General features: G+C 39.7%; 2 protein-coding genes across 2 annotated transcripts; both read right to left on the bottom strand.

The window, feature by feature from the left end:
- Nucleotides 1-46,082: 46,082 nt before the first annotated feature.
- Nucleotides 46,083-54,109, bottom strand: LOC104212827 (uncharacterized). The gene is made up of 11 exons (XM_009762184.2): nt 53,988-54,109; nt 51,137-51,299; nt 50,782-50,963; nt 50,096-50,680; nt 49,938-50,015; nt 48,259-48,577; nt 47,971-48,170; nt 47,320-47,396; nt 46,932-47,033; nt 46,541-46,727; nt 46,083-46,438 (listed from the first exon to the last, which is right to left on the bottom strand). Exons 2-11 carry the CDS (start codon nt 51,276-51,278, stop codon nt 46,340-46,342), a joined length of 1,971 nt encoding a protein of 656 aa, XP_009760486.1. The 5' UTR covers nt 51,279-51,299; nt 53,988-54,109; the 3' UTR covers nt 46,083-46,339.
- Nucleotides 54,110-56,080: 1,971 nt separating this feature from the next.
- Nucleotides 56,081-56,395, bottom strand: LOC138873789 (uncharacterized mitochondrial protein AtMg00820-like). The gene has a single exon (XM_070152267.1). The coding sequence runs from the start codon at nt 56,393-56,395 to the stop codon at nt 56,081-56,083; it is 315 nt and encodes a 104-aa protein (XP_070008368.1).
- Nucleotides 56,396-72,089: the final 15,694 nt, after the last annotated feature.

The following is a 72,089-nucleotide window of genomic DNA, read 5'->3' as shown; positions in this document are numbered from 1 at the left end:
TTGGGTCGTTGTTACACCCCAAGTTTTCATTCGTGAGAGTACGTCGTAAGTCATTGATGTAAGCTCAGAAATGAGATTATATTTGGAAGCAAATAAAGTAAGTTAATCATGTTACCTTGGAGGTTACAAATATTTAAGATCATGAATAACGAGTACCAAGAGGGTTGGAAATCTTAGAAGCTAAACCAATTGAAGAAAATAAGTTTCGTCAAAAGTCGACAAGTTTGGAATGTTATAACATGTACTTTGGGGTGAGACTAGGGTTCTTAACATGATAAGGAGGTTATTCTATGAGTTATTTTAGTCGTATGATATTCATTTTCTACATTTTGAAGGCAAGCAAGTTGTGGAACAAGAGTTGGCAAAGGTCATCACAAGTTACATTCATAAATTTGTTGAAATTTAGGTCAAATGTATCTGAGAATTTCTCCAAATATACTTGGAATCATGGTGTTTTCTACCTACCAAATTGAAGATCTACGAGTCTAGTTTCTAACGCATTAAACCATTTGTCAATACGACATCGGAGTAGAGAGATATTCGTGTTTTTGCGAGACCGCGCAAGCAGCTCCCAATGGGACCCACTTAGGCGGTGGTTGACCTACTTCAATTTATAAACGATTTGGACGCCTATTTTTGCTCATTTTTCAACTAATATTCGTCTCCAAACTTCTCCTAACCCTCCTAAACATATACCACAAGGGTTTGAAGTGATTCCAAAGTGATTACACCATATTTCAACATCAAAACTTAGTTCTAGTGAAGAACAACACCTCTTTGAGGTTGTGTTGTCATTGAGGATTGTTGTGGGCTGTATTTGGATGAAATTCCAAGTTGTTGATGTTGTCTAAGGTGAGTATAACAGTCTACTAATGGTGCTTAATCTTTCTTGTATGTTGGTTAAGTTGTTAGGATGATAAACTACAAGATAATACTTGGATTAGCTTAAGTCACTTCTATGGTATTGTATTGCTATTAAGGGTTGTTGTAAAATGAATATAACTTGGATTTTGGCTTGAAGTTACTGTAGGAGGTATGTATATTATGTTCTTGCTTGTGCCTAAGGTTATCTTGATATTGATTAAGTTAAATGGATGGGCTAGACATGAACTAGTGAATAAAGTTGCTAGTTGGGGATAGTTGAAGTTGTGGATTATTTTCGTTGTTATAAATATATGGTATAAGGCTGGAATCATTGATTAATGACTTCATTATCAAGTTAATGATACTTTTATGTTGAAGTAAGAAGTCTATAAGGATTGATAAGGGGTATACGGATTCCAATCGGAGCTTGCCGCTCGTCGTAATGTAGTTGTGACTTGTTGTTGTTATATGGTGTCTTGATATTGATAATTATGTATTGATGGATTGCTCTGGTCATTGTTGTTTGTATATGGTATTGGAGGAGGCCCTTGTTACAAGGGAGATGCTGCCAAAATTTACGTAAACGAGCTACTAGCTTAAGTTATAGACTTAGCCTTTGCTCAGCACTGATTTTGAATCTCCTTATACTATGATAGATTGAGTTGACTTGTTTGAAGAGTTGCTTGGAAGTGATTAAGGACTCAACGGGTTTAAGGTATGTTAAGGCACTTTCTTCTTTCTTTTGGCATGATCTAAAGTGAAATGAATACGCTACTTCATAACGGATCTACTCCTAGCAACTAAGGTTGTCCATGTTGTTCTTTCCTTATAAAATTATTCTAAGCAAGTGTGTATGATCCTTGAATCCTACTAAGGTTCATATTGAGGGTATGGATGTCCATAGTGTTCTTAAGTCACTCCAAAAGGTTTAGAAGGTGATTCCATGAGTCTAGCATGCATTATATATAGTATCTATTTTACTCTACCGAGCCGCTCTATAGTCGGCCGGGTACGACACCTATTGTGCAACCACTGATCAGTTGGGTTTACCGAGCTCCACGTGGTCGGGTACAATTCTATCGAACCTTATGATGGTCGGGTACGCTTTTACCAAGTCCTCTTTGAGGCCGGGTACGATATGATGATGATGATGCCCACAAAGGCGAATGTTTTAAAAAGTTTATGTATATATATGTATTATGCATTTCATATCAGTAACCCCCAGAGGCACTCAGATGTTACAGGTTGTATCTCCTCTATCTCTCTCTTTACATTACTGTTCTTGTTTAAGCTTTCCTGCCTAACATACTCGGTACTTTATTCGTACTGACGTCCCTTTTGCCTGGGGACGCTGCATTTCATGCCCGCAGGTCTCGATTGATAGGTTGACAGTCCTCCTAGTAGGCTATCAGCTCAGTGAAGGTGTTGGTGCACTCCACTTTCTCCGGAGTTGCCTATTTGGTCAGTATGCTTTGGATATGTATTTATTGGTATGGCGGGGCCCTGTCCCGACCTTTATGATTTTATGTACTCTTAGAGGCTTGTAGACAAATGTCAGGTGTATGGATAATCGTATGGACTTGTCGGCCTATGTTTCGAGTTTACTAATGGTCATGTCGGACTTATAGGGCTGTATGTCACATATATTAGTTTGTATATCATGTTGGGTCTTCATATGTTGAGTATTCCCTTATGTTTTATTCATGCTATCTCATGACGGGTTTTCTGGCTCATTTACTCATGATAACATGTTAAGAAAGATATGTTACGTTGGTACTCGGTTGAGTAAGGCACCGGGTGCCCGTCGCGGCACCTTCGGTTTGGGTCGTGACAGAAGTGGTATCAAAGCAGTTCTATCCTAGGGAGTCTACAAGCCGTGTCTAGTAGAGTCTTGTTTATGGGTGTGTTGTGCACCACACTTATAAGCAGGAGGCTACAGGGCATTTAGGTCTGTCACTCTTTCTTCTTACTCTAGATCGTGCAGTAGAGCTCAGTTGTAAGAATTCAAACTCCTAAATTCGACTTTAGTCGTAATACAACGATACCTACATCCACAAAGACAGTTGGTAAGAGATTGCATGTGGATGTGGAAGAGTTGAGTCAGAGGAACTCGATTTCACATCATGCTTATGATGAGTAAATATGAGGTCTTCAACAGATCATGTGTGTACTAAGATGTGTATGCTTCTTAATAAGGAGCCTTAAGGCACGGATATCTATTCACGAATATGGTGAAAATCTATGAGGAATTCAGAAGCTAGATACAAGTTTTAACAAGTAAAAGAAGTAAAGTGAAGGGGTACGAGGCACCCAGATAATGAAGATTATCAATATTTTCAAATCAGGCAGAGAAATATAAGCATTTTGGTACCTTCATCAATGACAGAGGTAAGTACAATTGGCCACACCCATCTCAGTTATGTTCTATGGGAGCTAACAGATATTATTTAAGAGAAAGATGGGATATCAGGATCCAGTTGGAGTTAGAGTAACCCAAAAATTGTGGATAGGTTGTTATCATTAACTAACGTTTCCGAAAGATGGTGCAAATGTGGTAATAGATCTCCTTCTAAGACACCCAGATGGTGAACTCTAGAGTAGTACAATCAGATACGAATACTGGAATATTCAGAAATTTCAGAAGATAGGCAGTGGGATCCTAGAAGGGACAAATATTTACCTTAGTATGACTCTAGCCCCGAGTAAAAAAAAAAGAATTTTAGGCATTCCCAAGAGCCAGTGAGATGAAGCTAGGGGAGCTTATAGGGAAAGAACTTTTTGTTGAAATTTTCAGAATAAAGTGATAGACAAAAAGAATATTATCCGGAGAATAAGAAGAAAATAAATGAAGCATCATGAGTAAGATGTGATATATGGGTGATAACAGTAAATCAAAATATGACACGATGACAGAGTCTATAGTCAAGTGAAGGAAAATACAAGAGGTGACAAGCCTTAAGGCAATAAAAGAGTATAAGCCATAAAGTCATATTCTTATTTCGAGAAATGAGATGGTGACTTCAACGTGATTACCAGGAGGAAAGGTTAGACCCCAGAGTAATAAAAATTAGTATGGGCTGCTGAACAAGATAAAACCGAACATGAATTAGGGACCGGGGGATTTGATAATGGTCGACATCGTGAGAATTTCAAAGATCGTGCTCCAACAATAATAGAATAGACAATAGACGAATAACCTTTAAAGGTTATTTAGGAAGTCGCTTACCTAAAGCAAGCACTCTGAGCAAAGTTAATCTTAAGGGACTAAGTGTGCCAGTTACCGTAGGTGTCACCTTCGTGCGTAAGAAATTTAGTTATCCCTGGTACAGAAGGTTACCATAAGGTGATTAAGGTTCATTGATAATGTGAAAAGACGCCAAATATGAAAAGGTAAAACAACTATAGGTAGATCATCGTAGTACTATATCTTAGTACTCCCCTAAAGGGGGGAATATGGTGTGATATAATATTAAGTCAGAGTTAAGCGGTTCAGTTAACTATGGAATGGTAAAAAAAGAATGTGGTAAAAAGGAGAAAGGGATGATGTTGCATTTATTCAGTTCATGTAGATATGTTGCGACTCCAGAACATTATACAAGCACGACACCGGAGAGAGGCAGTAAAAGTTTTCGGCCAGGATGTTATTGATAAATAAGTGTGAATGGACACTTGATACATTAGGAGCTAGTGGCGAGAGATAAGTTAAGACAAAGGATATATCCCAAGAGGGATTATGCAGAATATATATATGAGAATGGACCAACGAGTAATTATTAGTTGATTCAGGAAGAGCCCAATTATGGATAGACAAGAGGTCACAGATAAATCAATAGATCATGCAAGATAAATGTAGTGAATCGCAGCATAGTGAATTCAGTCTCGCAGATACGAGATCATAATCATTTGAAAAAAAAATCAGATAGGAGTTGAGGCAGTTAAATGTACCATTTTTAAGGTTTATGAAAATAAGAGAGAGTGCCACTAAGGAGACAATAAAAATTTGAGCTTAGAAGTAACCCTACAAGCACAAAGGCATAAATTTATGTAATTAAGGATTATTATAGGCGAGTAAGAATAACGAAAATTACCTTCGGGTGTACGATATATCAAGCTCGCAACTTTACAAGAGCCAGAAGGTCTCCCTAAGTACTATAATGAAAGACTAGCTGAGGAAATAAGAAAGAAGGTTTCCACCTAAGCATAGTGAGCTAAAGAGTAAATGATCATGTAACAACAGTCTCACTACAATATTGTATACACTCCATAAGAAAGTGGCACCTATCGTGGCTAATGAATGGTAAAAAAAAGGCATCAAAGGTGATGTTTGAGATCATATGAGGTACATGAAATTATAGTATTCGTGGGCAAAATGACAAGCCAAGTATTCATGCAACAAGTGATAGAACGACCAGCAAAAGTAATTGCTTACATTTAAGGACAACTGAGAAGGCACGAAAGGAAATTTATGGTGCTAGCAAGTTAAAGGAAGGTTGCGAGTAGTATAAATAGATCGGTGTAGGTCCTAAGGTAAAGTATTGTAGAGCAACAAGGTTTTAGGTAGATAGGAGTAAGGATATGAAAAGGTGAGTGAGAAGGTGACGAGAATATGTATGTCCTCGGGATTAAACCCATCAAAACAAGGGAGCTGATGATTTCCATATGTAATAAAAAGCTCGGTACAGCCTGAATGAACACAGAGGAGTCTGAGACTAGGTGCATTTAGAAGAGATGGAATGCTGCCCTGGCAGTAGAATAAGGGTGTAATTGTGATACATAAGAGGATGATGCTTAGGCCTTTGATTGAGTAATGATTTAACGAGAAAGGGATTTCATTAATTGCACGGGATTAGAATACCCCCATAAGATGAATCGCGTTGGGATGCAATGAAATACGGTTATTGGAGTATAGTATTATCCCTAGGTGGATCAGGAAAATCACTTCATATGTTCCCCGATAAGATGTGAGCCCTAGTGACAGTGTATTACGTAAGAGGTTGCAAGTTATCAGTGATAGATTATAGATCAACATTAAGGTGAATAAACAATAGATGGGTACAAGTTCCAAAGTTCGAGATGAGATTTGTTTGTTATTCTTAGATGAATAATAATGAGGAAGCACTAAAGGACTTAGATTTATACATATAGGATAAGCAGCGAGAGAGTAACCTGGAGTTGGGTAGCAAACCTCGGTAATAATAAACCGAAGTAAGTTTTATGGTATAGTATAACCTACCTAGATGTAGTAAATCCATAAGGATAGATATACAAGGCTATGAAACAAGAGATAGAAATAGTCTTAAGTTCGATAAAGTACCAAGCGAAAGACATCAGTACACCTATAGATGCCTAGAGGGACAGCTTGTCATAATTCTATATATGTTCATAAAGTGAGGCTTAGAGATTGGCTAAAAGATGGAGGAAAAAGAGAAGACGAGTCGCTAGGCGCTCATACAAGGACACAGTCGTACATACTGCATGACATAAGGTAGTAAATGTTGTCACACCTCCTTTTTTCGCGCCCGAGGGGCGCAGAGGAGTTTTTTCCAATTAAAGGACAACTGAAACGGGATTGGTTTATTTATTTCAGAGTCGCCACTTGGGAGATTTAGGGTGTCCCAAGTCACCAATTTTAATCCCGAATCGAGGAAAATAATGACTCTATATTACAGTCTGCATACCAGAAATCCGGATAAGGAATTCTGTTAACCCGGGAGAAGGTGTTAGGCATTCCCGAGTTCCGTGGTTCTAGCACGGTCGCTCAACTGTTATATTCGGCTTGATTATCTGATTTTATACAAGTGAACTTATGTGCAAAATTTAACTTTTAACCGCTTTTATCATTTACTGTTATTTTATAAGACTTGCAACGTCGTGAAAACATATTTCGAACCACGCTACATCAATGCACCCGTGGTTGTTGACATATTTCGACTCGGTTGAGATTTGGATTTGGGTCACATAAATGTGCACCCGAATTAAGGAGAATAAATTATTAAGACGTGCCTAAAGCAACTAGCGTATTGTTGTTTTGGGGAAGGCCGAAAAATTCGCTAAACGGCCTGTCCCGAATTCTAAGTGTTTTAATATATATACAGTCAGAGGGCCCCGCAGCTGTGTACATTTTTGTTTGACGAGGCTCGTCTCGTTCTACTTTTAAAAGGAATTTGCGACGTCATGGATATGCCTCTCGAACCACGTCACAATCAATGTACCCGCGATTAGGAATACATTTCGAATCCGTCGAGATTTGGATTTGGGTCACATAAATGTGCACCCGAGTTTAAGAAGGTAAGATTTATTAAGGCGCGTCCTAAAGAGTCTAACGTGTGGTTATTTTAGGAGGGTTGTGAGATTTGCTAAACAACCCGTCCTGGAAACTAAATGCTTCAATAATATACATTTAACAAGGGCCCCGCATCTGCGCGTTTTGTTTATTTTCATCGAGGCTCATCTCGTTCTTATTTTTAAAAGGATATCCTATAGCAACTACGTTTCTTGTCGTGTTTGTCTTTATCAATTGAAAACAGTAGATAGTCCTAATTAATTACATGCTTGCAAGTTGTTTGTAACAACATTCAGAAAAGCTTGAAAATCAGAAATGAGGCTGCATGTACAGTCAGCCGAACAAATAATCCCGGGCCCAAATCCAGCCCATGCGTAATAGGCCAGACCTGGGCCACTGTTCGTTCGATGCGGGCCCGCCTGGTCTGTTTTTGACCTGGGCTCGACCTTCATGAGGTTGAGGCCCTGAATTTGTGTTCTTTATCTTAAAACATGGTTTTAAGAGTTATATATGACAATTTATTGGAAAGGAAAGAACTTATTTACAGTGTACAAATTTCATGCTTGGCATACATTACGGGCTTATACTACACCATTAAACTAAATATGAGATACAACCTACTGCCTTGGGCATACTCTCATCACCAACCTATATACACAATCTAACATTCAACTACCATTCGTTGACAGTGGTTAGGCTTGAAGGCTATTTCCAGTATCCCAAACAAGAATAAAATTTTTCTACATTACATGGTATTTAAAGTAACAAACTATGTATATAAAAAAACATTCTTCAGGTCTTTTCATTTACATTCATGCTCAAGTTTCCCAATTACATTGGACAGTGCATTGGTTGTGTACCTGGAATAGAAGGCAAAGAAGAAAGGGATGATCAGCTATGCAGTATGCAGTCAACACAGCAACATCAGACACACAGCAACAACACAGCAGCAAATTAAGCAAACCAAGTGTTTTCCACAGCCACAGACGACCAACATTATCTCCCAGAACAAAAGAACTAGCAGATAGTCGAGTACCAAAACAGCAATCCCAGGAAAGAGTAAGGAAATAGCAGCAATAACTGAGGGTTCAATGCAGTAAAACCACCAGTTCAACCACCACAAACAACTCGGTCAATGCAAGCAACAGAACTTGGCCAAGACAGCTTGACCAATATGCACTCTTATACAACTTTCAAGCAGTGTTTGGTTACAATGTTTATTGGAAACTGCCTTATGTTTTTCAGTTTTCTTTGAACTCACTAGACCTCTCTTCAGACTAAAAGTTTTCCAGCCTTTCTTCTTTTCTCAAGACTAAAAGTCCAGCCTTTCTTAGGTTCTCAAAGGACCTATTTATAGGCCAAATGACCCAGTGCAGCTGAGCTGCCCTCATGCTGCAACTTGCAGTCTGCCCATACTCTGTTAAACCCATGCTTGAGCATCTCTTGATGCCAGCCATTGGTTCCCCACGCCTGGTTTTGTTTAATCAAGAGTTATGGGCTCATTTTATTATTCATTTTAAGCCCCATACCCTTGTGTCTTGTTCCCCATTGGTATTAGTTTAATCTTAATTAGTACCCTACTTGTCCAGCTTCATTTAAACTAACCTTTTCTGCCCTTTTCAAACCCCAGATTACCCCTGTTTAACCTTGATTATTACTGCCCTGCCTATTGCAGCATCAGGGCACTTTGGGCTTTGATCATTCGATTTCAGAACTGCCCCAGCCTGGCTTTTTAATTGTTTACAATGTAGTTACAAACTAACATTCATAGGTAATGCCCAACATTCAAATCACAATACAGGCCCATTCAGAATATTTGAACATTCAGTCGTAGGAAACTAATCGACGACATTTATCAGGTCGACTACACTAATTATAACAGGTAATAATCAGTCGCTCATATAAACAATACGTTCAGGGACCTAAAGGGCATCAAACAACTTTTGTTCAATTACTGGGGGGCCTATATGAATTAACTCATTTGACGACTAATCTAATTGACGCACATGTATGTCACAGAGTACATTTAGAACACAAACAGAAAACCAACTGACCAAATAAGAGGCCTTTGACAGAGATGGAAGAAATCCGAATGAAAATAACAAAATAACAAACAAACACAACGAAGCATGCTGACAACTTAATTAGAACCAAACAAAGAGAAAAGGAAACTTACCGAAAAAGTTTGAAATCAAAACGGACCCAAATCTGACTCAACTTCGAACTCTTGAGGCCGAACAAACTTTAATCAGGGTGTTCTCACATGAGAACACCTTGATTAAGGTCTATTAGACCTCAAACCCTTGTCAAGACCGGCCGGATTCCCCAGGTGCATGTGTTTCAAGTTCTGGATTTTCAGATCTGGATTTTTAGGAGTTGTGGGTAGATTCGGACCAAACCAAGCTTGGTTTGGTCACGAGGAAGGTCAGGGGAGTGTCTGGTATGAAGATGGGGTGGTTTGGCATAGATCGAGTTTTGTCTCGAATCTTCAAATCCAGATTCGAGACGATAGGAGGTGATTCGAGGTTCGTGGTTAGTGGATTCGTGTTCAGGGTGGGGGGTCCTAGGGTGTTCAGGAGGTGGCCACCGGCGTTCGTGCCGCCGGCTTTAATGGCGAGGGGGACTAGGGCGGCTTGCTAGGGTTTGGGGTTTCAGGTTTGATCTTGGGGACGAAGGGATGGGGTGCTGGTATAGGGGGCGTGGGGTGTAAGGGAAGGTTTATATATGGTCTATGGGATTGGATCTGAGCCGTTAGATCAGATGATCTCAACGGCTTGGATCTGAGGGTGAGAAATGAGACGGGGTCGTTTGGTAGTTAAACGGGGTCGTTTGGTTTAAGTGAGGGGTTGGGTCGGATTGGTTCCTGGGTCGGGTTTGAAAATGGGTTGCTGAAAGAGATCCTGAGCCATTGGATTGGCCTGGACAGACGGCTCAGATTGATTTGCCTGAAACGGCGTCGTTTCAGGAGGTGCCTGGGCAGGCCTAGACTTGGACTGGGTCTGAGTGCTGGTTTGGGCCTGTTTTTGCTTCATTTCTTTTGGGCCCAAACCGATTTTCCTTCACTCTTTTGCTTTTTTTTTCTTTTAAACAAAAAATGAGATAATAGTAAAATAGTGAAATTAAAATCAACAACACTGTAACACTTCCACATAATTATCACAAAAAATATTTAAGTAAGTTAAATCACAACCTAGAACGAACGACGCACATATATTTATATTTTTTGAATTTTCTTTTAACGACACATATTTTTTGTATTTTTGTTTGATAATGACTAGATGCAAAATGGACAGACCCACAAACGACTAACAACACATGTCACGGAAAAAATCGAAAAATTGTACAGCGAAATCATTTGTCACTATTTTTATTTTTTCGTTTTCCTTTTTGGAGTGATTGCTCGTGAAGCAAAAATCACGTGCTTACAGCTGCCCCTCTTTGCACGAAGACACGAAGGGTTTTCGCGCAAAGATAAAGCGAGCGATTTTTGCCCGTCCGAATACTCCGTGTGAAGCATTTTTTGAAAAAGATTTGACCGAACCTTTGCTTCAGAGGTTTCCTACATATCCTGGGCTGAACAGGAATCAGGTCAATGTAGTTCGGGAAATTTTGGTAGCTGGGACTACCGTGCGACCGTAGTGCTTGTTGTTGTTGTGCGCTGTCGTATGTTGCTGTAGGATGCTACTGCTCAACCGATCTCCCTGTTACATTGCTCTAAAACGAAAAACAAGATGCTAAGCTAGACTGAGGATCATGAAATCTTGTCCATCTTCAACTTGTTCATGTATTCCCGCATTATACTGGTGGGCGACCTAGAACTTAAATGTATTCCCGCATTATACTGGTGGGCGACCTAGAACTTAAAAGTATTCCCGCATTATACTGGTGGGCGACCTAGAACTTAAAGTATTCCCGCATTATACTGGTGGGCGACCTAGAACTTAAATGTATTCCCGCATTATACTGGTGGGCGACCTAGAACTTAAATGTATTCCCGCATTATACTGGTGGGCGACCTAGAACTTAAATGTATTCCCACATTATACTGGTGGGCGACCTAGAACTTAAATGTATTCCCGCATTATACTGGTGGGCGACCTAGAACTTAAAAGTATTCCCGCATTATACTGGTGGGCGACCTAGAACTTAAATGTATTCCCGCATTATACTGGTGGGCGACCTAGAACTTAAATGTATTCCCGCATTATACTGGTGGGCGACCTAGAACTTAAATATATTCCCGCATTATACTGGTGGGCGACCTAGAACTTAAATGTATTCCCGCATTATACTGGTGGGCGACCTAGAACTTAAAAGTATTCCTGCATTATACTGGTGGGCGACCTAGAACTTAAATGTATTCCCGCATTATACTGGTGGGCGACCTAGAACTTAAATGTATTCCCGCATTATACTGGTGGGCGACCTAGAACTTAAATGTATTCCCGCATTATACTGGTGGGCGACCTAGAACTTAAATGTATTCCCGCATTATACTGGTGGGCGACCTAGAACTTAAATGTATTCCCGCATTATACTGGTGGGCGACCTAGAACTTAAATGTATTCCCGCATTATACTGGTGGGCGACCTAGAACTTAAATGTATTCCCGCATTATACTGGTGGGCGACCTAGAACTTAAAAGTATTCCCGCATTATACTGGTGGGCGACCTAGAACTTAAATGTATTGAAATTGCTTCCCCGTTCTTTCGAGAAAATTTTCGACAATCGGCAGAAAATTTTCTGCCCCGGTTTTGGTGATTTCCCTGACGTTGCATCTTGCTGCCATCATCAGTCCTTTGTTTTCCTGCAGCAGACAAAAGGATTTAATTAGTTTTCATTGTGGCGGTAGAGGGTGCCTTTTTGGCGGATGATTTTTCCTTTCTTCTCTTTTCTTGCTCTATGTCCCATAATTGATTAGTGGGCAGGGCTGCCTGCTGGGGGTCTCTAGCCTGCTGGGGATTGGCTTTCAATTAATCCCCTTTTCTGCTTTATCTTTAAGCACGTGCTGTGGGAGTCTGCTTTTAACTCCCGACACCACTCCCTTTAGGAATTTACTTCCTCCAAAATTGTCGGGCACGATCACTGCACTGCCTGGGACCGGCTTTTAAGACTGTTTGTATTATCCTGCACTGGATGAATTCCCCTTCGATCTCTGGTAGTAAGCTTTGAAATATCCTTTTCAAGACAAGTTTTTAGGAAGAGAAATAAAAGCTAGAAGGAGAAAATCTTTCTGAACCAATATTTTGTGGGAGGAGCTAATCAAAAGAACTTATCTGGAGGACATGACTGGTCCCCGTGATCATGGCGTGCACCATAGATTCCCGACCCAGTCTATTTGTATCAATCGATTTGTCCGATGGTCTGACTTGCTGGGGATGATAAATGGATGTTCATCTTGTTGCGAATGTGGTAGCTTTTGCTGCTCTATCTTGTCGCCTCATAGTGCCCTTCGAGGGGTTTTCACTAATGAGACTCTCTCTTTTCTCTCATCTCCCGGCGCCTTATGGTGCCTGTGAAGGTTTTCACCAATAAGACTCTCTCATTTCATATCCCTCATCTTACATCGCCTCTCGGTGCCTGTGAAGGTTTTCACCGATAAGACTCTCTCATTTTATTTCTTTCGAGGAATCGGGGCGTTGTAGATACGACCCTCTCTTCTGGAGATTCCTTTGACCATCAATTCATTCCCAGTCTTACGATCCTCTTCTTTGCTGGGGATCGGTGTATTATTCTCGGCCTCATTTGCCTGACTCGACATCTCTTGAACATTGATCGGGAGGTCTTTTGGACGTTGATGTTGGTTTTGGTGTGGAGTTAAAGAAAGGCTATGAAAAATGAAAATAATTTGATGGGTGGTGTGCTACGACTTTTGGAATCAAATCTTTGTTGGAGCTTAAAACATAACCTCTGCCCCAGTTTTATTGCTTGGGGAATTTATTTTTTACACTTATGTTGCGCTATGTGCGTTACGCACAATGTGCCTATTATGCACACTATGTACCTTATGCATCCTATATTCACTATGATGCATACTATGACCGAGCCGTGTGGCGCCTACGTATCCTCTTTGAGGAATCAGGTCAAACGTAGTTCCCACGGGTTTTGTATTTTTTATGATTTTATCTTCTTCTTCTTTTTTCTTTTTCCTTCTTTCCATTTTCTTTTCTCTTTTTTTTTCATTTTCTTTTCTTTTCTTTTTCTCTCTTTTTTTTCCTATCTTTTCCATTAGTGATTCCAAAAGAGGGATATGAAAGAATAACTTTAAGCTCAAAGGGGGAAACAAGGGTTAAAAAGTGTTTGGATAGAAGAAAGAATTGCCCCCGTCATCTCATTATCCAATAAATGCCAAATACAAACAAGTAAACCAAAAATTGCCATAATTAAATAAATTACGCATAATATCTCTTGACCGCATCTGAATTGATAGCCATGTCGACACATCTACCTTCGACATCTGTCAAACACAAAGCACCGTTGGACAATACTCTGGTCACGATATAAGGCCCTTGCCAATTTGGGGCGAATTTGCCTTTTGCCTCGACCTGATGTGGGAGGATCTTCTTTAATACCTGCTGCCCTACTTCAAATTTCCTGGGGCGCACCTTCTTATTATACGCTTTTGCCATTCTTTTCTGGTATAGCTGACCATGGCACACCGCTGCCAATCTTTTCTCATCTATCAGGTTCAACTGTTCCAATCGAGCTTTGACCTATTCATCGTCATCAATCCCGGCTTCAGCGACAATTCGGAGGGACGGAATTTCGACCTCCGCTGGTATTACGGCCTCAGTTCCGTACACCAACAAATAAGGAGTTGTGCCTACGAAAGTTCGGACGGTGGTGCGGTAACCCAACAAAGCAAAGGGTAATCTCTCGTGCCATTGTCTGGACCCTTCCACCATTTTTCGCAGTATCTTCTTGATATTCTTATTGGCTGCTTCGACTGCTCCATTTGCCTTAGGACGATATGGGGTGGAATTGCGGTGTGTAATCTTGAATTGTTGGCATACCTCTCTCATCAAGCTGCTATTAAGATTCGCACCGTTATCCGTGATGATCACTTTTGGGATCCCAAATCTGCAGATGATATGGGAGTGAACAAAGTCCACCACTGCCTTCTTGGTTACTGATTTGAAGGTTTTAGCCTCAACCCATTTGGTGAAGTAATCAATGGTCACTAGAATGAACCTATGACCGTTGGACGCTGCTGGCTCGATGGGCCCAATGACATCCATGCCCCATGCCACAAACGGCCAGGGTGCTGACATCGTATGTAACTCTGTTGGCGGAGAATGAATCAAATCTCCATGTATCTGGCACTGATGGCATTTCCTCACGAAAGTGATACAGTCGTGTTCCATGGTGAGCCAATAACACCCTGTTCGAAGGATCTTTCTTGCCAATACATATCCGCTCATGTGTGGCCCACAAACTCCAGCATGTACCTCTGCCATAACCGTCGTTGCTTGACTGGCATCTATGCATCTCAACAATCCCAAATCCGGGGTTCTTTTGTACAATACTCCTCCACTGAGGAAGAAACCATTCGACAAACGCCGAAGGGCTCTTTTTTGGTCTCCAGAGGCATGTTCTGGATATATCCCCGTTCTGAGGTATTCCTTGATATCATGAAACCAGGGTTTGCCATCTGCTTCTTCTTCTACGGCATTGCAGTAGGCGTGCTGATCACGGACCTGGATGTGTAGAGGATCAACATACATTTTGTCAGGATGGTGCAGCATTGATGCTAAGGTGGCCAAAGCATCCGCAACCTCGTTGTGAACTCTAGGGATGTGTTTGAACTTCACCGATCGAAATTGCTTGCTCAGATCATGCAAGCATTGTCGGTATGGTACGAGTTTTAGATCTCGTGTTTCCCATTCTCCCTGAATTTGATGTATCAAGAGGTCCGAGTCTCCCAAGACCAAGACGTCTTGGACATCCATGTCAGCAGCCAGGCGCAGACCCAGAATGCAAGCCTCATACTCGGCCATATTGTTGGTGCAATAGAAGCGTAGTTGAGCCGTAACAGGATAATGCCGTCCTGTTTCAGAAATGAGTACTGCTCCTATTCCAACCCCTTTTGCGTTTGCAGCTCCATCGAAGAAAAGCTTCCAACCTGGTTCCTCAGGTAATTCCAAATCATTCGTATGCATCACCTCTTCGTCAGGAAAATACGTTCTTAAGGGCTCGTATTTTTCATCAACGGGATTCTCTGCCAAATGGTCTGCCAGTGCCTGGGCTTTCATGGCCGTCCTCGTTACGTAGATGATATCAAACTCTGTGAGCAGAATTTGCCACTTTGCCAACCTTCCCGTGGGCATAGGTTTCTGAAAGATATACTTCAATGGGTCCAAGCGGGATATGAGATAAGTAGTATATGAAGACAGGTAGTGCTTCAACTTCTGAGCTACCCAAGTTAGGGCGCAGCATGTTTTCTCGAGTTGAGTGTACTTGACCTCATGCACTGTGAATTTCTTGCTAAGATAGTAGATGGCTTGCTCCTTCCTTCCTGTGTCGTCATGTTGCCCCAACACACAACCAAATGAATTTTCCAAGACCGTCAGGTAAAGAATTAGGGGCTTCCCGGGCTTAGGCGGGACCAATACGGGTGGATTAGACAGATACCCTTTGATTTGGTCGAAAGCCTCCTGACACTCTGCCGTCCAACCTACCGCAACATCCTTTCTCAGCAACCGAAATATGGGCTCGCAAGTTGCTGTGAGTTGAGCGATGAACCTGCTGATGTAATTGAGTCTACCCAGCAAACTCATTACCTCTGTTTTGTTCCTTGGCGGTGGCAAATCTCGGATGGACTCAATTTTGGATGGGTCTAACTCAATCCCCCGTCGACTGACGATGAATCCTAGCAACTTTCCTGATGGAACCCCGAATGCGCATTTGGCCGGGTTAAGCTTGATGTCATACCTTCGGAGTCTTTGGAAAAATCTCCTTAGGTCTACCACATGGTCCTCCTGACGCCAAGATTTGATGATCACATCATCGACGTACACCTCTATTTCTTTGTGTATCATGTCATGAAACACAGCAGTCATTGCTCGCATGTACGTTGCCCCGGCGTTCTTTAACCCGAACGGCATTACCCGATAGCAGTAGGTTCCCCATGGCGTAATAAACGCTGTCTTCTCAGCATCCTCTTCGTCCATTAGGATCTGATGATAACCCGCATAGCAATCCACAAAGGATCCGATCTCGCGCCCAGCGCAATTATCGATCAGGATATGAATGTTGGGTAGCGGAAAATTGTCCTTGGGACTTGCTTTGTTGAGGTTGCGGTAGTCAACGCACACCCTGATTTTTCCATCCTTCTTTGGGACTGGTACCACATTAGCCAACCACTCGGGATACCGAGTGACCCGAATGACCTTCGATTGCAATTGCTTAATCACTTCTTCTTTGATCTTTACACTCATTTCTGTTTTAAATTTCCTTAGTTTTTGCTTGACCGGAGGGTATGCCGGGTCAGTGGGCAATTTGTGAACCACTAAATTGGTGCTTAATCCAGGCATATCATTATATGACCATGCAAAAACATCTTTGAATTCCATGAGAGTTTTGATCAATTCTGCTCTGACATTCGGCTCAATGTGGATGCTAATTTTGGTTTCTTGGACGTTATCAGCGTCTCCTAGATTCACAGCCTCGGTGTCATTTAGGTTAGGCTTGGGTTTCTCTTCAAATTGGCACAATTCTCGGTTTATTTCTTCGAAGGCTTCACCTTCGTCACATTCAAATTCATCGTCACAAACGACCTCTTGCATCATTGAGTCGGTTTCAGATTGATTTATTAGACTAGGTCGAAGATCCGCTGTGCATGCCATGTCATTAGAACCAGTAAAAAGAGAACTGTTCAGAAAGAAAAAGAACAAAACAAAATTAAAATGGGACAAAAGAAAAGAACTTTATTAAACTTGCGGGATAAAAGGGTTCACACTTTTACAAAAACGAAAGTAAAATTTGGATTACACCCTTGAATAATCCGGACAAAACAAAACACACAAAACATAAATCAAAGCCTACTACCAAGACTCCCCTCGGACAGGAAGAGGAGTAACCGTCCAATTGTTGGTCTTGGCCTCAGGCCCCACAAACTGTATCTCTGCTCTGCTGGAACCTTCTCCAGCTTCCACCGTATTGACATCCGCGAATAGCCTCTTAAAACTCTGATTCAGGTCTTCATTTATATCGATCAAAGGTCCTCGAATCTTTGGGACCGGTGACCCCTTGGCACTTGCTTTGACAAAAGACCTTGAGAGGCGTGGTACTGGTTTAGGCAGAAACCAGACTCTCTTCTTCATTTTTCGCGCTTGCTTCCTGTTTGTTGCGGTTGGTTTGAACCCCAATCCGAAAGTTTCCGGATTTTTAGGAAGGGAGACAGGTTGGACTATCCCTTGAAGCTCGACTACCAGGCCTTTTCCCGGCACGAATTCGTTTCCCAGCATTTCTAAAACCATCATGACTGTTGCGGCAGCTACCCTAGGGCGTGGGATGATTTCTCCTTCAGAAATTTTGTTGGCCGACCCTGTATTGAAAATCTGGTAGACCCAAGGACCTTTGTCATCAGCGGTCTCTATGAAAGGTACAATGGTTCCGCCCATGGTGCATGTTGTATCCTCGCCGTGTAACACGACCTCTTGTCTTTCCCACTCGAACTTCACTGTCTGATGTAGGGTGGAAGGCACCGCTTTGGCTGCATGAATCCAGGGTCGTCCTAACAGCAGGTTATAAGAAACTGTGGCATCTAACACCTGGAATTCCATGGTAAACAGGACTGGCCCAATGGTCAGTTCAAGTACAACATCCCCCACAGTGGCTGTTCCGTTTCCGTCAAACCCCCGGACACAGATGCTATTCTTCCGGATTCTTCCGCGGTCGATCTTTAACTGGTCCAGAGTGGATAATGGACAAATATTGGCGCTTGAGCCGTTATCCACCAATACTCGAGTTACTACCGAGTCTTCACATTTGACAGCTAGGTATAGAGCTTTGTTATGCTCCGTACCTTCCACTGGCAGGTCATCATCTGAGAATGTTACCCTATTCACCTCGAAAATCTTGCTGGCAATGGTTTCCAGGTGGTTTACAGAAATCTCACTGGGTACATGAGCCTCGTTCAATATCTTCAACAGGGCCCGACGATGTTCCTCAGAATGGAGGAGTAATGACAACAGTGAGATCTGGGCCGGTGTTTTTCTCAGCTGCTCGACCACAGAATAGTCCTGTACTTTCATCTTCCTCAGGAATTCTTCAGCCTCTTCTTCGGACACAGGTTTCTTGGTTGCAACTGGGTTGGTTCTTCTTAGCTCCACCGGAGCAAAACATCGACCTGATCGAGTCAGCCCTTGCGCTTCACAACTGACTTCTTCCACCTGTTTTCCTTTGTACATCACCACCGCCTTTTCATATTTCCAAGGCACAGCCCTGCTGTCAATCATCGGCAGCTGGACCACAGGCTTTATGGTCACCCGTTCTCTACATACCCCTTTCAACACGACCGCCGGTGTGGGCGGGATCCCTGGTATTACCAACTTGCTTGGCTCGGGTTTGCTTGTTATGGCGGACGGGCTCTTTCCCAATATCACTACCGGCTTGACGCCTTCTCCCTGCGACTGTACACTCGTTCCTCCACTGGTTGAGACTTCTTTCGGGGCGGCTTGGATCATCATCACTGTTTGTGAGGGTTTTCTCAATTCTCCTCCCTCACACACCAACTCAATCATGTGAGTTTCGTGGTGCGCTGGCAGTGGGTTTTGGTTGATGTTAGGAGCTTCTGGTGTCTGGACCTCGATCTTATTGGTGTCAATAAGATCTTGTATGGCATGCCTTAATTTCCAGCACTTCTCGGTATCATGCCCGAGCATCCCTGAACAGTATTCACAACTGATTGATCGATCCAAATTCTGAGGTGGGGGATTTGGTTCTCGAGTCTGGACAGGACTAACCAAACCCAATTGCCGCAGCTTGTGGAACAGAGCGGTGTAAGTTTCTCCCAGCTCCGTGAAGGTTCTCTGCTTCCGCAACCTGTCATTCCTAACATCTGGATTTCCCCGAAAGCCTATCCCTGAATGGTTTCTATATGCCCTTGGTGGAGGGTAGGTGTTTTGCGGTGGGTAGTTATTATGTGGAGCTGGGTATGTGTTGTGGGGGGCCGGTGCGCGCCATTGTGGGCGAATCGGAGGCTGAGTGTATGCCTGGGCTTGGTGTAAGGAACAATGTGGTTCTCGAGGTGGATAGAAATTTTGTGGTAGGCTGTATGGGTATTCTGACCTGTGGGGTCTGGGTTGGTTGTAGTGTGGTCTGCCAGCCCTGGACCAACTGCCTGCCTCGATTGTGGCAACCTCTTCTTTCTTTCTTCTCAACGCACCTCCCGTGCCGTTTTGAATGGCCTAGGTTGTGGCCTTGAGTGCCGAGTAGTTCAAGATCTTGTCAGACCTCAAACCCTCTTCTATCATGACCCCTATCTTGACCACCTCGTTGAAAGATTTTCCAACCGTTGTCACCAAGTGACCAAAGTAGGTTGGATCCAATGTCTGTAAAAAATAGTCCACCATCTCTCCCTCTCTCATGGGAGGATCGACTCTAGCTGCTTGTTCTCTCCAGCGGAACCCGAACTCGCGAAAACTTTCCCCGGGTTTCTTCCCAGTTCTCAATAACGTGAGACGGTCAGGGACTATCTCTAGATTGTACTGGAAATGACCTGCAAAAGCCTGCGCCAGATCATCCCACGTGTACCACCTGCTGAAATCCTGCCTGGTATACCATTCCAGTGCAGATCCGCTCAGACTTTGGCCGAAATAAGCTATCAAAAGCTCATCCTTGCCTCCTGCCCCTCTCATTTTGCTACAGAATCCCCGCAAATGTGCCATGGGATCACCGTGCCCTTCATATAAATCAAACTTGGGCATCTTGAACCCAGCCGGGAGTTGGACGTCTGGGAAAGGGCACAGATCTTTGTATGCCACGCTGACTTGATTGCCCAGCCCGTGCAAGTTCCTGAAGGATTGCTCCAGGCTTTTGAACTTTCTCAACACTTCATCCTGTTCAGGGGCCTTAACCGGCTTCTCAACCTCTGCCGGTACTTCCAAATGGGGATTGTAAGCCTGTGGTTCGGGTGCATGGAATGTAGGCTCAGGGGGATAGTATTGGGTATCGTGAGCCTGAAACAATGGCTCACTGGTCGTTCTCTGCAAAGGGGCTGATGTGGGTCCCACAAAGATGGGAATATTGGGTGTTGGGAGAGGTTGATGGGGTGGTGGAGCTTGGGAATCATGAGGGCTTCTTTCTTGATGATAAAGGGGATTTGGACGGCTTGTGGAAGGGCCAGAGTGAGGGGCATTCTGGCATGTGTCCCAGTGTTTCAGGGCTCTTTTGTGTTTTGGCTAGGGCTAGCTGCATTGCATTCATCTCTAGTCCCATCCTTTCAATCTTTTCCATCGCTTCTTTTAGCAACTGGCTCATCGGCCTTTCTTCCTCATTACTATTCTCTGAAGTAGTCATGCTTGTTGCTATCGGTCCTTTGGATCTGGTTTGGTATGAGTGTGCTGCCAGAGTTCTTTAACAACTAACTTGTCTGAATCAGACAATAACAAACTTCGTTAGCGTTAGAGTTTAACAGATTTGATCATAACACACAGAGGATGCAATGCACCTATGCAGTTAACCGTTCTTACATGCTTTGCTTTAAACAACATGCGTCATCCCGGTTTGCTCATTCGTCCCTTTAAGGTATTTTGGAAACTCTGTGTTTTATTTTATTATGTACTTTATTTTCTTTCTTTATTAAAACGGTCGAATCTTATGGGGATTGCCTACGTATCACGTCCCCGCGTGAATCAGACCAGGCGTAGTTCTGCCTCAAAGTAAAGACACGTAGAAATTCTTCCGGAATCACTTAATTTCATTATCAAAATTTGCTATTACACATTGCTTCAAACAAAATAGCAACAGCATAGACTCCACGGTTCTTTGACCCTATTTGATTGAAGGAAAATAGAAAACAACATATGGGAAAACATCAAAGCTCAACTAAAACAAGACTCGACCAGAGGTTAATTTTCCAACTTAGGGACCCACGAGGCATCATCCGGCCTTTTCGCGGTTCTAGGTGCGAGATCCCTTTCGAGCTGCTCCAACTCGTGCATGGTCTGTTTGACATAACCCATTACTGCTGGGAGAACGGTAACGCAGGTCATGCTTTCACACCGCCGACACCTTCTGACGATGGCATGGGCAATGGCCCTGATCTTGTCTCTGGTTTGTTTCTTTTCTATGAGTAGGTGCCTTATCTGATCACTGCACGTCTTGAATACCTGTGAGTCCTGTATATGCTGATCCCTCAACTGCCGCACTTCTTCCTTCATTTGGGCCAACAAGTCGTAACAGTATCTACTCTCCATTTGGAAATCCCTGGCCTGCTTAACTGCTTTAAACTCAAGTGTAGCCATCTCCCTCTTTATTTTGGAAACAGCCTTCTCGTGGTCACGTTTCAATTGGTTCAAACATCGGCGATGCTTATCTACTCTTGTTTCCCACCGTGCCTTGAACTCTGTCATGACCTTTTCGGATTCTTCTAACCTGTCTCGCCATTCCGTGATCTCTCTTTTCAAACCCTTTATCAACCGCTGGTCTGATCGACTTCTGGGCTGCTCGTCGAGAGACAATCTCAATTTTTGGATTTGGGCCTTAAGCTCTTCGTTCTCTTGGATCAATCTATTCTTTTCGCTTCGATCCGCCGCGACTTGTACGCTATTATCGAATTTCAGACTATCCATTTGTAGCTTCAAATCGCCAATCTCTGCCCGATAACCCTTCTCTTTTGCTAACCAGTTCCATTGCCCTTGGGATGATTCTACGAAATCTTTGAGATGCGGCCTCTTAGCCGGTCTTTCGTAGGACAGGCTACCTCTAAACCAAGCGTGATATTCTGGGGCGACTTCCCCTTTTTCCGTATCAATCACACAAGTGTTTGCTGTCAGATGTTGGCATTCACTCCAGATTTGGCGAACTTCTTCTTCAGGGAAATGACCGTTCGGACTGATTTCAATCACTTGGGTACTCAAATCTTCATCTTTCGGTACCACTTGGTACCTCCCAAGTTGCCTCAAAACCCGATACGGTGCATAGGGTTGGATACTTTTCAGTCCCATCAACAGAAAGTGAGGCCGGGTTGCCGGCATGTATATGATTTCCTCGATAGGTGACCATCCGAGCGTCCATTGGATTTGGCTGGCAGTGAGAGTTCGGAGAAATGAGGTCCATGATGTGACTCCCTCAGGTAAATTGAGCCCTTTGATTCTCGTGTAGAATTCTCCAATACAAGTTTTCTCTGGCGAACCATAACCCAAAAGTGAGGAGCGATGGCATAAATGATCGGTCATCCACATTTGCAACAGTAGGTTACATCCTTCGAAAAAGTCGCCCCTGGCTCGACAAGCAGTGAGAGCCCGGAAAATGTCAGCCATAATCATAGGCGCCAGAGTACTTTTATCTTGGGTAAGCAAAGTATTGACGACCCCGGTTATCTTTAGATCAATGTTTCCATCTTTCCTAGGGAACACTATAAGACCCAGAAAGGCTGTCATAAAAGCCACTAGCCTGTGTTCGTCCCACTTTTGTCGGTTGCCTCTACTGCATAGTTTGAAATCCGGCTTATTGAACCCGCCCACGTGGCCGTATCTAGCATATATGAGGTGGAGACTGCAGAATCCTTTGGCAAGATCTGGATGGTGGAATGTCCGAGGTATTTTTAGGAAATCCAGAAACCTGTGTACCGTGACAGCTCTAGGTGCAATCAAGTATTTGAACCTAAAAGGGGCTTCATCAATCCCGATGTACCCTGCTATTTCTTCCAACGTCGGGGTGAGCTCGAAGTCCGAAAAATGGAACACGTTGTGTGCGGAATCCCAACAAGTGACCAATGATCTGATGATATCACCCCGAGGCTGAACGTTTAGTAGGTCCGGGAGACCTTTCAGATATTTCCTTACTTTGTCTTGCCCTTCTTTGCCTAAGTCGTTCCACCATAACCGCAACTCAAACGGGATCCTGGTCATTACTGAAAAAGGTGCGTTTTGTACCGTGCTCATCCTGCACATTTATTGGGTGATTATGCCAAATGAATAAAAATAAAACTTTATTTTGAAAATTAAGGGTCTAAAAACTTTCAAGACTTTTGGCAAGACAAATATTTTTTGCCACAAATAAAGACATATATTTATTTACATATATGTATAAATATATATATATATATATATATATATATATATATATATATATATATAATAAGACTCTTTTTCATCTTCATTTTTTGTGACAGGACAAACTATATAAAAAAAACAAAACAGAACAACGACCCCTCTTTTTTTTTTTATTATTATTATTATTATTATTTTCCCTCTGCTTTTAATAAAACAAAACTAATAAGACATGTTCTTTTCATTTTCTCAAAATTTCGGCAGAGTTTTGATGGTATTTTGGCATTGTCTTTTTTTTTTTTCAAAAATAAACAATTTTCGTTTCATTATTCAAACACCGGTCAGCATGCGGGCTCGAGACAAATAAATGCAACGAAAAACAAATAGGATGCATTAGGATGGTCCTTTCATATCAGGTTGCTAGTCCTAGACGGACCCAACCCCTGTGTTGAGTCTCCTAAGTCAAATGCAACGTGATGCAAATAAGCGTTCCTACTAGGGATCCGGCATGAAGTCACGTTATTCTATGTTCAAAAAAAACCTGGGTCAGTGTTCTAGACAGTGTACCCGAGCGGACAACTCGAGTCGAGGAGGGGCAACTTACCGGGAACCAAAAGGCCGTCCGGCTTCGTAACTTATCCGTCCTCTTTCTTATTTCGGGCATTGACACTAACAGAATAGGGAGTCTCGACCAGCGAGCTTCTCCCCGGAGGTAAGAAGAGATGGGTTTCGGCACAGTTTATATACAGTTCAGATAATATCAAAGCGGTAAAAGCAGCATTTAGCACATTAGGCTCAAACATGTGAAAATCTGATATAACCAAATATAACAATTTATCTAAGCTCGAATTTCTAACCCTGAACCAGTGGTTCTGGGTCATTCTCCCCAGCAGAGTCGCCAGAGCTGTCACACCTCCTTTTTTCGTGCCCGAGGGGCGCAGAGGAGTTTTTTCCAATTAAAGGACAACCGAAACGGGATTGGTTTATTTATTTCAGAGTCGCCACTTGGGAGATTTAGGGTGTCCCAAGTCACCAATTTTAATCCCGAATCGAGGAAAATAATGACTCTATATTACAGTCTGCATACCAGAAATCCGGATAAGGAATTCTGTTAACCCGGGAGAAGGTGTTAGGCATTCCCGAGTTCCGTGGTTCTAGCACGGTCGCTCAACTGTTATATTCGGCTTGATTATCTGATTTTATACAAGTGAACTTATGTGCAAAATTTAACTTTTAACCGCTTTTATCATTTACTGTTATTTTATAAGACTTGCAACGTCGTGAAAACATATTTCGAACCACGCTACATCAATGCACCCGTGGTTGTTGACATATTTCGACTCGGTTGAGATTTGGATTTGGGTCACATAAATGTGCACCCGAATTAAGGAGAATAAATTATTAAGACGCGCCTAAAGCAACTAGCGTATTGTTGTTTTGGGGAAGGCCGAAAAATTCGCTAAACGGCCTGTCCCGAATTCTAAGTGTTTTAATATATATACAGTCAGAGGGCCCCGTAGCTGTGTACATTTTTGTTTGACGAGGCTCGTCTCATTCTACTTTTAAAAGGAATTTGCGACGTCATGGATATGCCTCTCGAACCACGTCACAATCAATGTACCCGCGATTAGAAATACATTTCGAATCCGTCGAGATTTGGATTTGGGTCACATAAATGTGCACCCGAGTTTAAGAAGGTAAGATTTATTAAGGCGCGTCCTAAAGAGTCTAACGTATGGTTATTTTAGGAGGGTTGTGAGATTTGCTAAACAACCCGCCCTGGAAACTAAATGCTTCAATAATATACATTTAACAAGGGCCCCACATCTGTGCGTTTTGTTTATTTTCATTGAGGCTCATCTCGTTCTAATTTTTAAAAGGATATCCTATAGCAACTACGTTTCTTGTCGTGTTTGTCTTTATCAATTAAAAACAGTAGATAGTCCTAATTAATTACATGCTTGCAAGTTGTTTGTAACAACATTCAGAAAAGCTTGAAAATCAGAAATGAGGCTGCATGTACAGTCAGCCGAACAAATAATCCCGGGCCCAAATCCAGCCCATGCGTAATAGGCCAGACCTGGGCCACTGTTCGTTCGATGCGGGCCCGCCTAGTCTGTTTTTGACCTGGGCTCGACCTTCATGAGGTTGAGGCCCTGAATTTGTGTTCTTTATCTTAAAACATGGTTTTAAGAGTTATATATGGCAATTTATTGGAAAGGAAAGAACTTATTTACAGTGTACAAATTTCATGCTTGGCATACATTACGGGCTTATACTACACCATTAAACTAAATATGAGATACAACCTACTGCCTTGGGCATACTCTCATCACCAACCTATATACACAATCTAACATTCAACTACCATTCATTGACAGTGGTTAGGCTTGAAGGCTATTTCCAGTATCCAAAACAAGAATAAAATTTTTCTACATTACATGGTATTTAAAGTAACAAACTATGTATATAAAAAAAACATTCTTCAGGTCTTTTCATTTACATTCATGCTCAAGTTTCCCAATTACATTGGACAGTGCATTGGTTGTGTACCTGGAATAGAAGGCAAAGAAGAAAGGGATGATCAGCTGGGCAGTATGCAGTAAACACAGCAACAGCAGACACACAGCAACAACACAGCAGCAAATTAAGCAAACCAAGTGTTTTCCACAGCCACAGACGACCAACAATATCTCCCAGAACAAAAGAACTAGCAGATAGTCGAGTACCAAAACAGCAATCCCAGGAAAGAGTAAGGAAATAACAACAATAACTGAGGGTTCAATGCAGTAAAACCACCAGTTCAACCACCACAAACAACTCGGTCAATGCAAGCAACAGAACTTGGCCAAGACAGCTTGACCAATATGCACTCTTATACAACTTTCAAGCAGTGTTTGGTTACAATGTTTATTGGAAACTGCCTTATGTTTTTCAGTTTTCTTTGAACTCACTAGACCTCTCTTCAGACTAAAAGTTTTCCAGCCTTTCTTCTTTTCTCAAGACTAAAAGTCCAGCATTTCTTAGGTTCTCAAAGGACCTATTTATAGGCCAAATGACCCAGTGCAGCTGAGCTGCCCTCATGCTGCAACTTGCAGTCTGCCCATACTCTGTTAAACCCATGCTTGAGCATCTCTTGATGCCAACCATTGGTTCCCCACGCCTGGTTTTGTTTAATCAAGAGTTATGGGCTCATTTTATTATTCATTTTAAGCCCCATACCCTTGTGTCTTGTTCCCCATTGGTATTAGTTTAATCTTAATTAGTACCCTACTTGTCCAGCTTCATTTAAACTAACCTTTTCTGCCCTTTTCAAACCCCAGATTACCCCTGTTTAACCTTGATTATTACTGCCCTGCCTATTGCAGCATCAGGGCACTTTGGGCTTTGATCATTCGATTTCAGAACTGCCCCAGCCTGGCTTTTTAATTGTTTACAATGTAGTTACAAACTAACATTCATAGGTAATGCCCAACATTCAAATCACAATACAGGCCCATTCAGAATATTTGAACATTCAGTCGTAGGAAACTAATCGACGACATTTATCAGGTCGACTACACTAATTATAACAGGTAATAATCAGTCGCTCATATAAACAATACGTTCAGGGACCTAAAGGGCATCAAACAACTTTTGTTCAATTACTGGGGGGCCTATATGAATTAACTCATTTGACGACTAATCTAATTGACGCACATGTATGTCACAGAGTACATTTAGAACACAAACAAAAAACCAACTTACCAAATAAGAGGCCTTTGACAGAGATGGAAGAAATCCGAATGAAAATAACAAAATAACAAACAAACACAACGAAGCATGCTGACAACTTAATTAGAACCAAACAAAGAGAAAAGGAAACTTACCGAAAAAGTTTGAAATCAAAACGGACCTAAATCTGACTCAACTTCGAACTCTTAAGGCCGAACAAACTTTAATCAGGGTGTTCTCACATGAGAACACCTTGATTAAGGTCTATTAGACCTCAAACCCTTGTCAAGACCGGCCGGATTCCCCAGGTGCATGTGTTTCAAGTTCTGGATTTTCAGATCTGGATTTTTAGGAGTTGTGGGTAGATTCGGACCAAACCAAGCTTGGTTTGGTCACGAGGAAGGTCAGGGGAGTGTCTGGTATGAAGATGGGGTGGTTTGGCATAGATCGAGTTTTGTCTCGAATCTTCAAATCCAGATTCGAGACGATAGGAGGTGATTCGAGGTTCGTGGTTAGTGGATTCGTGTTCAGGGTGGGGGGTCTTAGGGTGTTCAGGAGGTGGCCACCGGCGTTCGTGCCACCGGCTTTAATGGCGAGGGGGACTAGGGCGGCTTGCTAGGGTTTGGGGTTTCAGGTTTGATCTTGGGGACGAAGGGATGGGGTGCTGGTATAGGGGGCGTGGGGTGTAAGGGAAGGTTTATATATGGTCTATGGGATTGGATCTGAGCCGTTAGATCAGATGATCTCAACGGCTTGGATCTGAGGGTGAGAAATGAGACGGGGTCGTTTGGTAGTTAAACGGGGTCGTTTGGTTTAAGTGAGGGGTTGGGTCGGATTGGTTCCTGGGTCGGGTTTGAAAATGGGTTGCTGAAAGAGATCCTGAGCCGTTGGATTGGCCTGGACAGACGGCTCAGATTGATTTGCCTGAAACGGCGTCGTTTCAGGAGGTGCCTGGGCAGGACTAGACTTGGACTGGGTCTGAGTGCTGGTTTGGGCCTGTTTTTGCTTCATTTCTTTTGGGCCCAAACCGATTTTCCTTCACTCTTTTGCTTTTTTTTTCTTTTAAACAAAAAATGAGATAATAGTAAAATAGTGAAATTAAAATCAACAACACTGTAACATTTCCACATAATTATCACAAAAAATATTTAAGTAAGTTAAATCACAACCTAGAACGAACGACGCACATATATTTATATTTTTTGAATTTTCTTTTAACGACACATATTTTTTGTATTTTTGTTTGATAATGACTAGATGCAAAATGGACAGACCCACAAACGACTAACAACACATGTCACGGAAAAAATCGAAAAATTGTACAGCGAAATCATTTGTCACTATTTTTATTTTTTCGTTTTCCTTTTTGGAGTGATTGCTCGTGAAGCAAAAATCACGTGCTTACAAATGTTACGATGTTGGAAGAATCCCGACCACATGTCATGGCATGACAAAGAGGCCTAAAAGGGGGGAATGCCCAAGCATTTGGATTTATTCACAAAACAGTTGCTTAGATGGAAAGATGAGCATTAAAGTATTCGTAAGAGCCATAGTTTATGAAACTGATAAGCGCATCAGTCAACATTCGAGGACGAATGTTCCAAAGGGGGGAATGATGTTACACCCCAAGTTTTCATACGTGAGAGTACGTCGTAAGTCATTGATGTAAGCTCGGAAATGAGATTATATTTGGAAGCAAATAAAGTAAGTTAATCATGTTACCTTGGAGGTTACAAATATTTAAGATCATGAATAACGAGTACCAAGAGGGTTGGAAATCTTAGAAGCTAAACCAATTGAAGAAAATAAGTTTCGTCGAAAGTCGACAAGTTTCGAATGTTATAACATGTACTTTGGGGTGAGACTAGGGTTATTAACATGATAAGGAGGTTATTCTATGAGTTATTTTAGTCGTATGATATTCATTTTCTACATTTTGAAGGCAAGCAAGTTGTGGAACAAGAGTTGGCAAAGGTCATCACAAGTTACATTCATAAATTTGCTGAAATTTAGGTCAAATGTATCTGAGAATTTCTCCAAATATACTTGGAATAATGGGGTGTTCTACCTACCAAATTGAAGATCTACGAGTCTAATTTCTAACGCATTAAACCGTTTGTCAATACGACATCGGAGTAGAGAGATATTCGTGTTTTTGCGAGACCGCGCAAGCAGCTCCCAATGGGACCCACTTAGGCGGTGGTTGACCTACTTCAATTTATAAACGATTTGGACGCCTATTTTTGCTCATTTTTCAACTAATATTCGTCTCCAAACTTCTCCTAACCCTCCTAAACATATACCACAAGGGTTTGAAGTGATTCCAAAGTGATTACACCATATTTCAACATCAAAACTTAGTTCTAGTGAAGAACAACACCTCTTTGAGGTTGTGTTGTCATTGAGGATTGTTGTGGGCTGTATTTGGATGAAATTCCAAGTTGTTGCTGCTGTCTAAGGTGAGTATAACAGCCTACTAATTGTGCTTAATCTTTCTTGTATGTTGGTTAAGTTGTTAGGATGATAAACTACAAGATAATACTTGGATTAGCTTAAGTCACTTCTATGGTGTTGTATTGCTATTAAGGGTTGTTGTAAAATAAATATAACTTGGATTTTGACTTGAAGTTATTGTAGGAGGTATGTATATTGTGTTCTTGCTTGTGCCTAAGGTTATCTTGATATTGATTAAGTTAAATGGATGGGCTAGACATGAACTAGTGAATAAAGTTGCTAGTTGGGGATAGTTGAAGTTGTGGATTATTTTCGTTGTTATAAATATATGGTATAAGGCTGGAATCATTGATTAATGACTTCATTATCAAGTTAATGATACTTTTATGTTGAAGTAAGAAGTCTATAAGGATTGATAAGGGGTATACGGATTCCAATCGGAGCTTGCCGCTCGTCGTAATGTAGTTGTGACTTGTTGTTGTTATATGGTGTCTTGATATTGATAATTATGTATTGATGGATTGCTCTGGTCATTGTTGTTTGTATATGGTATTGGAGGAGGCCCTTGTTACAAGGGAGATGCTGCCAAAATTTACGTAAACGAGCTACTAGCTTAAGTTATAGACTTAGCCTTTGCTCAGCACTGATTTTGAATCTCCTTATACTATGATAGATTGAGTTGACTTGTTTGAAGAGTTGCTTGGAAGTGATTAAGGACTCAACGGGTTTAAGGTATGTTAAGGCACTTTCTTCTTTCTTTTGGCATGATCTAAAGTGAAATGAATACGCTACTTCATAACGGATCTACTCCTAGCAACTAAGGTTGTCCATGTTGTTCTTTCCTTATAAAATTATTCTAAGCAAGTGTGTATGATCCTTGAATCCTACTAAGGTTCATATTGAGGGTATGGATGTCCATAGTGTTCTTAAGTCACTCCAAAAGGTTTAGAAGGTGATTCCATGAGTCTAGCATGCATTATATATAGTATCTATTTTACTCTACCGAGCCGCTCTATAGTCGGCTGGGTACGGAACCTATTGTGCAACCACTGATCAGTTGGGTTTACCGAGCTCCACGTGGCTGAGTACGATTCTACCGAACCTTATGATGGTCAGGTATGCTTTTACCGAGTCCTCTTTGAGGCCGGGTACGATATGATGATGATGATGCCCACAGAGGCGAATGTTTTAAAAAGTTTATGTATATATATGTATTATGCATTTCATATCAGTAACCCCCAGAGGCACTCAGATGTTACAGGTTGTATCTCCTCTATCTCTCTCTTTACATTACTGTTCTTGTTTAAGCTTTCCTGCCTAACATACTCGGTACTTTATTCGTACTGACGTCCCTTTTGCCTGGGGACGCTGCATTTCATGCCCGCAGGTCTCGATTGATAGGTTGACAGTCCTCCTAGTAGGCTATCAGCTCAGTGAAGGTGTTGGTGCACTCCACTTGCTCCGGAGTTGCCTATTTGGTCAGTATGCTTTGGATATGTATTTATTGGTATGGTGGGGCCCTGTCCCGACCTTTATGATTTTATGTACTCTTAGAGGCTTGTAGACATATGTCAGGTGTATGGATAATTGTATGGCCTTGTCGGCCTATGTTTCGAGTTTACTAATGGTCATGTCGGCCTTATAGGCCCGTATGTCACATATATTAGTTTGTATATCATGTTGGGTCTTCATATGTTGAGTATTCCCTTATGTTTTATTCTTGTTATCTCATGACGGGTTTTTGGCTCATTTACTCATGATAACATGTTAAGAAAGATATGTTACGTTGGTACTCGGTTAAGTAAGGCACCGGGTGCCTGTCGCGGCCCTTCGGTTTGGGTCGTGACAGTCGTGACAGATGGTCCAGCCCTAACTTTGCTCAAAGGTGAGTGGAATATGTTATGTCGAGATGAGCGAACCATTGTAACGATCCGATTGGTCATTTTGAATATTAGTACTTCGTTAGGTGGTTTGAGGTCTTGAGTAATTTCATATGGTGTATTATGACTTTGATGTATCATCGGTTTTAACTTTCAAGTGGTTCGGGATTGATTAGGAAGAAAGATTCTTATTTGGAAGCTTTAAATTTTAAGAATTGATTAAGTTTGACTTTTTTATATTTGATCTCGGATTAGAGTTTTGATGGTTTCGTTAGGTTTGGATGGCAATTTTGGACTTGGGCATATGCCCGGATTTGCATTTGGATGTTCCTAGAAGGTTTTGGCTCTACTTGGCGAAAGTTGGCAATTTGAGGGTTTGAAAAGTTCATAGGTTTGACCAAGAGTTGACTTCGATGTTATCAGGTGTGGATTATTTTTTTTGGAAGCTAGAATATGCTCATTTTTTCATTTTGAACTTGTGTGCAAAACCTGAGGTCATTTCGAGTTGATTTGATATGGTTCGGCACGAGTTTTGGAAGTTAAAGTTCCTTAAGCTTGGTTTGAGGTGTGATTCGTAGTTTTGATAATGTTATGTGTGATTTGAGGCCTCGAGTAGGCCCGCGTTATATTTTGGGACTTGTTGGTATATTCGGACAGGGTCCCGAGAAGCTCGGGGTAAGTTTCAGATCATTTTAGAACATATTGGTTAATGCTGGTTTTTGGTAGAGATCTGCTTGGTCGCACATGAGAAGCTATGGGCCCATGTGTGCTATCCCCAGATGCGGACAAGTGGCGCAAAAGCGAGGTGAAGACTGTAGAAGCGGAAGGTTGCGCGCATCTGCGCGTCCGCAAGAGCGAGTCACGATTGTAGAAGCAAGATGGCAGATTGTTGGGAGTTTCGCAGAAGCGGGAGATAGTCGCCCTTGCAATGTAGAAGAAGCGAAAATGTCTCCACAGGTACGAGAGGATGTGGTTTCAGTTGTATCCGTAGGGGCTGAGATTGTGTCGTAGGGGCGGAGATTGTGTCGCAAAAGCGATTGATGGTTCGTATATGCGAAAATGTTGGGCAAAACATAATATTCTATGGTTGAGTATTTTATCACATGTTGTGTGTTAGAGCTCGGATTTGGGTAATTTTGAAGGGGATTTTCACCACATGGATTGGTGTAAGTATTTTTGGCTCGAATTTAATTAGTTTACATGATTCCGTCTTTGATTTTGACATTTAATTTGATGAATCTAAAAGAAAAATTGGAGGTTTTTGTCTAAACTTTTTAAAAGTGAATATTTGAGATTTGAACATCGATTCAGAGTCAGTTTTGAGTGAAATTAGTATGGTTAGACTCGTATTCAAATGTGTTATCAGAATTTGTAAGTTTTATCGGGTTTTGAGGTGTGAGCCCCGGTTGACTTTGAGTATTTGATTAAAGATTTGACCTTTATTATCTGGGTTTGATTCCTATGGCATTATTTGATATTTTTGAGTTGCTTTTGACTAGTTTCAAGCAGTTCGGAGGGCGATTCGCGCAGGATGGAGTTTCTAGTGTTTTGATTCGGCTTTCTCGAGGCACTAGTTTCCTGAGTTATTTATGATAGCTACGTGCTATGAAGGGCGCACACGTGTGGAGTTGAACTCATGTGCGTGCACCGGTGTATTATTCATGCTCGGGGTAGTGTTTACTCTATGGTATGCCTTGAGTTGATTGATAAAGCTTTATGTTGTGATGGTTCTTATATTTGTACCCATGTTGTGAGCTATTTGAGCTATGTTTGAGGTCACATAGAGGTTAATCCCCTGATTGAACCTGATAAATTGTTACTTTCGTGATGGATTTGCCTGATCTAAGCTATGATAGCACACTATGCACATGCCTACAACTTACCATGACACTTATACCAGTCCATGGTATGAAATTTGATGCTCATTGATCATGTACGTGTATTCTTGCATATCTGCTTTCTGTGTGATATGAATTGGATTGGTAGCTCGTGACCACGTCGGGCGAACTGAGCTATTGAGCCTGTGACCACGTCGGGAAAATTGTGTTATTGAGCCTGTGATCATGCGCGCTCGGATTGTGATATTAAGCTTGTGACCATGCCAGGTAGATTGTGATTATTGGCATATGAGTTGTCTGTGCGGTTGATATTATTGGCACGTGAGTTTTTTTTTCCTACTTGTGTTGTTTTGGCTGCGACTTCATAAAAAAGATTACTGATCGTTCTATTATCGACATACTTGATAATTAAATTCTCAATAAATTTCATTTTCTAAGAGTGTTTGACGGGCTCTTCTCTTTCTCTCTCTCTCTCTCTCTCTCTCTCTCTCTCTCTCTCTCTCTCTCTCTCTCTCTTCACTCCCCCATTAACTGTCTTCTTCTTTCTCACCTTCATTGTGCCACCACCGGCGGTCACTAGAATCACAGGTAAGTGCCTTCCACTTTATCTTTTCTCTCTCATTTCCTCTCTTTATTTCTTCTTTCCCTTCCACCCTTCTCCTCCCTTTTTTCTTCACCCCTCACTGGCCCTTCTGGGCCCCCCCCCCCAAAAAAAAATAATCGCCCATGTTTTCTTCCTCTTCCTCGCTCTTTCTCCATTTTATCCTTCCCTTTTCTTTTCATTTTTCTGACCATCCCCAGTTCGCTCCGCCTCTCTTCCTCCATTTTCTTCTTTCCCATTCTTTCAAGAAGTTTGCGGCGACCCTGATCCGGGCCGAGGAGCATCGCCACTGCTCCCCAGATCACCTCTTTTCCCTCTTGTAGAGGGCTCAGTGGTGTGTGTAGGTACCAAATCGACGACGACAACCAACAGCAGCGGAGGCGTGTGTCAGTGTATGGAAGATCAGAAATTGACACAGGCAGGTGTTATAACAACACTTTGACATCAAAATCAGCAATCCAGGTTATACCACCCCAAGTTGGTACCTCCGAATATCTTGTCTTCCCTTTGTTTTCCTTTCTTGTGAGTTACATAATTGAATTAGTTAGTTTTAGTATAGTGCCGATTTGTTTGTCTGTAATATTGTTTGGTGCCTTAGCTTTAGTAGAATTCTTATTTGCTTGCTTGTAAAAGCTTTGGTTCTTAAGCTTTTGAACTCGTAGCTTATATGCTTTTGTTTTCGCTATTTGGTATTTGAATATTAGTGATTATTTTAGACCCCTTAGACTATAGTGGATGTGGTGAATGATGGGAGAGTAAGGTTATGTCCTCAGGGTGGTAGGGGTAGGGAGTAAGGACGGGAAGGGGGATAAGGGAGCTTCTAGGCTGAGAGTTGTCCTGGAAATAGGGATGTTTACGGGGAATTCTGTAGAGTTAGGTAAGATTCTTCAGAAGGGGAAGATCAACATAGCACGCGTCTAGGAGACTAGATGGGTAGGTACGAGGGCTCGAGATGTGGACGGGTTTAAACTTTGGTACTCAGGAGGCATTGGGGACAAGAATGGGGTGGGTATTTTAGTTGATAGGGAGCTCGTGGTTGAGGTTAGGAGGGTAAATGATAGATTGGTGAGTATTAAGCTAGTATTTGGAGGGTTTATTGTAAACGTCATTAGCGCATACACTCCTCAGGTAGGCTTGGACCAAGAGGTTAAGAGACAATTATGGGAGGATTTATGAAGTGGTGCGCAGTATCCCACACACCGAGAAACTATTCATTGGCAGGGATTTTAATGGTCATATTGGGGTTGACACTAGGGGTTATGATGATGTGCATGGTGGTTTAGGTTTTGGGGATCGGAACGAGGGGCTCTGCACTATTGGATTTTGCTAGAGCTTTTGATTTGGTGATAGCTAACTCGAATTTTTCGAAGAGGGAGGAACAACTGGTCACCTTTCGGAGTTCAGTAGCCAAGACCTAGATTGATTACCTCCTCTACAAAATATGTGATAAACGTTTAAGCACTGATTGCAAGGTCATCTCGAATGAGAATATCACGACCCAGCATAGACTCCTAGTAATGGACCTAGAGATCAAGAGGAGCAGGAGAAAGAGGGTGATGTACAGGCAAACTAAGATCAAGTGGGGTAATTTGACTAAGGAAAAATCTCAGGAGTTGGGAGAGAGGTTGTTGGCTGTGATGGCCAGGGAGAGTAGGGAGATGCAACTAGTATATGGGTTGCGACTGCAAATTGCATTAGGGAAGCTGCAATAGAGGTCTTAGGGATTACGAAGGGCTATCTTGGGGGCGACAAATAGGACTAGTGGTTGAATGGAGAGGTCTAAGGTAAAGTGGAAGAAAAGAAAGCGGATTATCTGAACCTAGTAGAGAGTACATACAAGGAGGAAAAACAATGTATCAGGAGTGTTATAAGAAGGCAAGAAAGGAGGCGAAATTAGTGGTCACAGCGGTTAAGACCACAACGTTTGGGCGTATATACGAGGAACTCTAGAGCAAAGGCGGAGACAAGAAGTTGTATCGGTTTGCCAAGGTGAGGGAGAGGAAGGCTCGTAACGTGGACCAGGTGAAGTGTATTAAAGACAAGGACGTCAAAGTATTGATGGACGAGGCACGTATTAGACACATATGGCAGACGTACTTCCATAGACTATTGAACAAGGAAGGGGATAGAAGTATTGTGCTGGGTGAGTTGGAGCACTCCGAGCATTAGCAGGATTTTGGGTATTGTAGGCATATTAATGTGAAGGAGGTGGAAGGATATATATGCAAGATGAGTAGGGCACATCGACAGGGCCAAACGAAATCCCAATGGAGTTTTGGAAGAAGGCGGGTCGAGTAGGCTTGGAGTAGCTCACTAGGTTATTTAATGTCATTTAATGGTTCCTTTGTACAAGAACAAGAGTGATATCCAAAATTGCAATAATTATAGGGGTATAAAGCTGTTGAGCCACACTATGAAGATTTGGGAGAAGGTGATGAAAGTCAGGACAAGGAGGAGCATGCCTATTTTCGAGAACCAGTTCGGATTCATGTCGGGGCGCTCGACTACGGAAGATATTCATCTGATGAGGAGATTAGTGGAGCAGTATAGGGAAAGAAAAAAAGACTTGCATATGGTGTTTATCGACCTTGAAAAGGCGTACGATAAAGTGCTGAGGGAAGTTTTATAGAGGTGTCTGGAGGTTAGCTGTGTTCCAGTGGCGTACACGAGGGTGATTAAGGATATGTACGATGGTGCTAAGACTCGGGTGAAGACGGTAGGAGGGGACTCGACACATCTTCCAGTTGTGATGGGGTTGCACTAGGGATCGACTCTAAGCCTGTTTTTATTTGCCTTGACGATGGACGTGCTGACGCGGCACATACATGGGGAAATGCCATGGTGCATGCTATTTGCCGATATATAGTGTTGATCGACGAGATGCAAAGTAGGGTCAATGCAAGGTTGGAGGTTTGGAGGCAAACCTTGGATTCTAAAGGTTTCAAGTTGAGCAGGACTAAAACAGAATATTTAGAGTGAAAATTCAGTGATGGGGCTCATGAGTCACACGTGGATGTGAAGCTTGATACTCAAGTTATCCCCAAGAAAAGTAGTTTCAAGTATCTAGGGTCTATTATCTAGGGCAACGGGAGATTGACGAGGATGTCGCACATTGTATTGGTATAGGATGGATGAAAAAAGAGGCTTGTGTCTAGTGTCTTATGTGATAGGAATGTGCCGCCAAGACTTAAAGGTAAATTTTACAAAGTGGTGGTCCGACCAACTATGCTATATGGGGTGGAGTGTTGGCCAATTAAGAACTCACATGTGCAGAAGATGAAAGTAACAGAAATGAGGATGTTGAGATGGATGAGTGGGTATACCAGGAGAGATAAGATTAGGAATGAATCTATTCGGGACAAAGTGAGAGTGGCCTCCGTGGAGGACAAGCTGCGGGAGTCGAGGTTGAGATGGTTCGAGCACGTAAAGAGGAGAAGCATTGATGCTCCTATCAGGAGATGTGAAAGGCTGACTATGACGGGTTTGAGAAGAGGTCAAGGTAGGCCAAGGAAGTATTGGGGAGAGGTGATTAGATATGATATGTCATGGTTTCAACTTAGTGATGACATGACCCTTGATAGGAAGCTATGAAGGTCGAAGATTAGGGTAGAAGGTTAGTAGGTAATTGTAAGTTTCTCCTTTTCTTACCAGTTACTTTAGTAGCATTCAGGTTCCTGCATGTTCTTAAGTAGATCGTTACTTCATCATGTGATTCAGTTTGCTTGTTGTTAGTGTTTAGTACTACTAACCCCCCCCCCTTTCCCTTTTCTCTTTCTTTTTCTTCTTCCTTCCTCGTCTTCTTCCTCTTCTTCCCCCTTGTCTTCTTCCTCTTCTTCCCCTTATTCTTCTTCTCACTTTTTCTAAGCCGAGGGTCTATTGGAAACAGCCTCTCTACCTTCGCTAGGTAGGGGTAAGGTCTGCATACACACTACCCTCCCCAGACCCCGCTTATGGAAATATACTGGATTTTTTATTGTTGTTGAGTTATTTGCGCAACACATGAGTTGCCCGTGCGAATCTAAATATTGATATTATTGTCATGTGAGTTGTACATGCAACACATGAGTTGTTCATACAACACGTGAGTTATTCGTGCAGCACGTGAGTTATCCGTGCAGCACGTGAGTTGTCCGTGCGGTTGATATTACTAGCACGTGAGTTGTCCGTGCAGCACGTGCATCCATGTAGCGTGTAGATATGGATCCATCCCCCTAGGGTCACCCTCTCATGTTTTTCTCTTGAATGGTGTACATGCGGATTATGAGAAACTGACGGGTTTCTGGTTAATGTGGGCTCTGGGAGAGATGATTATTGATTTGTTTCGGTTACTGAGATTTTGATGTGAGCTTGAGAGCCGTGATGTCATTTATTATTTGGATTGGGTTGTGCGCGCCGCAATGAACTGATGCATTACTTTCTTAGTTTAGAAGTGGTGCATTTCTTATGATGGAATATTTGTTTCTCAAAATAAGTATGTGCGAAAATTTTGAAACTGCAATGCCACCAAAACTCCCGTTGAGTTTGGCTTGAAACTAAGCAAAGCTGGAATTAAAAGAAGGGTGGATAGTATTTACAAGCAAATTATGGGTAGTTTAATATATCAAACTACCACAAGACCAGACATTTATGCAGTGATCTTATAATGGAGAACCCATCTGAGATGCATCTGCTAGTTGCAAAGAGAATTCTCCGTTATACAAGGAACCAAGGATTTTAGATTTTTTTACAATAAGGGAGTAATTTCATATTTGACTGGCTTTACTGATAGTGATTATACCAGAGATCAAGATGATAGAAAGAGTACTTCAGGTTATGTCTATGCTAGCCACAAGAGTATTGTCGTGGCCTTCCAAGAAGTAGAGTATTGTTACATTATCAGGTATAGAAGCTAACTTTATTGCCGCTATAGCTAGTGCTTGTCGAGTTACTTGGCTTAGGATAATGCTTGAAGAGCTACAGTTCGAGCAAGGAAGAGCCACTACAATCTTTTGTGACAACAATTCTGCCATCAAGTTATCATCTAAGTTGCTCGGACTCGGGTGCGGGTATCCAATACGGGGACGGATCCGAGTATTGGATTCAGCAAAATCTAAATTTTAAGATTTGAGGGTGTGGATCTGGATATGCATACGGATGCGGGGATTCGGCTAATAAAAAATAGATCTATAAAAATATTGTAAATTTTGAGAGATATTCTGTGAAAAACATACATGAATATTGTAGAATTCAATCTTTCATTCTCCAAGATGGACATTATTCTTTCATTCTCCTAAATCTGTTTTATTTTTTATTTTGAGAAATCAAAATCTCAATTTTTCTCCCAAATTTGTCGATGGACTCCGGTGAAAGTGTCCGAAGTCAGTTGACCGTATTCGGGACGTATTCCGCTTCCGCTCCCGTTCCCGTCTCGTATCAGGATGGGGACGACACCGAAATCGAAGAGTCCGCGCAAATTAAGGTATCATAGAATCATCTGCAACATGAAAGAAGCAAGCACATTAACGTGAAGTATTACTTTCAGCGCGATTTCAACAATAAAGGGACAATAAAATTACAACCTTGTTGAAGTGAAAACCAACTGGCGAATATTTTCACCAGACCTCTCAGATTTCTGCCTTTCCAAAATCTTAGAAAGTTGATGGGCATTGGCACTATGGAAGAGCTCAAGAAACTGAAGTTTGATTGTCTTTATGAGTTATGATTTTGTTAACCAGGCCCAATGTAACGGCCCAACATAAGCCCACACTGCCAACACTTAACAGAAGCCCATACTTTGGAAATAGTTTTATTCTTAAGTTTCAGCATTCTTTCATTTTGTGTTTTTACATATATTGAGATATTTTGTAATAACACGGCAGAACATTCTAGACAATAAGAAATGAATTTCTCTTTCTCTTTCTTCATAGACTCTTCAGAAACTCTAGGGTTTTTCTCTTTTCCTTTTCCACTCTGCAATGAAGTTTGATGAAGTTAACAGATTTCTTAGTTTGAGTCAGTCTAAGTTTGTTCTGATTTTTAGGAATTAGTTGAATTAGGAGTTAATTGATTTATGTATATCATGGACTAATATATATGAGTCCTACTTTAGTGGTATGTTCTATTATGTACCTATATATGGGTTTGAAATTCTGAATGAAAAATAGCAGCTTCGAATATATGTATTTTCTCTTGTTTACTTCTGTGATTTACTCTAACACTTGTATAACAAAATGATGACTAGCTAATTTCACATCAATGTAAATATGTATTCTCTTCTCCACTTGTACTCAAAATGCGGTCATAGTCTCTAGAACGAAATCAGTGATAACATATCCACCATCCACCATGTGCCCTGTCCTCTTAATTTCCACTTGCATGCATCTTTTGTTATTAAAAGAAATTAAAGAAAGACCAACCCCCATTCTTTGCTTTGATGCATGTCAAGAAAAACATGCAGCAAGCTAGTTGCAATCCATTCGTAACTAATTAACTTTCCTCCTATAAATTACTAGTAAGCTTCACTCAATTATAAAAACAAAATAAAATTAAAGAAAGTTGTAATATACTTTAAGGAAGAGCACTATTGTCTTCTTCAAAAGAGAGGAGAATTAATCATGCCATGCTTTTATGTTTCTACAAATGTGAATCTGGATGGAGTTGACAACATGGATGCTTTCTTCTCTGAAGCTACCACAGCTGTTGCTTCCATCTTCGGCAAACCCGAAAACGTAACGCATCTCTCCCTATATGTATACACTCGAGTTATACACAGTGTATTAACTATGGCTTCTTCTCGTATGCTGTCTAGTTTTTCTCTCGTCAGTCTTCTCTTTGTTCTTTTAGGTACCACCCTTTTTATAATATTAAACTAAGATGAGCTTAAGTAAAGCGATATAGACGGTAAAGATTCATATAGCCCACCAAACCTTATTGGAATTAAAACGTAAATAACATATATAGTGGTAGTAGTTGTAATATAATTTATTACATCCCACTCTAGTTGATCTTGGGATTGCCACGCTTATTATCTAGTATTGTTTTTACACTAATACTCTCTCGGTTTCAATTTATATTTATTTATTTATTTATTTATTTATTTATTTATTTTGTCTATTCAAAAAAGAATAATTTGTTTTTAAATTTAAAAATAATTTAACTTATAGTCATACAAATACTATGTCATGTTTAACACCATAAGTTTTAAAATAATTATAGTCACAAATATTATAACGTGTTTAGGATCACAAGTTTTAAAAGTTATTTTTAAAAGAGGGAATGACATAGTTACCCACAAAAAAAATTATTTACCTTTATCTACCCATTTGTTTTCCTACCCATCAAACTAATTACATTTCCTACCCATAGTAGTTTTGTGAGAATTTTCTCTTTTTTCTCCAATTCTTTTTTATTTCTATGCTTCTTTTCTTTTTTCCTTTTTTCTTTTTTTTTCTCCTTTTCTTTTTTCTCGTTTTCTTCTTATTTTTTTTTCTTTTTTCTCTTTTATTCATTTATTTTTTCCCAGATTGTATTATTGTTATTTTTACCGTAACTTATTTCACACTCAAATTTGACTCCTTTATTTTATATTTTTATTTATTTTCTTTATTTCTTGTTCCTTTTCTAATTCTACGTGATTGCCATGCAATCCTTGATCTCCTTCCCTACAAATATCAGTTCACACTCTACTATTAGTAATAACATTACCGGTTATGGAGCAAGAAAAGATAATCCACGGCCACCAAATCTCCATATATACTAGTTAGGATAGAAATAATAATAAAATATTGAAAAATACAATAAAAATATAAGTAGCAAAAAAGACTTCTAGTACCATATGACTAGAATATGGTATACATATATACCAACAGAGTATATGATTGCTCTAGAATATGGGATACCATTACATTATATAGTATACTATAATAGTATATCATTGGAATGAACTGTATACCAAAATGGTATATGGTCTATCATTTTAGTATACAATACAAATTCTTCTTCGTCAGTTCAACGCAATAAATTATACATTATTGAATTAACCAAAATGGTATATAATATGTTATTTTGGTATATAGAGGATTGGTTCATTCCTTCAAAAAAATTAGTAGTATACTATTGTAGTTAATTATATACTCTTGAATTAATTATTGTATACCAATAGAGTATATAATATACCATTTTGGTATACAATATAAATCTGTCTTGTTGGCTAGTTCAACTCAATTTCAACCCAAAATTTAAAAATCTAGTCTAAAATCTCCAACAAATTGACTCAAAATATAGCCACTTCCTCCAACTAACATTTCGAACATACCCAATTAGGATCGGATCAAAATAACCACAAACTCAACAAACCCAATTTATGAGTTTCAAGCTTCAAGGTCCTCCAACGGCAGATTAATGTTTGTCACAATTAAATCTTCAAAAAATCATTATTAACACCAAAACTTGTCACAAAGAGTGTCGGCAATTAAAATTTGTTATTACGTACATAACCTCACAAATTTGTAGCAAACTGAAATCTTAGAAATTTTTATCCTTTTTTGATAGATCTTTCTTTTTTAGCTTTTTTTTTTTGCTGGGACAAATGATAAAGATAGGAGAGAGAGGTAGATAGATCATATATCTAATGAAAAATTATAGGAATATTGACAAAAGGAAAGAAAGAGAAAGAGGAGAGAAAATGATAAGAGAAAGAAAGCAAAAAGGAGGAGAAAAATTAGCTTTAACAAGAACAAAACGGGAAGAAGGATTAACGGGGAATTTCTTTGGGTTGCATAGGTATATATTGTAATTTTTTCTAGAATAGATAAAGGCGGGTAATTATTTTGGGTAGAATAGGTATATAGCATAATTTGCTCTTTTTTAAAACTCTTTGCCCATCAAATAACTAGGTTCACATAAAACGGAAGGAGTGCCATATATAAATGGGAAAAATTCAAAAATAGCCAGATTTACAAGTGGTCATTCAAAAATAGCCACAGTTTCAAAAGTCATCGAAATTTAGCCACTTTTCATGTAAAGAAAAATCTGAACGAAAATATTGTTCAAAATCCGGAAAATATTCCAGTATATTATACTGGAGTTACAACAAATTATGCTGGAACTCCAGCATATTATACTGGAGTTTGGAGTTCCAGTATACTTTGCTGGAACTCCAGTATAATATACGGAAGTTCCAGCAAAGTATACTGGAACTCCAGTATATTATACTGCAGCCAGTAAAGTATACCGGTCTAATATAATATGCTGGAAGTTCATGCACAGATACACCAAACTCTAGTATATTATGCTGGACCGGTCTCTGTTGCAACAAAATAGTAGCTATTTTTCAATGACTTGGCAAACGCTGGCTATTTTAAATGACTAGTCCGAAAACTGGTTAGACCGTGCTATTTTATTATATAAATAGATAATTAGAAATACACCTTACTCTATTTTGATAAGATATCGCATCATAGACCGGAGTTGAAAGAGAGATGCTCAAACTATTGAATTTAAGGCTAAATGGTAGACAACTAAAGTAGTTATAGAGATACATATCTTAATCAATAAACTAATAATGAAAAAGGTACACGTTAGCTAATTTAATTGTACAATGTAGGAAGAGGATTGGGAAAAGTGAATTATTCTCCTTATCCAGATATCACTATCGGAAGTTTATCTAGACAATCAAATATTCCTAATAGCATAACAGTTATAAGCATTTGCTTTTTGTTTTCTATTATTAGGTTTTCTTCAAGAAGTTCTCTTACTTATATTTTTATAATTGCACCCTCTAATGTGCAGGGTTTGTCTCAAATATGGATGTTCTAAACTTCATTTTTAAATAGTCTTCTTGAATAGCTTCATTTATTAGCTAATGAAGAATTTTTATACTGTCATGCCACATAAAAGATAACTACAAATAATTATTTATAAAACGAGAGACTACTAACTTAAAAGATAAGACAAATTACCTGCAATAACATATTATTCACCGGTAGTATGAAAAACCTTTATAGTACCAGTGTACATAACTTAACGGTATGTCCCGGGCTATGCTCGGGCCCAACAACTATTTAGTTGGCATTTAGCCATAAATTTTGAAAGTTTTTCTTTTCAATTTTTTTTCAAGAATGTGTTTGTTTATAGATTTAATTTAGTTTTAGGAGATTTTGAAAATCAAAACTTCAAATTCTAAATATAGCTTAAGACCTCCTTTTAGGCTAATCATGACAATTTTGGACTTTTTCATAAAAAAAATAACCTTTTAACATATCGAAATTTGCCCCAAAATTAATGTCCAAACACATTTTGATTTCAAATCAAACTTCAGCCAAATCAGCTTTTTCAAAAAATATTCGGAAATCTATGTCCAAATGATTCCTTAGTGTTGTTGTTAACATTATTCTTAAATGTCACTCCCTTCTCCATTTAAATTCGCCGTGTTGATTTTATATATGATAATAGAATTATCCCTTTAGGAACTATTTTTAAAAATCGACTATGCTCTTCTTCTTTTTAGTAAATCAAATTTGAATATATGAAGAATCCGTATCTATACGTATATTTTTGGTTCTAAATGTTGGAGTGCAATTTTAGTTCCAATATTAAAAAAATACTCTTATGTTTGAGTTTATCTTCAAACAATCAATAGATATTTTGAAATTACTTAAAATCATTAATAAGATAATTTACATAAAATGTTTTGTTACTCCATTTAAAAGCAACTAAATTGGTGAAAGCTCTTGATAAGAGTGGCACTTCATTGTTAAATTTGGTGGGTAGATCGACATCTTGATCTGAAAGACGTGACACTGTTGTTTCCTCCTAGTTTAATCATTTGTTGAAGCACATTTCTAATGTATTGATTTAAGTTTATTTCCCCCTGTGTATTTCAATATATTTCTTTTTTGCTTTAGATATATTTTAAGGATATTGTAAATATTTCAAGTATGATACAATTGTTATAAAATAAAGACTATAAAGTAAAAACAAGTATAGAGAAAAACTGATATATTATTCGAATTCAAACTGATATACATAATGAACTGAAATCTCTTCTATTTATAGAAGAAAGGAAGCCGTTGTGTAAGCTTCTACTATACCAGATATGAATAATCTTCTACTGAGAGCAATATTTATCCATAACGGAGTACTGAAAGGATAAGCTTATTATACCCGATATGGATAATCTTCTACCACCGGGTATCGAAGTGATAAGCTTCTTCAGGAAGCTTATTTCCAATAGAGTACTTAAATAGATAAACATATTTACGATGGAGTCACATATGGATAAGCTTCTTCAGGAAGTTTATTTACAACGGAGTCTAAATGAATATCCATAATATAATATATTTATAACAACAATTTATTTATAGTCACTAAAAAGTTCTTCTAATAATCTTAAGATCTTTCATTAAAAGATATAAAAATTTAAACAGAAATAAAAATTGATTTAAACATATAAATTCACAATGTTTTGCATGAATTAAAAGTCTAGTGAGAGCACGAGTAGCCAAAAAAAAAAAAAAAAAAAAGAGAGAGAGAGAAGTTGGAGGTGACATATGAATAGTACGTGTGAAATATGGAGTCAAATGGGCCCAGCTTTTGTAGTACGTGTCTTCAAAGTTACATGTGGAAAAGATAGAATTTTTGGGGCCCGCAATGCAAATAAGATATAGCATGCAGAAGTACACATATAATGCAGTCAAGTGCAACAAAGTTAAAGAAGAAAAAAAATGATAAAATTACAAAACTATCCTTATGCAAGCAAGCATGTTGACGGAGAGGAGCCAGCTAACTCACACTTATAGAATAGTAGAATAAAGAGGGAAATTACTTTTTGCCTTTTTGCAGTATGTGATGGTCGTACTGAAAGGATCATTGGACATATCATTTGGAGGGAACAAGGAACCAGCTGCATTTGCTGAGATTGTATCCATGGGTGGCATTGACTCTGATGTCAAGAGAAACCTTATTGCTACCCTTGGCACCATTTTGCACAACAGGTTTTCCATTCCCAGAACCCGATTCTTTCTCAAGGTTTACGATACAACCATGCCTCGCAAACAGTCAAAACTCTAATTTTCTCAAACCCACTTGTATTGATCATTCTCCTTGTGTTTTAAGAAGCATGGTATAGCAGTATATCTATCCATGATATAGTTCACGTTTCTTTCAGATATTTCAGATAAAAGCAACTACTCCTATTTTGAAGAAGTTTTGCTGAAGAAAGAGCTACATAAAAGATAATAAGCAATACTATCTAAACTGAACTCGATTCTACAAGATGTAATACTTTCTGTTTTCTTTCCAAGAGTAACCACTTTACTACTTTCAAAAGTTCAGAAAATTCCTTCAAGCCTCAACTAAAAGTATTAACCTTATACACAACTGCAGAATTACATATACTGATCTTATCCACAAATTCAAAATGATGGATATAAAAATTGTTGGACAAAGGACGCCTAAGTTTCTAAGAAGAAATTACCGCTCCATATCAGCTTTATATCGGAAGCAGAGTTCAGCATTCGTCTAAAACTATGGCCGAGGAAAAACACCTTTTCCCGATAGCCCTCAAGTTAGGTGTTTGCCAACCTTTACCCTCCTTATAACATTCAATCTGCATCCACAACACTTGAGCGTTAGCTAACAGGAGAATATATATGTATATATGTGTGTGTGTGAACATACAAGAAACTAAGCATGAGATGATGGTACATACCGTATCTACTATCTCCTCATTGGATTGAACCCCTCCAATTACATAGATGGATTCCTTTAGAACAGCAGCAGCTGAGTACCCCCTTGAATGGTTCATTGGCTCTCCAATCATCCATGTCTCCAGACGGGGGTCATATATCTCAATGCTTGGCACCATTGTAGATCCATCATAGCCACCGACTGCATATCTACATGGCAATTGTAAAGCTAAACGAAATGAAAACACTCGCAAAGTCAAACAAAAATAACGAGTATTTACTAACCCTAGTAGAAGATGGCGAAAACCATGATAAAAAACACCCCCCGGAAAAAGATGACGATTTATACAATATACATCTACCCTTGAGGGCAGTGAACATCACTAAAATACAGAAAAAAGGAGAAGAACGTACAACTTTCCACTCAAGGCAACCAACGCATGGCATCCTCTCTTTGTGTTCATACTTGCAATTTTTGTCCTGGAATGTTCTCTGGGATCAAATCTTTCAGCAGTCCTGAAGTAATAGCTAGTAAGAAAGAAGCCACAGGAGAATAAAACATAAAAGTTGAACTACAAACAGCTTTACATATGCAGATAATCTATACTTAATGTAGCAAAAACAGTTTCGCAGACTTCTCGAGAAATACATAGAGGTAGCATAAAAAAAGAAGGTAGATGTAGGAAAAGTACAAGAATCTCTACTTCTTGGGGAAGACCATGGAAAACAATACTTCATGGTTTGAGAAAATGAGGCTGACATGGGAATTATCAGAAAAAGAACGTTAATTGTGCTAACTTACGCCAGGTAATTGCTTCCATCATATCCACCAACAGCATATAATGCACCATTGATTTCTGCTGCAGCAAGAGCAAATCTCTGCAAATATACAATGCATGGAAACAAATTCACATCAAAGGAGAAAACATAAGACTTGAAACAAATGAGATGCTTCCAGACACTAACTAATCCAATTAAAGACAGATGGAGGTCCTGGAATTCCAAGCTTTGCTAGCAAATATTTCCCACAATGGACTTAGCTATTGTGGATAACACAAACAAAACAAAATACGACATTTTAACCAATTCTTACCCTCTACCACCTTACTTATCAACACTTTCTTAAATCCTTAAAACTACTTCAATATAAGGCCAAGAGGATTAAACAAAGAGACAAAAAGATTTGGAGATTAAGGACAAGATTAACTCATATAGATTTGCTATAAAAACTAAAATGATGAGAATAACTTTCAAAGTGTGATACAAATCAGCATTCTGGTCAAAACTTAGATTTTTGACTGAAATGATCTGTCACATTGCAAATTATTTTTGCCCGGCCCAACAAAACCCAAACTTTTAGCTTTACAGATGCTTTTTGTCTCTTTACACTATTATTACCAAGGAAACGATAACAGAACATAAAAAAAAATACAACAGGATCACAAGAGTTAACCTTCTGCAACATGGATTGTGTATTCATCCATCGTCCTACTTCAGGATCATACATTTCAACCTCTGAAAAGCATTCAATCCCATTTCCACCACCAAGCACAAATATTTTGTCCTTCAAAGCAGCACCAGCTAAGCTACCCTTTTTCTGTTTCAGAGAAGGGCACTGAGTCCACTTATTATCAACTGGGTTATATGATTCAACTTCAAAAGAAAAGAGTTCAGCATTGTCAGCAACTTGAGAGAGATATGGGGATAACGGGTGGGCAGAGAAGTAAGTACAAAACTGTACCTGTGTCGTACCACAAGCTTCCAGTTCCACCACCAAATACATAAAGTTCTCCACTCAGCTTTGCAACTGACGCATATGCACGAACTGAATTCATTGGTTTAAGTGACTTTAACACATCAAGTGAAGGCATATACGAGTCCAAAGCTGATAACCATGATACACCATCATATCCACCAGTAAGGAAAATGGACTCATGCTTCAGGTGTACATCATCATTGCAGTCAATCATTATTTCATCAGCACGTGCACAAACAGTATTTGAGGATTCCAGCATCATACATTTATATTTTAACTGAGTAATCTCTTGTTCTGCGTAAGCCTGAAACTCCAAACCACCTAGAGTTACTAGGTATTAACTTCTTACCTTTATATATACAACTGCATGTTTACCCAAACGGTATGAAATTGGACGAAGTTAAAATCCTAGAAACAGACTTTGGGAGTTCTGGAAATCCGAATTTGCTTGCTGTCATTCTCAAAGAATATAACATTTAATGCCACGTTCAGTTACACCTCTGTTTCATTTTGGCTACAGCCATACACACTACGAACCCAATGTCGTTCCTATTGGTTCATATTCTTGATATACTAACAATCATTATAACCAGTTCTAATCTGTTGAATTTATAGATCTGGTCTCACAAAAACCAATAAGAGTTCTTTAATATGGAGGCTCTCAGCTAAAAGATTTTCTTCTAACATGTAGGACAAAGACTAAATTAATATTCCCATCCCAGAACAATAACGAGTGCTTGGGGAAGAAAAGTAATACCCCTTCACGAACCCAAGCCTATTTCAAATATTTTGTTAGCCCAGTGGATAATCTCAATTTCAAGTATTTTGTGTTCAATGATTTTAAAAACTAATTTAGGACTTCAAAACATATCAAACTATGTGTTTATAACCACACTACTCATGTTGTGTTTTATCCCTCCATTTGTTCTTTGCAGTAAAAAAACCAGTGTACAGCCGATTCAAACTCTGTGTATGACATCAAAACACTAAGATATAATGTATCTAAGAAATTTCCTGTTCTTCACCCGTTATCAACCAAATACTTGGAATTCCACTTAGAGCATCTTAATAAACTAAAGTAAACATCCATCCCTGTTTCACTCGTTCTTCTTTTCTAAAGTTTTTTAGGAGCAATCCAAATTTAAAAATAATGGTCAACCAAATATTTCGCTCCATTTAGCCCCATTATTTCATCACACAAAAAAAAAAGCATTTGGCTCCATTTAGTCTCTGAACCTTGAAGACTATCCTAGGATATTGCATATTCCTGTCGTTTCACCTTATTTTAAGCAAGGAAACAAACCTTTAGTTTCTTATAGAGAGTATTAAATCATTTGCATGACAACTCACTGAACCGAATATGAGCATTAACAGTCTCAATCAGTTAGTATCATCTTTTACATTGTTTATGGATTATCGTTATTGTAAGAACAGTAAGGTTTCAGTATATTTTCTCATGCCCTCTCACCACCCACCTCCTAGAAAACAAAGGGAAAGAGGAAAAACATATATCTTTTGGTTCCTCGTAGTACCAAAAGACATCCAACATAGAGCAAGTTCTAGCATTATTAGTAACTCGCAAAGAGAAATTAGTAAGGCTAGTAATTTTAGCACAGAATAGAGATGTCACCATAACACCGAGAATGCAAAGAGATAAGGTTTACCAGCTTCCGCTCCAAATTATCCACCTTATGAATGTGCTCTTCCTTAAAAGCTTTCAGTTCTTCTATTCCTTGAAGAAGCTACAAAAGAACAAAATAGCTCAAGTCATGTAAAGCGGTAAGATGCTGCTGTGGGGGACAAAAATCGGCAGATGAACAACCTGAGCTATAACAGATGGATAACCAGTTGAGTCATAGGAGCAGTCTACATTCTGCTCTTCCTGCAAAGTTTCTTGCCCAATGATTGCATCATTTATAGACGGAGGAACGAAAGCATTGGTGGTTTCCTCTGAAGGCCCATTTGTAATGCCACCTGAGAGTTCCCGCTGAAGGGCCAATTCTTTAAGTTTTATGTATATAAGATCCTTCTCATCCAATTCTGCCTGATCATCTGGCTGCTGGATACCATTTGAATGTAGAGAAGTGTCTCTAGCCCCCAATTTCCCCTTCAAACCAGATGTGTTGGCAAAAATATCTTCCAAGTCCTGTGACTTAAAATACTCATTTTCCTCTCTTTTGTCATTGGCAGGTAAACCTAGAATTATACTTCTCTGTTTTGCTGAGTTTTGTGATGGGCTACTACTTGGAGTATATGCAAGAGAGGAGAGCTTGGGAATCAATTTACCAGCTTGAACATGATCTAATTCATACCAGAAATGGTTCTGACTAAAATAGTTATCCATAATTAATGGCTTAAACTGACTTTCTAGCAGCGGTTGACATTGCAGCCGTACACGTATTTGAACCTTCATAATGAAACCGCAAAGTTTGAGTTTTTGTTTTTTGGGGACTAAACCAGAGACATTGACCAAAGGAAAGAATCCCCACAAGAAAGACGATATCAAACCTGCGCAGGAAATTGAGTTTTGAAAGAACCATCTGACGTCCAAGCATATTGATCGATATACATTTGACCAGAGCCTGCAGCCTCATAGATACCGTAAAGCTTTCTATCACTGAAGTTGAACAAAAATAATGGCAAGCCTGGATCTATATTCTTCACATATGAAAAATGTTGAACAGGCAAACCTATCAAAAGTTTTTAAACATTAACATACTTGAATAATGGTAAAAAGAAGAAATAAGAAAATGAAACATAAAAAACACTCTCATATCTCGACACAATAATTCTGATTTATTTCTTCTTCTTTTTTCTCTTTTTCTTTTTTTGGAAGGAAAGATACTATGGCCAAATAACTGACCAAATAGTTGTTTCGAGAGACACTCTCTCATCGTGTTATTCTTGCAACCAAATATAACGCCTCCAAGCTGACTTCTACTCAAGTTTCTAAAGCCTCTAGCATTGTTTGCCTGGTTTGATGCAACTGCAGAAGCATTTACCATGATTGGCTGTGTTCTCCTATCCTGAAAAGAGCACAAGGATAGAACAAAATCGCCATGATTAAGAGGACAATAATTTCCACTTTAATAAAAGTACACCGAAAACAAGACATAAAATATAATTTCAGTCATGAATAATCTATTTTCCAATGTGCAGAGCGAACAGCTAATGAAAACCTAAAGTATAAAACTAACTTATGGAACAGTCATTGCTTTCTCTTTTTGTTAATGTACGAAAGAATTTCACATCCCAATATGTCTGTACACGAATTAGTTCTTTAATAGGAAGTCTGACAAAACCTTATTTTTCCATTCAGCTACTCCAATAGAGCATGAAAACATTTTTGCAAGAACATGTGAACCGAAGGATAAAACAGAACTAAAACTAATGATCCAGACTTTCCTTTGGATCACAATGACATTTCATCAGTACTAATGACTTTCTAGCACTTTAATTGCAATACAGCAATTTTAACCAACAACACATGCAGAACTCTTCAAAATTATAACATAGCATTCTTTGCTCTTCCCTGCCATTGAGCTCCCTCTCCCCTCCCACGACAAAATGACACCATGCACAGGCTACCCGGAAAGCTAGAAGAAAAACATATCAAATTTAACCAAGTTGGAGAATATTATAACATAGTGTTCTTTCCACTTCCAGGCCATTGCACAACCAAACACTCTGCCCATGCACCAAGAAAAACTAAAAGGTCTCAAATTTAACCACATTGGCCGAAAATTATAATAAAAGAATTTAGCCAACACCACAGTCAGGCTACACAGAAAAACTAAAAGGCTCTCAAATTTAGCCACATTGGATAATATTAAATCAGGAAAAAAGATGAGCACTTAACCCCACAACAAAATTGTATAGACTAATGCAATACTTTCACCAAAAAAAGAACAAGAAATTTCATCAACTAGCTCGGTTAAAAGCCCCTCGTTCATAATAGTCACAAAAGTAATGAACAGTGGCGGATCCACATTACAAATGATGGTGCACTTGCACCCATCCTGTTTGGAGCCATAAGCTAGTATTTCTATATAATTTTGTAAAGATTTTGATGTGTAGTGCAATGTGAACCCATGGTCAAAAATTGGTGTTGGGTCCCTATGTTCCGACTTCAGATTCTTCGGCCACATATTCTATTTCTTTTTACCTCTTATTTTCTTCTCTTTTCTCTAATTTTCTGCTTATTACTTTATGTTTGAGATTTGTTTCTATCTCGAACTACTCTAAATTTATTTTACCGAAGTGATTAATAGATCTAAGGGATAAGACTTGCTTAATCATATTTTTATTAAAAAAAAATTAATACAAGCAAATAGTTTGATTTTTAGTAAGCAATTCACATATAAATAATTAGTCATATGCTTTAAGGGCTTTTCGATGTTTTTGTGCTTCCTTTTGAATTAAAACGTGCGCAATTTTCAATTTTTACTGCATTAATTTTTCGCTAGCATTTTGCTTTTCCTTTTTACTTAATAAAGTAAGAACCGAATCGATTTATGATCATATTATTTAATAATTATATAACTGATAATATTAATGATATAAAATACAAATTTTAATTTACCAATTATGGAGTTTTTTTCTTTAAATAACAGTAAAATTGACCAGTCGTAAACACTATGACAAGTTTTAGCCTTACGTTAAAGCTAGTGGTGCACCCATGATCTTAAAATCCTGGATCCGCCTCCGGTAATGAAGCAGGATTACCTCAATTCTTAACAGGGAAATAGGCAATTCAGCAATCTAACCAAAATGCATGAGGAACTCTTCATGGTTATAACATAGTTTCCTCTAGCTGCCGTTGCACCCACCCCACCCTCAAACAAAAACCCAGCCAGGTTTAGTCAAAAAAGCTTTAAGCAAAAACATCTCAATTTTAACCATGTTGATGAAAACTATAACATTGAAAGTTCTTTCCTTTTCCGTGCCATTGGTGGACCGATTACATGTGTGGTGGGCGGTGGCGGGTATGATGGAATAGTCTAGGTAAACAGGCATAAAAAATTATCCAACTTTCAATCGCACCTAAGGTGTGTAATCTATCGGTCATTTAACTGTGAGGAAAATCATGACTTTCAATCGCACCTAAGGGTGTAATCTAATGGTCATTTAAGTGAGGAGAATCCTGAGATATCAGGTTCAAATTCCAACATAAGCAAAAAACACTAGATGATTTCTTCCGGGGCAGTAAAGTATCCTGTGGAATAGTTAAGTGAAGGCAAACTTACCCAGATGGCGGACACCACAATCATAAAAAAAACATCCAACTTTAATCAATTCGAACAATCAGTTCACAAAAAGAAAAAAAACTAAACCCTAAAACCCCAACACAAATTTGTGAAAACTGATGCAAAAATATCATCAAAAACAAGGAAATTTCATCCAATAACTAGGCTAAAAGCCCATAATTCATAACAATCATAAAAGTTAATGTAGCGGCATGATCTCAACAGCAACATGAGTAAAAACCTGACGTCTCCTAACAAGTATAAAAAAGAGAAACAGAATTGATGGAATTTCATACTTCATAAGATAACCCTTTTAACCCAACTGGATAATATATAGTTTCTTGTTTGCAGTGAAGCAAAAGTGTGTACATTAACTAAAGTTGTGCTTATATTGGCCAAGAAAATACAAAATATACGTACATTCAGTAGATACAGAAGAGGGTTTTGAAGAAAGAAAGGGGGAATTACCAAATGGAGAGCTTTCGAGCGGAACAAAGTGTAATCGCATGCGCAAAGCTGCCCTCTTACGGAGTATTTCGCATTAAAGTTGATGGCATCCAACAATACTTTCCCCTCTCTTCCTCTATTTATCTTTTTTACTCCAATCCCTTAACCTTAAAAAAAGTACTTATCTTATTTAAAACATATCCAAATTTTAAAAATTATTTCAAGTTTAGCAAGTTTTGATTAAATTTTTCAGACCGGTCTGAAGTTTAAAAAAAAAAATCAAATTTTGACCTTCGAGTTTGAGTTGGACTCTTTCAAAGCTTAATTTCATATCTAAAAGCCTCAAGTTTTAAAAGTTAAAAGTTTTAAATTAAGAACTTTGAGTATAAAGTTGAGTTACTATGTGATGATCTTATTAATGAATGTACGTTGTTAATGCACTAGGGGAAGGTGATGCTCCTCCGACACGTATTCAGGTAAGGGAATAATGTCACACATCAACTGGCTAAGAAGGCAAATGTTCAAGCAAAAGGATTTTTTTTTTGTAATACCTCCTACTTATGTTGAATCTTTTGTAAGAAATGATCAAGAAGAACTATCAAATTACAGCAATGGAACAGTAGCTTCCTCCCTAGCTGAACTAGGAATGCAATATCAACAATGGCGGAAGCTCAGCCCTATGGACTCGAGGTCATTCAATGAGAGGAGAAGAACATTCTAGAGAATTTCGATATTATTCATTCAAGGATTACAAAAATAACTAACTCCCCAAACTATATACAAGTATATAAAGAGAAGAAGAAGAAGAAGAAGAAGAAGAAGAAGAAGCTAAGCAAACCAACTGACTGGCAGCTAACTGACAGCTGTCCAAAGTTGTCCACTAACTAACTCTCTAATTAAGCTAACAATGATACAAACAAGTGGAAATAATTAATCTTAACAACCCCCTCAAGTTGGAGGTGTTGCAAACATAGCCAACTTGCGTAATGTGGCACCATGTTTGATTCCAGTTAAGGCTTTAGTCAGAATATCTGCCAGTTGATTATCTGTAGCAATATGGTGGAGTGAAATTAGCCCTACTTGTAATTGGTCGCGCATAAAGTGACAATCCACTTCTACGTGTTTGGTTCTTTCGTGGAAGACCGGATTCTTGGCAATGTGAAGTGCAGATTGACTATCACAATACACTGAAATAGGCATTGGAAAAGGGACATCTAGTTCTTCAAACAACCTACTTAACCATACTAGTCCCCCCACTACTTTCCTCAAAGCCCTGTACTCTGATTCTGCAGAAGACAATGATATAGTTTCCTGTTTCTTGGACTTCTAACTAATAGGGCTATTTCCCAGAAGCACCAAATAGCCTGTGATGGATCTCCTAGAATCTGGACAACTAGCCCAATCAGCATCACAATATGCTCTAACTGTACAATCTGTATCTTTGGACATGAAGATTCCCAGAGTGGGATAGCCTTTCAGATTCCTAAGTAGATGGAAAGCTGCCTTCAATTGTGGCTCTCTAGGCTCTTGCATGAATTGACTTAGGTGCTGAACACTATATGCTATGTCCAATCTAGTGTTGGTTAGGAAGTTCAGCTTTCCTACCGGTTTCCTGCAGTACGTGGGATCTTGTAGAATGATACCTTCTTTAGCCTTTAGCTTTACTGTAGGATCTAAAGGTGAGGACCAAGACTTATAGTCTATGCAGTTATACTCCTTTAACATGTCCAACACAAACTTCCGTTGGGAAATTATCACACCATCATCCTTATACATCACTTCCAATCCTAGGAAAAAATGCAATTGCCCCAGATCTTTGATCTTAAACTGTTCATGCAAAAAGTCTCTCAACTGTGTGATTTCCTCTTTATCAGTCCCAGTAAGTAACACATCATCAACATGTACTGCAACATACACCAATGAATCTCCATTTTTCTTGTAAAAGAGTGAATAATCATTCATGGAGTGTGTATAATCTTTTGAGCATAAAGCCTCAATCAATTTTGCATACCACTATCAACTAGCTTGTTTAGACCATAGAGGGATTTGTTTAGTTTGCATACTGGTCCAGGTTTGTCCACAACAAGCCCAGGAGGGGTTTGCATATATACCTCCTAATTAAGGTCTCCATGGAGGAATGCATTGTTTACATCCAGCTGAGATATGCACCAACCTTTCTTCACTGCTGTGGCTATTAATGCTCTCACTGTTGTCATCTTCACTAATGGAGAGAATGTCCCTATGTAGTCAATTCCTGCCTGTTGTGTGTAGCCTTTCACAACCAATTTGGCCTTGAACCTTTCTATACTACCATCAGCTTTATGGTTTACTTTGTAAACCCACTTGCATCCTATTGCTTGTTTTCCTGGTGGTAGATCTACCAGGTCCCAAGTGTGGTTGGAATATAGAGCCTCAAATTCCTGTGTCATTGTAGCTTACCATGCAGGATCAATGGATGCTTCCTCATATGGTGATGGTTCCCTGTCATGACAAATATTTCTCACAAGAACTTGACTATTAGGAGTTAGTAGATCAGAGGCAACATGGTGGTTTACAGAAAACAGTGCACTAAGGGAGTTGGTGTTTGGTTTAAGTTTAGGTAGGGAATGTACATAGTCTTGTAGATAACTAGGTGTCTTGTGTGTTCTTGATGACTGTCTCAGTTGTATAGGTTCTGCTTGAGATTGTTCAGTATGATCCTGTGGTGAAATTTGTGCTGGAGAATTAGGTGGCGTAGATGAAGAATGATCATGTTTAGGTGACATGAGATTAGTTGTATTCTCAACATTACTCCCTTGAACACTCAAATGCTCAGATGTTTGTTGTGTAATGTTTGTACTGTCAGAAGGTTCAATGAAAGGAATTGAATGAGGGACACTAGATTGGGGAGACATATTCAAATTAGTTGCAAATGAGAAGATATACTCATTGAGAACTACATCTCTGGAAACAATGATCTTTCTAGTAGCCAAACTTAGGACTTTGTATCCCTTTGTGTTGAAAGGATAGCCAACAAAGACATGTGGTGTTGTTCTAGGCTCAAATTTGTCTCTATGAGGCTTAGGTACAGTGGGGTAGCACAGGTATTCAAAACTTTTTAGGTGAGAGCACTTTGGCTTTCTCTTGTATAACAGTTCATATGGAGTTTGGTCATTGATAGAAGTGGAAGGCGTACTTTTGAAAATGGAAGTAATAAAGTAACGCCTTTTATTTTTATCTTGTTTCTTGTCCGAACGATGAATTAATTTTATCATTTGAAAGTTAAACAAGTAATTTAAATGCTAGTGCCGGAATGAACATGAGACATCCTCTTTAAGAGCATCGTATATATAAGAGGGCTCTCTCTTATGAAATCCTCATAGGAAAAGGTTGACTCCGAAAGAACTTATGCCATGAATCCAAATGCTATTGGGAAAAAATGCACCCGAAGCCTCGCATAATTTGATGCAAAGAGAAAAACTTCCGCAATACTTAAACGAAAAAGTACTTCTATATAATAACGTGCCAAGAAGCATAATTACAAAAGTATGAAGTAAAAACAAAAAGGAGAAAAAGCAAAAAACTAAACTACTGCATCCCCAGAATCTGGGGGAAGAGAAGCATATGCGCCCCTAGGATAAGTAGGTAGATCTCTCATCGGCTCGAGGTATTGACCTTCATCATCATCCCCTTCAAGTTCTTCTTCAGTTCCCGAGAACTCAGAACCGTAACCAGAGAAATCAGTCAAATCAGGTTAGACCGGAAGGCCCCTTCAAGCAGTTGACTTTAGCTCACGGGCCTTGACGATCTCGGCATCAAAGTTAATGACACCCGTTTTTTTCCTCTTCCAATGTTTTTCTCCTCATGCTATACATAGAGTGTAATTTTTTCATCAATGAGAGAAGCCGCTCGGCGCTGAAGCTCTTCCTTAAGCTGGTCACTCTTAGTCGAAAGTTTATTCCTCTCAGACCTAATAGATTGAAGGCTGACATCAAGGTTACGGATAGTGGAGTTATAAACTTTATTATGCTCCATGACCTTCCTATACTTCTCCTCTATCCGAGCATGCTTCTCCTCAGCAGCAGCAACTTCTTCAGCTTTGGAATTCAAGGTTGCCTCCAACTTATTCAGTCTTTCAGTAGAGGCAGCCTCGCGTTTGGCAAGAGCAAGAATGTCATTTTGGACCTCAACCCACTTTGCCTTGGTTTCTTCAAATTATACCCTTACCAGAACGGTCTCTTGGCTGAGGGTCACTACCTCTTTCTCGCTTTGCTGCAATCGAGCCTCCAACTCAACAGCCTCAGCAGCTTATGCTTCCAACCTTGTGAGGCGAACATCAATTTGATCTCGCTCGGCTAACAATTGATCCCGCTCGAATGTAAGTTTCTCTTTGTCAAGGATCTGAATGCCCTCGGAAGCAAGGAGGTTAGCCTGCAAAAGGGAAAATGGCCATATATAGCCCTCTACAGTTAAAAATCATCCACATATGTCCTACGTTATACGATAGGTCTAAATCTACCCCTCCTGTTAGCAAAGTAATTAAAAATACCCTTATTTTTAACAATGCTCCACCGTGGCAATCCAAATTCTACATGGTCTGACATTTGGGTGAGGTGGATGCCACATGTCATTCCACCTCACCATCTTCTTCCCCTTCCATTTCTTCTTCCGCTCATACCTTAAAATGGAGGTTCCATATTTTTTTCTTTCAAATCTGGACAAAATTACTATTAATCTCTGAATCTAACAGGAGTTGGCTTTGTAGAGATTTAGAGATTTACAGGGAGTCTTGGATGAAAGAGACCGAAGGATGTGAAAGAGTCGGTTCTCTTGAGACTTGCCAGGCTATAATAAATAACACTGTTAGGATTGGTATTAAGGAAGAAGATAGGAAGAGGACCTGGGTTGCTAATGTTGAGGAGTGCAAGAAAAGGGGTTCCAACATTTATGCACATGCTCTTACTATATATAGAACTAAGAAAAGGATCTGACTTAAATCAACACAGCTCGAGAAAAGCCATGGCACAAGGGAATCAATTGATGCATTGCTTCGAAAAGCATGAGGTGGCATGACATGTGGCATCCACCTCACCCAAATGTCAGACCATGTAAGATTTGGATTGCCATGGTGGAGCACCGCAAGAAATAGGGGTATTTTTGATTACTTTACTAATGGGAGGGGTAGATTTAGACCTAAAGTATAACGGAGGATATATGTGGATAATTTTTAATAGTAGAGCGGTATATCTGGCCCTTTCCCCCTGCAAAACAAAAATACAAATTAAAAATCCTGTCGTCAACAAAGAAAGAAGGAACAGGAATAAAGATCGTATCGCCACTGAGTTGTGCATGGCATTGTTCACCATACACTCTCCCGAGAGAGACTGTATTTTATTCCTATCCATGTCTGAAGCCAGAGGCTTCAGATAATTGGCAAGTTTTATCGGCCAAGACAAAAGATGGCATTCGGTAAAAATCGAAAAGGAGACACTCCTCCTCCTATGAGGATATACGGAGGGCGATGAATAGTGACACCCCAAATTCCTATGAACTAGGGACTGGGGAGGAGGGAGATCCTCCTCTCGGATGACGGCGGTCGGTGGAGATGATGTAGCAATTATTGTTGCAAAGGCAAAGTTGGCGAAAAAAGAGATGAAACTGATGGCGTTGTAGGTTAGGAAGCAGTTGCGACAAAAACAGTGCTAATTATTGGTTGCTCAACAACTGAAGACGTAAAAGGACTGATGCTTAGCCTCATAGTACTGGGAGTAGCGATTGGGGCTCGGACACGAGAGTTGGAATCCTCTACCATATCAAACTCCCATAGCGCTTGGGTGTCGTCATCGGTTGGTATTATTAGCTCAGCAGATTGAGCATTTTGTTGAGTTGATGAAGGTCGTCATCTTCTATGTAGAGAAGCCCCTTCATCACTAGATTTCTCATCACCATCGATCACCACAGTGGCTGCAGCAAGCTCGAGCGCAGCACTTTTCAACTTTTTATTTTTACTCTCAGTCGTAGAGGGACGTTGTCTTTTTTGTTGCTTGTTCTCTGGCCGGGGACTCCAAGAAGAAATACCTATACCGGAAGCAGGTCCGGCAACACCCGTTCGAGTGAAGGCCTCATGCAGCAACCTCGCTGCATCCGCGGGATTGACCAAAATGTCCTCTTTGGGGATGTTAACAGAGCCCTATGGAAGACATGAATTTAACAAAGGGAAATTTTTTCTAGTTTTCTTATATGTGGGATGAAGACAAGATTAGTTCGAGAATCAACTTGCCATGATTTTTGGCCTTCCGCCCGTATTTAAGGGCCAATTCTTTCCATTGACGGGTCTCGGGCGGGGTGACATCCAAAATCTTCTGGACCCACTAGTCCAAGCCTTCGACCCTTGGTGGTGTCCACCGAGTTGCTTAAATAATGAAAAAGAAGGATCAACGATAACATGAAACAAACTTTAACTAGAAGAAAGGACAGACATTGCACTTACATGTACGATTCCATGATTCAGGAAAGGATGGAATTGTAGCCGAGATAATGTCCCTGGTAGTAATTACAACGAACCGCTCTATCCATCCGTGTTCGTTGTCATCATCCATGCTGGTGAGTAGAGCATGGTGATCATGCTTGCTAAAATTTATCATTCCCCCATAGAAAATCTTGAGGGAACAAAGGTTTATCAGTCGGTCCAGGAAGAACTCTTCCCCCGTCTCTTGGCATAGAAGCCAAAGACAAGCGTCCGCTATATAAAAGGGCTTACCTGCGCCAAGCAGACCTGATCACGGAAGCAAAACTCCAAGATAACAGAGCCAAGCCCCCCGCTCAATGAGAACGAACCCAAAGTTAAGAGGTACATGTAAATGTACGTAAAACCCTTCTTGGAGAAGGTTACCTGCTCCGCTAGGTCAAGAGCGATGATGTTTAAATATTGGCAACCACAGTCTTCCTTCATAGCAGGGACACTAGAAGGACGGATGAAAGAAGGATATACACCAACAGCCCATGTGCGGGAGTTAGCAGAAGGGAACTTCTCAACGAAATCCTTAGTCTTAGTAAGTTTTTTGGGGATAATGGAGCTCACTGTAGGAGGGGCAGCATCATCAGTACTTTCTTTATTCTTTGAAGAACTAGAGTTTTGGAAAAAGAATCCATGGTTAACAAAGGGAAATAAGAGTTTCTCTGAAGGAAAAGGCTGAAAGCAAGAGTGAGTTGAGTAAAGAAAGTTTGAGAGAGTTTGGAAAATTATAAAGTGTAAAAGAAGAAGATTGATGCGTATAAGTAAAGGAATTGGCGGCTAAAATCGTGGATATGATTACCTCGAGAACCAGCGAAAGTGTTGCTGAATCATGGGATGGCACGGGTTTGTGGCATTAAATGCGGACATGCGTGCGTCTAATTAACCGTCAGAAACTTTTCAGAGAGGATCAAAGAATTTTCCGCCAAGAAAGGTATCTTTACCAACTTCCCGGTGAACCCATGTGCCACTGGAAAGCAGGGGGACTATCTATATATTGAAAAATATATTCATATTAAATACTCGTATATTAGAGCGATATGTGGAACCTGACACAAACGGAAAGCAAGGCAAATGGAAATCAACTCCGGGGGCAACAATCTCGGTTGATCCCGAAGGGAATGTTGCTCATAAAAACAAATAAAGGCATGCCACCCGGGAACATTCAATGGAGAATATTCTATAGCATTAAGTACGTAGTCTGTTACAGAGAATATATCATTCATAGCCTGCCGTTACACATTCTTCAATGACCCCCATAATTGTCATTTAAGAGGGTTTTGATCCTAGGACCTTGTTTCCTAGGTGGAACTATAAATAGTAAGTTCAACGGCCTTTGTAGGGACACGGATTTTCTGGCAAACTTATGCTATATACTATTCAAAACTCAATAACATTTTATTTTCTTGCTTCTTAATGTCGTTATTACTGCCTTCGAAAGCTCTGCTCCCGAAATCAAGCTCTCCGTTGTCTTATCTCGATTTCGATGCTAAGTCTTATATTCTTATTTACTTTATTTATTATTTTGGGATCAAATCGATTCGCTTGTCTATAAACCACGTATAAATTCAGTTATTCCGTTTTGACGGGTAAACAAATAGAAAACTTGTTACATTTCTTTCGTGAGAAATATTATTACATCAAAGTTTAGAATTTTGATAATTGAATTTAAATTTTGGAAAATTGTAAAACTACATAGAATGATGTCAGTAACGGATGATGCCAAATATTTTGCGATATCACAAAATGGGTCGAACATCATATACGTCTGAATAGAATGACCTTCTTTGCTTAGTTAATAGGGAAATAAAAGAACCGCCAACTAAACAACAAATTTGAAGTCATGATACTGAAAATCATATTGTGGTTTTTGACCACTAGGTTGTCGATGACCTAACTTTTTCAATTGAAATAGATAAAATTATCTATAAATTAATGAAGATCAATTGACCATAAAACATATAAACCTCAAATATCATACCTACTAATTTTTCTAGTTATAAAAAATTAGAATAATAAGTAAACATATCCATTTCAAGACTTTCAATATCCAATTCATATTAGAAACAGGAATACAATATTGGAAATTTTTGGCATAAACTTTGAGACATGCTATACTTGATCATCCCACGCCAACATATTGGTCTTAATATTCCTGCAGATTTATGTTTGACCAAAAAGTACGAGACCTTTTGTTAAACCAATTAAATAAAAGATGATAGATAAATTCTAGTTAAATATAATAAATTCTAGATTTAACACGTACTTATATGAATAATATAAAATAATTGTTTGAGCCAATTTAATACAAATGGTATTAAATGATGCTGTTTAGAATGAATGGCGAAACAATAATAAGCAATAACTATTAAATGACAATAAGTGTAAATAGAGAGAATGGTTCGCCCAAATGTTGAATGAGGTGGATGATTCTCTTATCTGACAATGATATAATACAAATGGGTATTGCAATATATGAGATTTTCTCTGATCGGATGCGAAATGAAAGGTGGAATGAACAACTTGAATTCTTATGGATAGGTAATATTTTGGACTATATCTTTCTGGAGTCAACTTTTCATTAGAGTGCTTATCAGAATCAATATTACACTTTTTCCTTCTCTCTTCTACTATTTATATGGTATATTCCCAAAATTCTAAAAAAGTACAGTAGAGAGAATATTCAATGGAATATTCTCTTTGAAAGTTCCAAAGCTATACTAGCCGTAATTCCTTTTCCCGCTGCTCGCCCTCGGCCTTAGGAGCTTACTCTATTACTTGGTCGATTACCTAATTGCACTAGTCTCATAGCCCTCTCTTTAGCGTCTCGACATTCCATCTTGTTAACACAGGAAATCTAACTCATTCTAAGGTAGAGCTCTTGGAGTCCTACTTAAAGTGAAAGGTAGTTCTTTAGTTAAGCAAGGAGAACAGAAACTGAGGGAAAAAATTTAGCAGCTCCATATTATTAAGCCCGGATCAACCTCGGCCTAGTCGTTCATGATGGGACACAGTTCTCAAACTTAGTCATCTCTTCATGCCGATTTCATTAGCCAAATTTTGACCCATACAGTTATTTCCTCCGCTTATTGAGGTCGTCTTTTGGTTGACCTCAATGAGTGCACTTCATCTATCAATTCTTGAGAAATTTGGACGTGGAGGTCGAGTAATGATGACCGTTTTCGAGGTGGTGATGAGTCGCTCCATGAGCAACAGTTAGTGAGGCAGGTTTAGGATGACGTCACAGCTGTATGCGTCATTATTATTCATCTTCCCCGATGCATTGCCTCGTTCCTTGTGCCTCTATCGTTTTGATTCTAGTTCTATTTTGACGGTTGATTGCACCGATTTGAGCGCTGTGATTTTGTATAAATAAGAAGGGGGAGAACTTTTGGAGATTTTTTTAACCTTCTCTGATTTTTCGATCTTGCCCATGGCTTCTTCTCCTTCTCCTTGTATTCATTTTTCCTACAACTTCCCTCATCACCATTTCTTCTACACTCTCGGCTCCGCCGTATACATATTAACAAAAGATGACTAGCGTAACTCCTAACCCTGAGATGATCTCAGACCCAACTCTGTTGTCAATGGCCATGCCTTCTGGCAAAGAGGAGGCCATTATAATGGAGGTTGAAAGCTTCCTACTGTGGAAGAGATCATTCCTCGTAACCCAGGCTCCAGGTCAGATTTTTCGAAGGAACTTGTGCATGAACCCGAGCATGTGAAGTCCGAGATGGAAGCAAAACATATAGCCGCACTCAGGGCCAAATACAACATCTATGCTCATGTCGAACTAGTTCCAGCTGGGAACGTCGTAATCCAGGTTCATCGGCCCCAGTATTGCGCGTTTTACGCATACCCATTCCAAGTGGGTTACTCTCTCCCTCTTCCTCCTTTGGCGAAAGAATTCTGCCGTTACTACGGCATCTGCCCGGCTCAACTCTCCCCTTATATTTACAAGCTTTTCCTTATGCTGATAACTTTGTGGAGCTGGCCGGCTGTGAAATCTCTATTCGCCATTTGTTACATCTCTTCGCGCCAAGCTTCCATAGTGGAACGACGATACACCTTTGCCACAGTGGAACCAATGGGCTAGTGGCGGGAATGGACGATAAGGCAAATCGTCAGTTTTGGTTCAACTTCTTTTTTATCAAAACCGAGCATGTGGTGGCGAGTCCCAGTAGATTTCCTGAGCAGTGGAACTTTGCCCGTAAGTATTTTTGTTGATTGAAGTACATTCCTTTCCCCCTTTCTTTTTGGTTTTGCGGCTTAATCGTTCTTTTTTCTTTTCGTGTGGCCGAGAAACACCCTCCTTCATTGGTTGCCGATATTAGTGATTGGGTGGCCCAGATCTTGCCCCACACAGTAGGGATTCGCCACTGGGCATCTTTCAACAAGAAATTTGGACCTAAGCCTTCGACCGGTAATTCAAATTCCGATCTTTGACCATTTTGACCACATCCCAATCCCTTTTCTCTTATATTTTTTTATACAGTTTACCTTTGGTGTTAGGTCGTAGAGTTTTGAGAAAGGCGAAGGCTCCCATTCCCGCAATTCGCCAATCGGGTGCCTCGATCGGGTCGCAGTCCATGATGACTGAGTCCGTAAGGAATATTTCTTCACTGACTCCGGCTTTGAGTGGGCCTAGCCATCGGGCTGCTCCACCAATGGAGACTCCGGTCCTCCCAGCATTGCATCTAGTGAACGAGTCTTCCCCGGGCAAAGAGGAAATGACTCTACTGAAAATGCGGAGAGTGGAGGTTGGCGGTGTGATTACAGTCGTGTCCCTACCCGAGAGTGATGTTGTTTTGGGCATGGAATCTGCAGATCCTTCAGTTGTGGAGACGGTTCTTCCGTCAGAGGTTGCCGTGGAAGGGAAACCGTCAGAGGTAGTGGAGGTCGCCATAGAGGAAGGGCGGTTGGGGTAGCGGAGGTTATATCTTTGTCCACCAAGGGGAAAGGAAAGACTGTGGTCGTGGACGACGATGGGTCCGGTTCTAACATAGACCCCAAGGAAGTGCGGACGTTCAACGAGGGGTTCACTCGGTTAGAGATGAGAACGGAGGGATATACCTGAAATATTGTCATTCTTGTTTAACCAAAAATCTGAGTCTTTGGTAAGAGCTTAGAAATATAGAGAAACTCGGGTTACTGATAATCTGGAGACGAAAATAATAAAAGACTTTTGAGAATAATAAAGTAATAAGTAATTTTGTATTTCAGTGTAATCTCAATAATATTTCTTGTCCTTACAGATGTTGAGTCCTTCTCCTTTTATAGTTGATTGTAGGACAAGATGTAATGCCTTTGTCTTAATGAGTCAATTATGAGCAATAAATGACATTAAAAGAAACGTTACACAATCATTTCTATTTAATTCAAATTCTCTAACGTATTTGATATTTAATGTTGTATTTAGACTCTTTTACGTCATCAGATTCGTATCTTCAACTTCTTCCGATCTTCGGTCTTTAAATGACTCGAATAGGTACGAGACTCGTACCTATTTGAGTAACGATTCACACCTATGTTGTTTTCTTCTCCTCATATTTGTTGTCTCCCGTGCCTCTTGGCTATTTATTGCGTTTTGACCTTTTGACCAGTCCATGTGTCATGACACGTCATCTTTAATATTTAGATTCAGTTTTTCCCCAATATAGATGGTCCCCCACTTTCCATTTATTTATCAATTAAATATTTGGGAAGTGGATCTTCACGAAAAAGGAATTTTCGCCATAATCAATGCTATGTCAGTACTGATGCTTCAGTTGTCTTTTCTATTTAATGCTCTGCACACGTGTTACCTTCTGATATGTATGTAATTCTACAGCCTTTTTCCAAGGCTTCTTTAACCCCTCTATTTACGAAGTGATAGTTGCCTTTATTATAGGCTTTCCATCATTACACTTCTTTGTTTGACGGTTGCTATTATACACATATTTAACCTTTTTTCCTTTGTCTTCTTCTTCATAAACCCTTAACAGATACTTTACTCTTTACTTTTGTTCCTTTCTCCTTTAGTTCATCCTTTCTCTGCAATGGCATCACCGAATCCTAACCCTAAGAGAATCCCAATTCTTGATAGCTTCCCCAACGCCCCTGTTAGACTAGAAGGGGTAGAGATGGCAGGCTTCGTAGCTTAGGATCCGTTCGTGGTGGTTCCTCTGGTTCCATCACTCCTTCTTCTAGTTTTAGCACTATTTCTAGAGGTTCTATCACTAAGAAACCCTCTTCTAAAGGTAAAGAACTTTCTGAGCCTCTTCAAGAGCCTTTAGTTGAGGAAATAGTACCCAATGACTTGTCCTTTGAGAATGATAGGAAATCTCTTCGTGATCAAGTTGTTAATTTAGAGAAAGCTGACACTTTTCCTTCTCTAATCACTGAACCTTTGATTTCTATTGTTCGAAAAGATTGCAACTGGAGAAGTGATCTTCGTATAGTGATCCCTAATCCAAACCAAAGAATATCTTCTTTTAGGATTGGATTTTCTTTTGTTTATACTTATCCCTTCACTTTGGGATTTATTCCTGCTATTGACCCAGTTATATTTGATTTCTGTCGCTTTTTCAGAATTTGTTTGGGACAAATTGGCCCCCTTGTATGGAGAGCAGTGGCTTGTTTGAGATATTTTTCTGTAAAGGCCAATGTTAGCTTTACCTTTACCCACCTTATTCATCTTTACCACCCCAAATTATTCCACTATGGGGTTTTTACTTTAACTTCAAAAAGTAAAAGGGTCTTGGTAAGCCCTGAAGATGACAAGGATCGTGGGTGGTACACTCGTTATGTTGCTGTTCGCATAGTTGATTTGGTGGGTGAAACAAATATCCCCTTCCCTGAGAAGTGGAACTTTGCACGTAAGTTTTTTTTACTTACCGTTCCTATCATTAAAAATTTCAATTTCTTTTCTAATTTCGTCTCTTTTTGCTTTTCTATAGCAACTATGGGAGATGTGGAACCCGTTCCTAATTTCCGTGGTTAGGTAGATTCAATCTTGAAAGCCGTGCCTATGGAGGCAAGAACTTGGAAATCCATTTCCAATTTACATGGTTGGAAAGTGAAAACTCATGGTATGTATCTCTTTATGCTTTTTTGTATGTTAAGTCCCTTCTTGTTTCTAACTTTTTCATCCTTCTTTTTGTCAGGATTTGTTATTCGAGGAATGACAGCTGAAGTAGCTATTTCCCTTCGAGCCTCTTCTGGTACTTCACTCTCTTTGGAGAGAACTCAAGCTACGCTATCAAAGAGGAAAGTTGTAGAAGAGGATTCTGAGAATGATGAAGATGAAGACACCTCTTTAATATCTAGACCAAGAGTTAGGAGACGCATCGTTTTCTAGGATGAATCTGAAGTTACCCCTCTCCGTGCCTCTCTTACCGAACCTGTTCGCATTCCTTATGATGATGAAACCACTCCGAGAGACACCAATGAGTCTATTCAACTCCTCTTTGTTGGTGGTTTTGAAAGTGGAGAACTAGGTCCAGTTTTAGATGAAGTTCCTTTTTCTTCCTCTGTTCCCATTCCTTCTATTCCTCTGTTGGTTTCAAGTGCTTCCTTGCCCATTCTATCTGTTCCTGCTCCCTTATCTATTTCCGCTCCCTTGCCTGTCTCTGCTTCCTTACCTGCTTCGAGTCCTTTGACTCTTGTTATTTTCACTTCTTCTACCGTTCCTCCTTCTATAGCTCCCCCTCCCTCTGTTCAACATGCAGAGGAGGGTTTCAGTAGCAGAAGCTTGGCTATGATGAGCATTACACTTGAAGTTCCTGCTAATAACAGTCTTTTAAAGAAGTCTGGTGGAGCAGATGCCTGGCTTAGGCCTTTGATTGGAGATATTGAGAAGAACAAGATGAGAAGTCACAGTTGCTTAACTCTGATGAATGACATAGTTCATTCTACTTTGAAGGTATTTTTTTCTCTACTTACTAACAAGTTTTTTTATCTCTAAATTCTTATTTCTATGAGTTGTCACTGTAGGCTAACCTCATTGGTACAGAATTGATGGGAAGAATTTCCCTTCTGGAAAAGAAAACTCGTGAGTTTGAAAAGTCTATCCACGAGGCTGAGGAAATAGCCAAGAGAGCCCAGCTAGAAGCAGATAATTGGAAAGAGCATTTTGAGAATGCTCAGGGAACCATAGAAGAATTGCAAGAGAGTAGAAATCACTTGGAGCAACAAAAGCGAAGTTTGACTTCTGAGCTAGCAGTTGCCAAAGCTTCTTCAAGTCAATTTGAAAAAGACAAGGAGCGCCTTGAATGTTGCTTTTCAGAACAATTATCAAAGTCAAGTGAAGAAATCAGAGAACTTAAGGCACTCTTGGACAAGAAAGAAGAATATGCAGGAGAATTAGTGCAGAACTTGACTCAAGTTCAAGCTGATTTAAAGATCTCCTATGACAAAGTACATGCCTTAGAAAGTTCCCATGCCTCCCTTGAAGCTTCCCTTGATTCTCATTTAGCTGAACATCAAGTGTTAAAGAATGATCTTGCTATGTGGGAAAGGGAGTACGGACTTCTTGAGGAGAAGTTTGATTTAGAGGTGAGTTGGGCTTTCTTAAACTCTCGTCATGATGCTTTAATGGAGGCCAGTCAAGAAAACTTTGACTTAGACACAGAGTTGGCCAAAGTTTTAGAAACCATTGAAAGAACCCAACAATCATTTGACTTTACTTCTCCGACAATTGAAGCTCCTGTGGCTAAGGAACCTGTAAATGACGAAGTCGTTGTTGTGGCAGTTGAAGTTGAAGATGTTGCAATTCCAGCTTCCGAGGGTGAAATTTCTACGACTCAGTCTATGGAAGCTGAAACTTCCGTGACTCTTGCTCCCCTCGTTGAACCTAACACTTCAAGCCCAGCTAAAACCGCTCCTATTGCTTCTTCTTCAGAAGTTGTCACCGTGCCTGTGGCTATTTCTGAAAGTGAAATTAATATTGCAACTTCTGATGTGCCAACCCCTTCAGTGACTAGTTAAATTTCCAGACGTTGTTTTTACTTTCTTTGTTGGATGATGGTTTTATCCCTTAGTTATTTTTTTAAGGGATTTTTTGGTGAAAGTCCCCAGTTATCATAATGGGGAACTTGTATAAACTTTTTGTTGACTAAGTTCTTACTTAGTCTTTTTAATTATATCAAGAAGTTTGTTAGTACTTCAATGTGCTCTATTCTTGCCTTTTCCTTATCTACTTAGGACTTATAGAATAGTTTAGCATTTTTATCCTTTGAAAATGCTTTATGATTCTCCTCATGACTTATTAACATGAGGTTTATAAATGAGGGCCCTTTTATATATCGACATTTAATGAAGAAGACGTCTCAACTTCATAATGGTATTATAATACGATGAAAGAAATAGGAACACACATGTTTTGTTTGAAACAACTTTGACAAGTTTTTATTCATGAACTTGGACAAGCTTTTGAATATTACATGTATTGAGATACATCTATAACTTTCTCGTAACTGTTTTTCTTGCAACGGATTTTTATAAAGTAAATACTATTCAACAAGGTTTTTCCTTACAACCTATTTTAATACATAGTCATGACCCTATCTTAATGTATTATGAAAAGTTTGAGAGGTGATTCCGTTGTTCTTATGGGAAAGAACACTACGATGAATGTTTTGCATCTTCCTTTGTTTTGATAGGAAAGAACACAATGATGAATGCTGAGGTTCTGTAACTTCTGCTCGATACTTGTTTCAATTTACGTCTCCGTCTTACCGCACGTATTTGTGTACAATATGCAGTCCCCCAAGTGTTTAAGCGCTGAAGTATGAAGCCTCGAGCACTTGTTTGTTTCTCACAATTTGGTCCTTTTTTCCTGAAAACAGAAAAACATACGGGACTCGGAGGTGCGATTAAAGATGAAGACTGCCTAACCCGTGTGTATTTCCATCAGGTTAATTTGTAACCCTCGGCTGGGAATTTTAGAATATTCCATTTTGCCGTGCAGGTCGTGACTCATCATTTGGCACGAGTTAGGGTTTTTGCCTAGCATCTAAAATCGTCAGTAAAATTTTAACAATTCAAAGAAAAATTCTAATACAACGATACCTGATTGTAGGTACTTTCTTAGAAATAATATCGCTTTAGGTGGATAGCATTCCAATGCGAGGGTAGAACCTTGCCATCCATTGTCTCCAACTCGTATGCTCCTTTTCCCGCAATGTCACGAACTCTATAGGGTCCTTCCCATGTTGGACTTAGCTTTCCTGAATTAGCAGCTTTTGTAGATTGGAACACCTTTTTAAGCACGAAGTCCCCAATTTTAAAGAATCTGAGGCGTGCTTTCCTGTTATAATACCGTTCAATTACTTGCTTTTGTGCTGCCATCCTTATTAATGCAGTTTCTCTTCTTCCTTCGAGCAAATCAAGATTCACCCGCATCTCTTCATCATTTGATTCCTCCGTTGTTTGAACGTACCGTGTGCTCGGTTCTCCTATTTCAACTGGAATTAAAGCCTCCGCACCATAAACCATTGAAAAGGGTGTTTCTCCTGTGCTTGTTTTTGTCGTTGTACGATAAGCCCATAATACCCCAGGTAATACCTCAGGCCAATTACCTTTTGAATCCTGTAACCTTTTCTTCAAGTTGTTGATAATGACCCTGTTTGTGGATTCCGCTTGTCCATTACCCACTGGATGGTATGGAGTAAATGTTATCCTTTTAATTTGCCAACTTTGAAAAAATTCAGTGATTTGAGCTCCTATGAATTGCGGACCGTTGTCACACACAATTTCCTTTGGTGCTCCAAAACGACATATTATATTTCTCCAAATGAAGTCTTTAACTTCCTTCTCTCGTTGTTTAAATGCTCCTGCTTCTACCCATTTAGTAAAATAATCTGTAAGTACAAGTATAAATTTCACCTGACTTTTTGCTTGTGGCAATGGACCTACGATATCCATTCCCCATTTCATAAAGGGCCACGAGGCTATAACAGGGTGCAATAGCTCAGCTAGTATGCATATTATTGCCATATCTTTGACATTTATCACACTTGGACACGAAACCGTTTGCTTCTTCTTCCATTTTAGGCCAATAATACCCTGCTCGAATTAGCATTTTTACCAGCGACCTTCCTCCTGCGTGATTTCCACAATGTCCTTCATGTACTTCTCTTATCACATATTCTGTTTGGGAAGGTCCGAGACACCTTGCTAATGGCCCACCGAACATCTTTCGATAAAGATTTCCTTGATGTAAACAGTAACGAGCAGCTTTTTTGCGAAGTGCATAAGCTTTTCTTTTGTCAGCAGGCACGGTTCCGCGCTGTAAAAAAGCAATAATTTTGTTTCTCCAATCCCATGTTAAATGATTAAAATTTACCTCGTTCTTATCAGGTTCGAGAACAGAATGAAATAAATGTACGACTGAAGCATTTGCGTCGTTTGCTACGTCTGCTGCAGATGCGAGATTAGCTAAAGCATCTGCCTCCACATTCTCATCTCTTGGGATCTGCATTACTTTCCAAGTTTGGAATTGCTTTATTAGTTCCCGTACCTTTTCGAGATATTCTTGCATTCGTGTCTCCCTGGCTGTATAAGTCCCCAGCATTTGATTGACCACAAGTTGAGAATCACTCTTGATTATAATCTGTGTTATGCCGAGTTCTCGTGCCAATTCTAGACCT

This window comes from Nicotiana sylvestris, chromosome 7 (genome assembly GCF_000393655.2).
Source record: "Nicotiana sylvestris chromosome 7, ASM39365v2, whole genome shotgun sequence".
In the NCBI taxonomy this organism is placed as follows: Eukaryota; Viridiplantae; Streptophyta; class Magnoliopsida; order Solanales; family Solanaceae; genus Nicotiana; species Nicotiana sylvestris.
The sequence above is the reverse complement of the archived record's forward strand: the minus strand, read 5'-3'. Positions and strand labels throughout refer to the sequence as shown.

Bases quoted from the DNA above. Each gene is read 5' to 3' on its own strand.
- LOC104212827 (XM_009762184.2), bottom strand. From the start codon at position 51,278: ATGGTAAATGCTTCTGCAGTTGCATCAAACCAGGCAAACAATGCTAGA. The intron at 50,016-50,095 runs GTTGTTCATCTG...GTTCTTTTGTAG, and splicing joins ATCCATCTGTTATAGCTCAG to CTTCTTCAAGGAATAGAAGA. The intron at 48,578-49,937 runs GTAAACCTTATC...TTGGAGTTTCAG, and splicing joins ATAATTTGGAGCGGAAGCTG to GCTTACGCAGAACAAGAGAT.
- LOC138873789 (XM_070152267.1), bottom strand. From the start codon at position 56,395: ATGACACAGGAATTTGAGGCTCTATATTCCAACCACACTTGGGACCTG.